General features: G+C 44.4%; 1 protein-coding gene across 3 annotated transcripts; it reads left to right on the top strand.

Moving 5' to 3' along the window:
* Positions 1–12,234: 12,234 nt before the first annotated feature.
* On the top strand, positions 12,235–58,447 carry SENP2 (SUMO specific peptidase 2). 3 transcript variants are annotated; one of them, XM_065410410.1, is made up of 18 exons: positions 12,827–13,166; positions 21,171–21,250; positions 29,373–29,428; positions 31,308–31,441; positions 33,617–33,692; positions 34,328–34,409; positions 36,395–36,551; positions 37,513–37,616; positions 39,768–39,862; positions 42,739–42,796; positions 48,543–48,606; positions 51,207–51,365; positions 52,783–52,914; positions 53,362–53,565; positions 53,698–53,777; positions 54,756–54,840; positions 56,745–56,840; positions 57,720–58,447. In XM_065410410.1, exons 2-18 carry the CDS (start codon positions 21,225–21,227, stop codon positions 57,780–57,782), a joined length of 1,671 nt encoding a protein of 556 aa, XP_065266482.1. In that variant the 5' UTR covers positions 12,827–13,166; positions 21,171–21,224; the 3' UTR covers positions 57,783–58,447. The 3 variants fall into 3 exon arrangements, with proteins under 3 accessions (XP_065266481.1, XP_065266483.1, XP_065266482.1); XM_065410409.1 differs by lacking the exons at positions 12,827–13,166; positions 21,171–21,250 and adding an exon at positions 12,235–12,365; XM_065410411.1 differs by lacking the exons at positions 12,827–13,166; positions 21,171–21,250; positions 53,698–53,777; positions 57,720–58,447 and adding an exon at positions 12,235–12,365 and having other exon boundaries at positions 56,745–56,829.
* Positions 58,448–60,653: the final 2,206 nt, after the last annotated feature.

The raw sequence follows: 60,653 nt of genomic DNA, 5'->3' as shown, positions 1-60,653 counted from the left end.
GTCATTTTGGAGGCAGAGATGCTCCTCACATTCAAAACAGAGGTATCAGGGCTCCTCCATCCAAAATGTAACAACCCCGGAAGGAAATCTCTACATTAAGACTAAAATTAAAGCATCATAATTGTTTTCCCTTTTAAATTAAGTTAGAGATCTAGAAAAAAATAACTGACTCATTGGAGATGAATAATCATGACACACTTGTTTGCATTTGTGGTGGGACTGGTTAGCATTCTTCCAGACCTCATTGCCATGTACAAGAGGTAAACAGAAACTTGAGATATGAACATTTTCAGTCAGTCATGATGGGGGATTATTCTCTGGTCTCAATTTGTATTATAGCTGATAGAACGTGCCAGCCGATCAGAATACTGGATGGCTGATTTCCTGATAAACCATGAGATTATTAATAAAAGTATTAGATTTTAAAATCTGTTATTAGAAGGAAAGCTATTTCTGAGGTCTTCCCAACAGTTCATTGTCTTGTATCTGCTTCTATGAAGGCTCTTTTGGGAAGTGGGAGTCAGTCTGTACTATTTTTCAGTGTTTCCAGCAGGCCTCATTGTCCTTCTTTCACTCCCCCTCATCCTTTCCTACGAATATTGCACCTCTTTTACATGAATGCAGTCAGCGCTTCGGAAGGGGCATCCCTTTCCATGTGCCTATGCCAGGGCAGCAGCACTCCAGTTGAAGAAAGAAATCCAGTCTTATTGCAAGAATTCCAGTTAGCCAATACAGCCTATCATGACAGTGACACAAAGTGAGCTGTGCTGCCGCAGGAACAGTACTGTCATGGATAAGCGATTTTCTGCTTTGCAGAAGCACATCACAAGCCTACAGAAGTGCAGCTCTTTAGTCACATAATGGGCAATAGTCATTCTAATACACAAGCTATGAAATTTTTGCATTTTTCTGTGCCAAATCCAGTATTTAGGAAGAAGCAGAACGCCATTACCTCTTTTCCTATATTCTCAAATTTTGGAACAACTTGTCTCACAAAATTCTCCTATTATAAGAATACTTATTCTTTATAACAAAAGCTATGCTAAATGCATTTGTGAACGTCATCACTGGATAATGAATATGAACATGGTCAGCCTAAACTCCCGTCTTTCAACATACCTACATCCTAATCCCATAAAGGCATTGTGACAGTCTGTACCCTTGCATTTACCCCTTGCACACTGTTGTAATAATCTTTGTACAAGGTTTTCCTTGGGAGGTATCATTTGAAAACTCATAATTTGCTGATCATTATTGTCCTGGTAAAATATGTGTGGCGCCATTGTATGTAAATTTATGAGATTCCACTGTATGGTGTTACTAAAACATGTTCCAAGTCTGGGGGGGTGGCCAAATCAGTTCCTCAGAGACAAGGGCAAGCTGACAACTCAGCCAGGTTAAACAAGTTCAAATGGGCCATCACCTGCTAAGTGGCTATTCATTGGCAGGAAAAGGGATATGAGTGAAAAAATCTAAATATTAACAAGGAAACAGCATGGAGTTCCCATCTACACAGTCTGCCTGTCACCATGGTCCCAGCTGAAGATGCTTCTCAAAGGATGGAGTGGTTTTTCGCCTTCCTCTGCAGCGTGGGGCATGGGTCACTTGCTGGAGGATTCTCTGCACCTTGAGGTCTTTAAACCACGATTTGAGGACTTCAATAACTCAGGAATAGGTTAGGGGTTTGTTACAGGAGTGGGTGGGTGAGATTCTGTGGCCTGCGTTGTGCAGGAGGTCAGACTAGATGATCATAATGGTCCCTTCTGACCTTAAAGTCTATAAGTCTATAAGACTATACTAAAAAGGAGAGGTAGATCCCCAGAAGATCCAGTCCCACCCCCATCCTCATTTTTCACACTTGCTATCTGGTCACTTTAGATGAAGAACATGGAGCTGCAGCAGGTGCAGATGTGGGCTGGGGGCAGGACTCAGAATTAATGAGTTAGAATGTTGGGGTTTGGGGAGAAGCTGGAAGCTCTGCACCATGGGGCAGTAGCGAGAGCCTCTGCAGGGGGCAGAGTCCCTGACCGTGTGCTGGGGACAGCTGGCAGCATGGCAACTCTCTCTCTCTCTCTCACACACACACACACACACACACTAGGGTTACCATCCGTCCGTATTTCCCCGGACATGTCCGGCTTTTTCGTCTTTAAATAGCCGTCCGGGAGGAATTGGTAACAAGGTTAAAAGGTCCGGGATTTTTCCCCCTCCCCTCCCTCCCTCCCTTCCATGCAGAGTGCGGCATGGTTGATTGGGTGGCTGGGCCTGATTGAGCCGCTCCCATTGGCCTCCAGCAGCCAGAGCCCCTCCCCTGCTGCCTCAGCACTCTGCGGGGGAGGCGTGTTTTGCCTCCACATGGAGGAGCCAGCATCTGACCGGCATGGGCATGGTAAGGGGAGTCCCGGGGGGCAGTCAGGGAGCAGGGGGAGGGTTGGATGGGTTGGGAGTTCTGGGGGGGGGAGGGGCCTGTCAGGGGGCGGGGGTGTGGAGAGGGATTGGAGCAGTCAGGACAGGGAGCAGGGGGGAGGGTTGGATGGGTCGGGTGTTCTGGGGGTCCTGTCAGGGGGGCAGGGGTGTGGAGAGGGGTTGGGACAGTCAGGGACAGGGAGCAGAGGGGGTTGGATGGGTCGGGTGTTCTGGGGGTCCTGTCAGGGGGCGGGGAGTGGTTGGATGGGTCGTGGGAGTCCCGGGGGTCTGTCTGGGGGTGGGGGTGTGAATATGGGGTGGGGGAGCGGCGGGTTATATTCTTTTGTGGTGCCCGAGCTCCAGCAATATCCAGGGCCGGGGGCCCTGCTCCAGCAATATTTGGAGCTGGGTCTCTTCCCCGGCCCTGCCTGGAGTGGGCCCCGGCCTCCACCTGCCACCCACCCTCCGCGCGTTCCCCCCCCCCGCGGGTCCCTGCCCGAAAGAAAGCAGCGCGCGCCTCTCCTGTGCCTGCTTGTGCTGCTGCAGTAGCACATTCCTATGCGGAGCCCTGCTCCCGGCAGCAATTGCTGTCTGCTGCCCCAGGGTCCTAGTGCCCCCCTTCACTAATGGCAAGGTAGGCTGCCCTTACCCTGCCCTTCCACCCTTGCCCTGAGCCTCTCCAACGCCCCAAACCCCTCATCCCCAGCCCCAGCCCTCATCCCCCTGCACCCTAATCCTCTGCCCCAGCCCTGAGCCCCCTCCTGCATCATGAACCCCTCATCCTCAGCCACAGCTGTCATCCCCCCGCACCCTAATCCTCTGCCCCAGCCCTGAGCCCCCTGCTGCATCATGAACCTCTCATACTCAGCCCCAACCCTCATCATGCTAGGAGTCTACTACAGGCCACCTAACCAGGTGGAAGAGGTGGATGAGGCTTTTCTTAAACAACTAACAAAATCATCCAAAGCCCAAGATTTGGTGGTGATGGGGGACTTCAACTATCCGGATATATGTTGGGAAAATAACACAGCGGGGCACAGACTATCCAACAAATTCTTGGACTGCATTGCAGACAACTTTTTATTTCAGAAGGTTGAAAAAGCTACTAGGGGGGAAGCTGTTCTAGACTTGATTTTAACAAATAGGGAGGAACTCGTTAAAAATTTGAAAGTAGAAGGCAGCTTGGGTGAAAGTGATCATGAAATCATAGAGTTTGCAATTCTAAGGAAGGGTAGAAGGGAGAACAGCAAAATAGAGACAATGGATTTCAGGAAGGCGGATTTTGGTAAGCTCAGAGAGCTGATAGGTAAGGTCCCATGGGAATCAAGACTGAGGGGAAAAACAACTGAGGAGAGTTGGCAGTTTTTCAAAGGGACACTATTAAGGGCCCAAAAGCAAGCTATTCCGCTGGTTAGGAAAGATAGAAAATGTGGCAAAAGACCACCTTGGCTTAACCACGAGATCTTGCATGATCTAAAAAATAAAAAGGAGTCATACAAAAAATGGAAACTAGGACAGATTACAAAGGATGATTATAGGCAAACAACACAGGAATGCAGGGGCAAGATTAGAAAGGCAAAGGCACAAAATGAGCTCAAACTAGCTACGGGAATAAAGGGGAACAAGAAGACTTTTTATCAATACATTAGAAGCAAGAGGAAGACCAAAGACAGGGTAGGCCCACTGCTTAGTGAAGAGGGAGAAACAGTAACAGGAAACTTGGAAATGGCAGAGATGCTTAATGACTTCTTTGTTTCTGTCTTCACCGAGAAGTCTGAAGGAATGCCTAACATAGTGAATGCTAATGGGAAGGGGGTAGGTTTAGCAGATAAAATAAAAAAAGAACAAGTTAAAAATCACTTAGAAAAGTTAGATGCCTGCAAGTCACCAGGGCCTGATGAAATGCATCCTAGAATACTCAAGGAGCTAATAGAGGAGGTATCTGAGCCTCTAGCTATTATCTTTGGAAAATCATGGGAGACGGGAGAGATTCCAGAAGACTGGAAAAGGGCAAATATAGTGCCCATCTATAAAAAGGGAAATAAAAACAACCCAGGAAACTACAGACCAGTTAGTTTAACTTCTGTGCCAGGGAAGATAATGGAGCAAGTAATTAAGGAAATCATCTGCAAACACTTGGAAGGTGGTAAGGTGATAGGGAACAGCCAGCATGGATTTGTAAAGAACAAATCATGTCAAACCAATCTGATAGCTTTCTTTGATAGGATAACGAGCCTTGTGGATAAGGGAGAAGCTGTGGATGTGGTATACCTAGACTTTAGTAAGGCATTTGATACGGTCTCGCATGATATTCTTATCGACAAACTAGGCAAATACAATTTAGATGGGGCTACTATAAGGTGGGTGCATAACTGGCTGGATAACCGTACTCAGAGAGTTGTTATTAATGGTTCCCAATCCTGCTGGAAAGGCATAACGAGTGGGGTTCCGCAGGGGTCTGTTTTGGGACCGGCTCTGTTCAATATCTTCATTAACGACTTAGATATTGGCATAGAAAGTACGCTTATTAAGTTTGCGGATGATACCAAACTGGGAGGGATTGCAACTGCTTTGGAGGACAGGGTCATAATTCAAAATGATCTGGACAAATTGGAGAAATGGTCTGAGTTAAACAGGATGAAGTTTAACAAAGACAAATGCAAAGTGCTCCACTTAGGAAGAAAAAATCAGTTTCACACATACAGAATGGGAAGAGACTGTCTAGGAAGGAGTACGGCAGAAAGGGATCTAGGGGTTATAGTGGACCACAAGCTAAATATGAGTCAACAGTGTGATGCTGTTGCAAAAAAAGCAAACATGATTCTGGGATGTATTAACAGGTGTGTTGTGAGCAAGACACGAGAAGTCATTCTTCCGCTCTACTCTGCTCTGGTTAGGCCTCAGCTGGAGTATTGTGTCCAGTTCTGGGCACCGCATTTCAAGAAAGATGTGGAGAAATTGGAAAGGGTCCAGAGAAGAGCAACAAGAATGATTAAAGGTCTTGAGAACATGACCTATGAAGGAAGGCTGAAAGAATTGGGTTTGTTTAGTTTGGAAAAGAGAAGACTGAGAGGGGACATGATAGCAGTTTTCAGGTATCTAAAAGGGTGTCATAAGGAGGAGGGAGAAAACTTGTTCACCTTAGCCTCTGAGGATAGAACAAGAAGCAATGGGCTTAAACTGCAGCAAGGGAGGTCTAGGTTGGACATTAGGAAAAAGTTCCTAACTGTCAGGGTGGTTAAACACTGGAATAAATTGCCTAGGGAGGTTGTGGAGTCTCCATCTCTGGAAATATTTAAGAGTAGGTTAGATAAATGTCTATCAGGGATGGTCTAGACAGTATTTGGTCCTGCCATGCGGGCAGGGGACTGGACTTGATGACCTCTCGAGGTCCCTTCCAGTCCTAGAATCTATGAATCTATGAATCCCCCCGCACCCTAATCCTCTGCCCCAGCCCTGAGCCCCCTGCTGCATCATGAACCTCTCATACTCAGCCCCAACCCTCATCCCCCCGCACCCTAATCCTCTGCTCCATCCCTGAGCCCCCTTCTGCATCATGAACCCCCCATCCTCAGACCCACAGCCCTCACCCCTGCACCCCCTCCTATCCCCAAACTCCCTCCCAAACCCCCTCCCCCTTCCCACACCCCCCCTCCTGCCCTCAAACTCCCTCCCAAAGCCTGCACCCCCTCCTTTTGCACCGCCTCCCACCCCCAAACTCCATCCCAGAGCCTGCACCCCTCACCCCCTCCTGCACACCCACCCCCTGCCCCAGCCCAGAGCCTGCACTCAGCACCCAAACTCCATCCCAGAGCCTGCACCCTGCACCCCTCCTGCACCCTAATCCCCAGCCCAGGACCTGCACCCCAGACCTCCTCCCCCCACCCAACCTCCCTCCCAGAGCCTTAGGCAGGTGGGGGGGGGCAGAGTTGGGGGGAGCGGGTTCTGGGCACCACCAAAATTTCTACAAACCTGCCACCCATAAGGGTCGGGGCAGTCAGGGGACAGGTACAGTCCTAGGGGGGCAGTTAGGGTGGGGGTTCTCAGGAGGGGGCAGTCAGGGGACAAGAAGCAGGGGGGATTGGGGGTTCTGAGAGGGGCAGTCAGGGGGTGGGAAGTGGGAGGGAGTGGATGGGGCGGGGCTAGAGCAGGGCTCCCCCCCGCAGTGTCCTCTTTTTTGATTGTGGAAATATGGTAACCCTAACACACACACATACACAAGGGAGAGCAGGCAGCATGGTAACTATCTCACACACACACACTGGTGGAGGGGAGGACAGGGGGAGTTCAAAAATGAAAAGACAGACCTGAGACCATATTTCAATCTTTTTAAATCCATCTCCTGCTTTGGGGGCCAATCTTGTGGTTAATGAGGGATCTGACTCCTGGCGTTTGAACTTCTGGGGCTGGCCATGCAGAGGATAGGAGCTAAGCAGAGAAAATCCAGAGCAGAGGCCTGCAAGAGGGAAAGAATCTTTGTGCCCAGAGTTGCTGAGCAATGTCTGTTCCTGAGTTTTTACCTCGTGTTCATTACAGTTGTTTGTATTTTTTCTGGATGATTTTGGCCTCTTATTTCAGTCCTTCAGTTTGCTGAATTTTCAGTTGTCTTGGTCAGTGTCAAAGGTCAATGCACACTTCTCAAGGGCTTAACCTGACCAAGGCAACTGAAAAGGCAATAAAGGCACTGAGAAGATGAGATCAAAAGCCTGTCAGAGTTTGTCAGTGTTGCCTGACACTGCTCTCTTCCCCATGAGCAGGGGCTAGTTGGAAGCTGCATAAGAAGGGGTTAATTGAATTAAAGCTGCCTTGCTGCTGGATCATTAACACAGCTGACTTAAAGGAAGTGGAGGCTGCTCTTTCCTGGGAGGGGAGGCTTTATAATAGGTTCAGCTGTTTGGGAGGAGCCTTGGCGGCAGGCATCCTATAGAAGTGAGTTGGAAGCATGTACTGTGAGTAACTGCAGAGGTGGGAAATAATGTGGTTGAGCAGAATCCAGGTGTGGTGACTCAGGGGCCAAACTTTGAGCCTTTCCTGGGGTGTGATGCTCCATGCAAATTATTTAATGAACTGATTTGTGTATAAGCACAAACTTCTCATTTAAAAAGTGTGGTGGTAGCGGTGATGAAAGGACTGCCTTGACAGGCCTGGTAGATGAAGTCCTCTGTCTGTAGGGCAAGCTTCCAACACCTGTGACCCCTGCCAGTGTGCCTTATCCTGCTACCCCTGGGTAGGGTATGGGAGAGGACTTACCCTATGGGTAACTGGGGTCCTGTAGACTTTATGGCCCATGAAGTTCTTGGCCTCTCTGCTAATGGGAGGGTGGTGGTGAGTCTATGCTGCAGGAACTGGACTGGCCCTAGCACACTCACTTCATCCATGGCCACTAAACAGCCAGTTGAGGAGAACACTTTGTAATCACTCCAGAACTGGGCTAGATTCAAAGTGGTGTTATACAGGTGGAAAGCTTTATAGATGATTAGCAGCATTAGATGAGCATTTCCTAACTTGATTGATTGACTTTACAACCTTAATAATGTTCTTTTAATGCAGCTTTTCAGTGTAACTTCTTGGCTTTTCTTACAGTGAAAAGGTTTAAAAAAAATTACATTATGTGCAACTGTAACTCCCTCCACACCTAGCATGCTGGTTTGGAGCTTCACTCGTCAGCACAGATGTCTGTCCCTTGGACTACCAGCCTAACTATGCTGGCTGGGAGCAGGAGGCTGTTCTTATGTGAAACTATCCACTAGAGGAGGATGCATAAATTTACTGTTTCAGTGTGTTATGTAAGCATGAGTAGCCCATTTTACTGACTGTGTAGCTAAGAAGAAAGACATGGGCTGTCCTTTCTGAGAGGCAGTGTAGCTCACTGGAGGGAATTTGGGTTTGCTGTATTCAAAGACCTGAGTTCTGTTCTCTGCTTGGTTAATTCTCAATGGTATATGAGCTGTTCAGTAACATTTGGGAAGGATACTTGCTTACCACCAGTCAGTAAAAATGAGATTAGTGCTCCTGCCTCTCAGTGTGCTGCATATTCCCCTAGGCTGTTTAAAAGCTATTGTAATGAGGAAGCAGCAGGATCATCATCCCTTTTGTCTGTGTCCCATCTGGAATGTGAGCTCTGTGTGACCTGATGAAGCGAGACACCGGGACATACGCACAGGAGGACCTATAATGTTGAGGGGGTTTTAGTACGGTGGCAGAAAACTGTTGTGTGTCAACTGTGGATGGGAAGTTGTGATCTTCAACAGCGTAGAACTGTTCCAAATCTAAATAGATGTTCATGAGGATAGAAAAATGCATCTCTCCCTGCCAGACCCCTCAGTCCTGCTGCAAAACAGTTCTTGTCCACTTTTCATACAGAAGGTGTCAGGCACCCTTAAGACAGGGGTTGCTACTGCTCCCCCATAATCACCTTTTTCCCATGGGGGCACCAGCAGGGGTTGAACTTATGCTTTCCAGCTCTGATGCATAGACTTTCTTCCACTTCAGCTACAACATTGGTGGAAACAGTCTGTTTGCAATGTGAACCAGCCTGTAGCGGGGGACACACTTTACCAGTGGGATTTACAATTCTTTGAGATCGCACCGGAATGTTGAGCACCCATACTGAGTTCTTTTCCTGCAAAGGGGGTGTGCTGCAGTGTCTAGAGAAGCACAACCAAACACACTTTGGTACAACTGCACTGAAAGGGAGTGTGGCAAAATGTTGGAGATCTGCATCGGTCACAGTAGTGTATGGGTTTCTGTTCCTGAAGTGACGTTGTGCAAGTTCTTACACCATCTGTAAATGGGTGGAGGATAGCTGCCTCACTTAAGGTAGAGGGTGTGAGACCTTGCTTAAGAAGCACGGTGGAGTGCACAAACACTAATAGCAAGAACTCTTAGCCTTCTGACTTCTACAGGATGTGTGTGGGACAGTATCCCTCTAAGGCTACGTCTACACTTACCGGAGGGTCCAGCGGCAGGCAATCGATGTTCTGGGATCGATTTATCGCGTCTGGTTTAGACGCGATAAATCAATCCCGGATCGATCCCGGAAGTGCTCGCCGTTGACGCCAGTACTCCAGCTCGGCGAGAGGAGTACGCGGCATCGACGGGGGAGCCTGCCTGCCGCGTCTGGACCCGCGGTAAGTTCGGACTAAGGTACTTCGAATTCAGCTACGTTATTAACGTAGCTGAATTTGCGTACCTTAGTCCGAAGTGGGGGCTTAGTGGGGACCAGGCCTAAGTTGTAACATCTTTTCCCTGAGATGTTGGCAGGAGTGCCAGAGCTGTCAAATACGTCTGAGCAGCTCTGGGTGACTGTGTTTGAGACTATGGTGTTCTTTGCAACTAAGGGGTGATATTGGTTAAAGTTTCAAGTGCCTGCAGCCTTGTGTGGGGTGGGCTGGAGGAAATGATGCCTACTTACAAAGACAAAACATCCCAAGAAAAATGAATTTCCTAGCTATGAAAACAAGAGAATATACTGCTTAGTGTGTGTGTAGAATGGCAAACCTGTATTACTACTACTGATGAAACTGTAAATTAATATGAAACTCAAACATTAAGGTTCCCACAGTAATGTTAACTGTGCCACATTACACATTATATATTTAAATACTATTGTGTGCAATGGCTGTGGGAACTTTAACTGTGCATGTGCAGCCAGTACTCTATTTTATTTTTGTTATGTACAATGTTAACAACTTATAATGGGTTCTAAATGAGCTGTAACAACTCTGGAGTCATTGCGGACAGTTTGAGGGAAGCCGGCTTTAAAAAGAGTTTGAATTAAGAAAGGGCTAATACCGGAAGTATGACACCTAAAGTGGAAGTCCTAATACTATGACTATTATATAATTGTGTTGTGACCTCATCTGAAATATTGCAATAAGTTCTGGACAGCTCTTAACAAAGATGGAGTAGAATAGAGAAGGTCAGTTCAAATTATTAGAGGCTGTACAGGCCACCACTCTGTAATGCACCCAATACAGGTTGCCAGTGGATGATCTTGATCACCAAAAGTCACAAGCACTTATCAGATTAAGCTGAAGGATCACCTCTTTTAGTTTAGTATGTTCCATGGCTCAACCATGAGCAGGAGACATGATTGTACAAATCACTGGTATGCTCTACTCAGTAATGGAGTACCGCTAGATTAGCTGTATTACATTTTGCAAAGTAGACATATGATGCACATAGGCTCCACAGAAACTCTTGCTGCAGCTCTTGTTCATCATGCCAGTTATGCAGTAGAGAAGCCCCATTACTTGAGCACCTCTCTAGTTACAGGAAGAAAAATGACAGAGAAGCAACAGCCTCTTCAGAGGTAAGATTGCAACCACATGTTCAGAAAAGGCTATTTTATGTTTACCTTTGACCCTCTCCATGGAAGTATAATGAAAAGAACTCATGCTTTCAGATTTTTAGGGTTATTCCTAACTGAATAGCAGAAATTGTTCTGAAAATTGTCAAATTTTAAGTAGCTTTTGAGATTGACTTAAAAAGGCTAATTTTTGAAGTGATGAGGTGGGTGAGGTAACATCTTTTATTGGACCAATGTCTGTTGGGGAGAGAGACTAGCTTAAGAGCTTACACAGAGCTCTTCTGCAGGTAATTTTTGAAGTATTTAACACTTTCACCCTTCTTAAGACCCCATGAAATCAGTCACAAAATTGAAGACTTTACTGACGCCCCTTTGGTATGTTGGTTTAATGCAGATGTGGAACCACTGTGATAAGAGCTTAGTAAATAACAATAGATACACTAGAGCAGTGGTTCCCAAACTTTAACAGCCCGCGAACCCCTTTCACTAAATTGTGAAATCTCGTGAACCCCCTCCTAAAAATGAATATTTTCAGGGATTTAAGTTTAAATTTCCTCAGTGTGATGGATGCCTCAACTGCCGGCCCCGCTCTTCCTGGGGCTCGGGCTGGGGTTCGGGCTGCCGGCACCCCCGCTGACGGAGGCAGGGCTTGGGCTGCCCGGCCCAGCTCTTCCTGGGGCTCGGGCTGCCAGCCCTGCATGGGGAGTGCTGGGGTTTGGGATGCCGGCTCCCCCACTGACCGCCGGGACTTGGGCTGCCTGCCCCAACTGCCTGGCCCCTGGGGCTTGGGGTGTCTGCCCTGCAACCGAGTCCCACCTGCTGTCTCCAATACCCAGGGTCCTCTGTGCACCATTAGTGATTTTTTTCTGGCAAACCCTCTGTAACGTTCTGCGAACCCCAGTTTGGGAACCACTGCACTAGAGGGACTCTTGACTCTAACCCAAGCAACAGGCAATGTTCAAGCACCAGCAAGTAAAATGTTTAAGACGACCAGTATCTGAAAACTAGGTGTGAACCTTTGCCATTGAAATTGATGGAACAAAGAGAGCTGGGGAGAAGACAGGTGGGTGCCTGGGGGGGGGGTGGTGCTGGGGGAAGGGTGTGAGGTGAGGGGAAGTAAGGGTGGGGTGTTGGTGTGGGGGTGCTGTTCAGGGGGAGGGGCGTGTTTGTGGGGGACGGATTGTGGGCGTGCTGATAGCGGCGGCAAGGGCGAGCGGTGACCTGACTCGGCCAGTGGCTGGGCGCCGGGGTCGGTGACGGACTGGGTGCGGAGCACGGGTCACCCCACCCTGGGCCTGAGGCGCGCGCTCCCACAGCAAAGGTGACGCAGACGCTGGCGGCGCTCAGTCCCCGCCTCTCCCTTCTCTCCCCCAATCACAGCCGAACAGGCCACTAAGGAGGGCGTTGCTGGGCGGGGCGATCTCGCGCAGGTAGAGGCGATTCGGACGGCAGGCTAGGAGCGCGCCGCTGCTGGGGGTAGGGCTCTGTCCGTGACGTCACGCAGTCGCGGGGATTAGACGCAGTTCCGCCTCCGTTGGCTGAGGCCTATGTACAAATGGCTGGTGGAAGCGCTGCGCTCCCTGCTCTTCCCCAGCGTCCCCCGCCGGGACACGCCGCCCCCCACCCCGCGGAAGAGACGGTACCACAGGTCAGTGAGTCTCGCTGCTTGGCGGATGCTCCGGGGCTCGGCGGGCGGTTCTGCAGCCCCTCCCCCACAGCGGCGGGTCCCCGCGCTCTCGGCACCGTGTACTGGACCATGGCGGGGGAGGGGCCGGGGGCTTGGTCTGGCTCGAGCCTGTTCCGTGCTCGAGCCCCAGCCTGAGCCGTCGGCGTGGGAACGGACGCGGAGGCTGCTGTTGTACCGAGAGTTGGACGCCAGCGTCTTCTGCTGCAGCACCCTGGAGTTGCCGCCTGCGCCCGGCCGGGTCTGCTCCCCACCGCCACGGGACACTGCTGGAGCAGGGAGCGGGTTTGCTGCGCCTTGGCGCACCGTACAGCAGCGCTGCAGCCTCGCACCCCCGCGCCTGGAGCCTGTCCGCCTTCGGCCTCAAACCCAGACCCTGCATAATCGAAATAGCAAAGCCTCTTGCTTCTGCCGGGCTTGGGATGCACTTACTCCAGTTTCTCTAGGGCTGTAACATTCCTAAGGTGGCCCTGCCCAGACTTCCCACAGCCGCTTCCCATCGACCAGCAAACCGCCCAGCTTCTCGTGGGAACCCCCCACCCCCCAACTCTTTGTGGTTGCATGTAATTTGCTTCCCATGATCACTGATTAATGGAATGTATTTGAAAATGTTTAACAGACATTTGAACCTCATGTTGAGCTAATATAGGTGACCTAATGAAGACCTAAATAAGGTCCTAAATAGTTGATCTGTCATTGGTATGGGGAGAACTGTCTGACTGTCTTTCATGAAGGCAAACATGGCTTATGAATTTGGGGGCGGAGGTAGGTATATGCCTAGCCTATTGAGTATGTCTGACTGTCTAATTGCTCTGAAGGTGAAAGCAATTATTTTGTGAATTCCCAGAGTTGGAGAATACATTGTAAAGAATATTATATGCTCTACAAGGCTTGATTCATGTTTGTTTCAAAAACTTTATAGTAGAAGGTTATTTTGGAATGTTTGGCAATTAAATCAATTAAGTTCCAATTCAACTTGAAATCTAAATAGGAATACTGTATTTAGTTTAAGGCTACCTTTAAGAACTTGAACAGGTGTTCCCTGTTGCCTCTTATGGATTTAACTTTTGTGTGTGTGTGTGTGTGTGTGTGTGTGTGTGTGTGTGGAAAAAAGTGTTTCACTCCCTTATTGCTGTGTGTAAGACCCAACAAATAAAAGTAGGAACTGACTGTATAGAGGAAACAATTACACTGATTGGACACAACTCAAAAACACAAGTGATACAACTGAAAAAGTGGTGTGTGTGGTGTGGTGGGTTTTTTTTTTTTTTTTTGCATACTTCAGTTATAGTAATCTTGGCTGTTAGGTGGTAAATCATCTGACAGATGTGACTTTGAAGTTGTTGGTGTCCCTTTGACTAGAAGTGTTAAACTGCTAGCCTCAAAGTGTTTACTGGGAACTACATAATTTTTGTTCGTTTTTTTTCTGCTGAGAATTTTTGGTTGTCTTTTCACCTTGTGTATATTTGCTCCTCGATCATCTTTACCCTTCAAAATCATAGTTGTTTAAACTAACAGTCTTGTTCACTCTACTCCCACTCCTGCAGCGAACCATGAAGAAAGCCTTATGTGCATAACCTGTGCAGGAACCTAGACACTACTAACTCTGTAAAAAGTGACTGATGGGCAGTATGAGAAATTGAACCATTGATGTTAGAGGAGCAAGACTCTGGTTCATAGGATACTATCTAGTGCTTTATTCTGTTCGCTTTAAATATCTCAAAGGGGGGGAGGTTTGAAATATCACTGTCACAAATCTTTTTTTCCCTGATATTCAGCCTGAACTTGATTTTTTTTATCCTATTAATTGCAGTTATATCCCCTTGTACTGCTCATTCTCCTTCCTTTTGTGTTAAGTTTCCCAGTGTCTGAAAGGTTTGATCATATCTGTCTACTTAGGATTCCTATGCAACATTATTTATTTAGGAGGGAAAATTAAAAATGTTTTCCTCTTTGCATGCCTCTCCCCTTTTCTCTGCCTCCCCCTCCCCCCCCCCCACCTGTAACTCTTATTGCTTTTCTCAGAATTTCCTTCAGTTTGTCCTTTTGGCATTTACCTCAGTACCAGAATGCAGTATTCTGGCTGGGATCAAGCCAGAGCACTGTAGAGAGGGACAGTTGCCTCCCGCTCTGACCTGATGCACTTGACTATAAAATCCAAAGTTGTATTATTCTTTACTGCTGTATTGTATTGCAAACGTGGGCCCAGTTTTCTGTCCATAACCCTTAGTTTTCTGTTAATGTTACTGCTTCCTAATGTTCTCACTCCAACTGGATCTGTGTTAATCTTGTTTTTCTTTAGTTTTCCATGTTGAGCTTCATTTTCAGTCTTGCTCTGGGGAAGTAGCAAGACTGGTGTGTGTAATAGGAGAAGAAATTCCTGCACATCCACAATCCTGTGCTGGATTTTAAACTCCTGACTTTTGAGTTCATGAGGCTGTCCAGGCCCAAGGTTACAGCACCTCCATTTTTGAACTAAGCTTTTATACTTCACCTGTCACTTTTGTTTCTGAGTCATGTTCCTTCTTCCAAAAGTAGTAGTATGGAAGAAGCATCTGACTTCTGTTAGAAACAGAAGCTGTGGAGAAGGTTCTTAAGAAAAGTATAACTCCAGGAACCTAACTTTCCTATTTATTTTGAAATAAGTGATATTAACACTGCACTCAACTTCAGAGAACCAACTGGTGCATGAACAGGAACCAACTGGGAATACTAGTTTCAATGTTCACTGTTTATACTCACTTAAGAACTTGGCTTTCACAGGCCCTGCAGATGCCTGTTTCCTAGTCTGATTAGGAAGACTCAAATTTTCTCAGATTGTACTATGGCAGTTTGTATTCAGGTCCATTGTGAGTAGTGCGTTTCCCAGAATATTCAGACATTTGGTAGTGCTAGTTGTAGCTCTGATTAGTATGCTGGTTAAGGAAAAAGGATCCACATGCATTCTTGAGTCCAGCATTTTCTAGTGTCCTCAGCACCTTACCAAGTAAGCAAGAGGACTTGTGCAGAGACGTGGCTTTTGACAAGTTCAGAATTTGAACTCTTACACGCTACAGGCTTAACACATTTGGAAGTACTGATTGATGTGATTAAAGGATAGTCTTTTCAAAAAGTATTAAAGCCTGAAGATGTGATTGTTAGAGCCCTGGCAAATCTGGGGATATCTGCTTTACATCTGTATCCATGGATGTGGATATCCACAGACTATTTTTGTGGATTGGATGTGGATACAAATTTTGTATCAATGGTGGTGATGGCATCAAGATGAAAATAACATGAGGCCTCTTCCAAAGTTTGTCCCATGATTGGTCATATTGGAAAACAAGCTTTGTTTTGGTAGGTTTCAGAGTAGCAGCCGTGTTAGTCTGTATCCGCAAAAATAACAGGAGTACTTGTGGCACCTTAGAGACTAACAAATTTATTAGAGCATAAGCTTTCGTGGGCTACAACCCACTTCTTCGGATGCATATAGAGTGAACCATATATTGAGGAGATATATATATACACACACATACAGAGAGCATGAACAGGTGGGAGTTGTCTTACCAACTCTGAGAGGCCAATTAAGTAAGAGAAAAAAAACTTGAAGTGATAATCAAGATGGCTCAGTACAGACAGTTTGATAAGTTTTTTTTCTCTTACTTAATTGGCCTCTCAGAGTTGGTAAGACAACTCCCACCTGTTCATGCTCTCTGTATGTGTGTGTATATATATCTCCTCAATATATGGTTCACTCTATATGCATCCGAAGAAGTGGGTTGTAGCCCACGAAAGCTTATGCTCTAATAAATTTGTTAGTCTCTAAGGTGCCACAAGTACTCCTGTTATTTTTTGTTTTGGTAGTTGAGGCCCTTTATCTCTGGCAGGATGTGCAAAGCACCTTAAAGAGCTCACCATTTTGTCTGTTCCAAGGGGTGCTTAACAAGAAAAGAGCCTCACCAGCTGGGGCATGAGCTTATCAGACATCAATAGAGGGCTTTATGGTTAGAACTGTTTGCTTATCAGCTGTCTAACAGGCATGCATCTGGTAGTGCTTCCAGACTTCACTGTGAGCTTCCAGTTCCTAGTAGTCAATGCAGCAATAGACTAGATCGGCCTTGAAGGTATTATAGGGATCAGTGGTTTTTCTGTTGGGATTTGGTGTTATCCTGACCTAAACTGAGCAGAGAATCCTCTTGCTGGAGAGGGCATTGCATATCAAAGGAAAATCATTGTGGAAATTGTACATCAGGGAGAGGGAGCCTGAACAGACAGCTGAATACCTATATAGTGAGCCTTGTCTATAGGAGAAAATTGAACTGGTTTAATGTAATGTAAATTTAAACCAGTGCAAAAGGCTGAGGTGGCAATCTATTAGTTCAAACCAGTCTTATTTTGGTATATCTTAAGTTGTGTAGGAATTGGTTTAGGTTAAATTGAAATAAAGCCACTTTAAACCAAATGAAGCATGCCTATATGGAGGTGTGCACTAGTCTAACCAAAGCAGGTTAAAGATCACAACTTTAAATTGCAACTTTTTCACGTAGTCAAGGCCCTGAAGTTTTTGGAGTAAGCGTCAAATTTTCCTTCTTACCTGAGGGAATAACCGCATCCCTGTGGGTAATGAAGAGCAGATGCATGTGCACTCATAGAGATGGCCTAAGCAGCTTCTGTATGTTTTCCAGTTTGCTCAACCAGAAGATTCTACAAAGGCTGAAGTCAGTGGATGAAATCCTAATAATCCCAAATGTAGTAGTGACAGAAATTCCAAAGTTTCATTAAGTTGCCAGTAAGAAGGCAGTCTGCCTGCTATTTTGAGAAGCATTTATAATACAGTAACTCCTCACTTAATGTTGTAGTTCTGTTCCTGAAAAATGTGACTTTAAGCGAAACGATGTTAAGCAAATCCAATTTCCCCATAAGAATTAATGTAAATGGGGGGGATGGGTTAGGTTCCAGGGAATTTTTTTTGCCAGACAAAAGGCATTATATACATTTCAAACAAGCAATTTAATGCAGTTATAAGTTTTAAACAATTTTAAAGATCCAATTTAATACTACAATCATCATTGCTGAGTATGAAGCAATGGGAGGTGTCCCTGCCTTACCCCACACAGGCACAGCCCCCTGGCACTGCAGACAATGAGGCAGACGAGGCTGAAGGTGCCATAGGCTAGGAGAAGCATGTTGCACAGCGGCAGCGGCCCCTACTGTGCAAGCACCAGGGGTGGGGGGGGCTCAACCCTTGGCCTGCCCACTCCCGCCCTTCCCCCAAGCTCCCACCCTTAACCCGCACTTCTTCCCCTCCCTGCTTCCTACCCCTTTCCTCCACATGCCATGTCCTCACTCCTCCCCCCTCCCTCCCCTGTCTGCAGCAATCAGCTGGTTTGTGGCGTTCAGGAGGGAGGGAGAGGGAGCCTGTGTGCTGAGTCCTCACTCCTCCTCCTCCCCCTCCCTGCCCCCCCCCCTTCCTGAACACCGCAAACCAGCTGGTGTTCAGGAGGAGGGGGGAGCAGGGGGGAAGGTGCTGATCCGCGGGTCTGCCAGGGCGCGGGGGGGGGGGGGGGTGGGTGTGTAGAGGAGCTGATAATGGGGCTGCTAGCTGTGGACAAAGCTGGCAGCCAAACGACTAGCAGAGCATTGCACAACTTTAAATGAGCATGTTCTGTAATGGAGCAGGGGCGTAAGATCGAAACAAATGTTAAGCGAGAGGATGTTAAGTGGGGAGTTACTGTACTTTGGCTATTAATCTTGCTGCATGGTTACTGAGCGGCAAAAGATTAAATCCTTCATGGCAAATTTAGAATGTCCTTGCTCTATTGGCATCCAAAAACAGAATAACTGCTAAAGCATGTAGTAGAGCAGGAAATTCACTTCTGGTGCCAGAGGCTGAAAACAAAAATATTCTCCTCAAAATACCCTTTGGCTTACGGGATGACCAGTTGCACTGAAACTTAGACTTCTCCCTCTACTAAAACATATTAAGAGTTACAAAGGCTTCACACACAAAGCAAGCATGGCCTCACAGGTTACACACTCTGGGAATATAATCCAGAACTCTACTGTGGAAGATCCAACTCTAGGCTACTTAGCCCCTCTGTCAAAGTCATTGAGTTCAAGGCCAGAAGGGACCATCAGATCTAGTTTGACCTCCTGTATCTCAGACCACCAGCACCACCCCGCACCTATTCACCATACCCAACAACCAGAATTAGACCAAAGTATTACAGCCCTCAGGAGACTAAACTGTTGTGTCCCAGGGAGAGACTAGGAGGGACTGATGTGCACCAACACCTGAGGCTCTTGGAATGGCAGGGAAATGATTGTGAGAGAAACAGATAATCCTGGCAAATGACCTGCATTCATACACTGCAGAGGAAGACTAAAAATCCCCATGGTCACTGCCAATCTAACCTGGGCAAAAATTCCTTCCCAACACCAGATATAGAGATCAGTTGGACCCTGAGTGTGGGAGCAAGAAAGAGCCAGCCAAGCACCTCAGATAATATGCTCAGTGCCCCATCCAATGTCTCATGTTCAGTTGTGGCTATCACTGATCCTTCCTTCAGAGGAAGGAGACCAAACACTGTACCTCAGAATGAGTGTGTGTTGGGAGGAGGAGGTGCAGGGGGGAATCCTTCCTGATGCCCGCAGTGGCTGGCTGAAGCCCTGAATCATGAGCTTTTAGGAACATGTAACCAGAAGTGAGTGCCAGTGCTGCTGAGCTCTGCCCCCTACTATTAGAAGCAACTCTGTATAATCTCTCACACACATTTGTCCAGTTCTCTTAAAACTAATTAAGTTGTTTTGCCCCTACAATTTGTACAGGGAGGCGGTTCCAGAGCCTCACTCCTCTGTGGGTTAGAAACGTTCTAATCTCCAGGCTGAATTAGTTCATGGCCAGTTTCTACTGATTTGATTTTTTTTTTTTTTTCCCCCCCCTTGTGCCAAAGTCTTCACCCTCTTGGGTGTTTGCTCTCAAAAAAAAAAAAAAAAAAAAAAAGAGAGAGAGGTAATCAGATCCATTCAGCCTTCTTGTTAAGTTAAACAAGCCAGGATCTTCAAGTCTCCTATCATAAGATGAGCCCTCTGCAGTAGCTCTTCTCTGCATCTGCTTCAGTTTGAATTCATTGTTCCTGAATATGGGTGACTGGAATTGTACACAGTATTCCAAATGAGGTTTCCACACACCAAGGTCTTTCTCCTCTGTTGTTTCCAACTGATGAGCCCCCAGGTGTAGCAGAAATTATTAGCCCCTAAGTGCATGATCTTACACTTTGGACTATTGACTTTCATCCCATTTCTGTCACTTTAGCCTTCAAGGTCATCCAGATCTTCTTATACAATATTCCAATCCTCTTTTGACGATGCCTCCTGACTGTTTCATCAGCAAATTTAATTTGCACATTGCTGACCAAAAAAGATCAGGTTAGCCTGGAATCATCTACTTTTGGTAAACTAGGGTTGCATTCCAGCCCCTTTCCTATTTACTGCCATGAATTGAATTATTTTTTCTTTCACAGTTTGTTCCTTGCATTCTACTGAAGTGAGACTAACAGGTCTAATTGCTTGGATAACTTTCTCTCCTTTCTTAAATATAGGTAGGATGTTAGTACCATATGACTGAATAGCTATCCCTGAATAGATTTAAAGGGGGGGGGGGAAATCCTTGCTACTGGACTAGCAATCTCATGTGCCAGTTCTTTCCGAATTCTGGGATGGAAATTTTCTAGTCTCTTCCCCTCCCCCCCCCCCCCCCCCGACCCCCTCCCCGTTTGAGTGCATTAAGCTCTTTAAGTTTTTCTTCCACCTCCGATGTGGTAATTTCCATTTCTGTGCATTCACTTCCATTAGCCATCCTGCCTTTGAGCCCATGTTCCATATTATCCTTATGGAAAACAGAGGCAAAATATTCATTTAATTTTTGGGCCATACCCAGATCCTGTTTAATCTCCTTGCCATCTACACTGTATAACAGCCCAACTTCATCCATCCTTATTCTCTCTAGACTGTTTCTAGAAAAAAGAAATGAGGAGGGAATTCTTATCCTCCCACAAACTCCACTGTAAGCTCTAGCTGTCTGTGTGACAAATATTTATTGTGGGCTATTTGTGCATATGTAACACTGAAACAAGGACTGCTCATGCATATGTAATGTCAAAGCACTTGGTTATGTGTCCTTGTCTAGTGGGGCAGTCCACAGAAAAGTTTTCTTCTGCTGCCAGCTAATGTAGTTAGTCCTCTGGCTTAAGTGGCAGAGGTCTGTGTTGGTGGGTTTAAACTCCGAGGTTTGAAAGAGGAAGTAAGGAAGGGATTAGCTGCACGCAATTTTTTTTAAAAAAAAGCAACATAGAAAAACAGTCTCACTTTTTATAAACTGTGACAAGAAATCTGTTTAGGTTGCAAAGTCAAGCATTCAAAAATTAGGAAATGTCAGATTGCTAGAGGGGAGGGCGCTTTACCAAAAGTCTCTCTTGATGGTTGTCTTTTCTTCTGGAGAGAGACCCTGCATTGGAGCCCCTTAGTTCTATAGCTGGTTTTTGTTCTTGATCAGTGCTTCATTTCCTGTTTTACCTGTTACATGTGCACATCAGGAGCAGAATGTAGTATGCAAAGCATAGGCAGTGCTGCTACAATGGAAGAAGGGTGAAAAGCCATGGATTAGGGTTGGGCAAGGGGGATTAAATAAGGGAGGGAGAAACACACTTAACCATTATTGTACTGTACATCTGGAGTGCAGTATTAATCTCTTTGGAATTAACAAATGAAAATTTGACTTCTTTTTTACAGCATTAAGTTGTATGTCCCAACCAACTGCCCTTCACACTGATTGGAAAAAAGGGTATGAAAAGGACAGGGCCTGATCTTACGTACGTATATGTAAGGGTTGTTCCACGAATATAAAGCCTGGCTTTTTTGTACTGTTATTAAAGAAAGTAAAATACATGTTACAGTGATGAACATTGATGGGCACTGTCCTGTCAAAGCAGGAGGGACACTAACGTTGGCTTACTGGGGGTGCTGGCTCCTACATCTGGATCGTCTAAGTTTAAAATCCTGATCCAGTTTTTTAGCTTGCATTTCAAATGCTATCTGACATGTGGTCCTTACTCCTCCCTCCATCAAGCCAGTGATAAAGGTTAAATTGTGACAGTGAAAGATAGGTGATATCTAGTGTCTTTTTGGGGGAGGTACGGAGTGGGAAGTAAACTCAGGGTTCCTGCTTTCTGGTCTTTGCTTATTGGCTATTGTTACTCCTGTAACCATCAGAGGAGTGAAGTTCTGGAACAGCCTTTCAAGGGGAGCAGTGGGGATCAAAAAACCTAACTGATTTCAAAACTGGAGGGGATGGTATGATTGCCTATAATGACAGATGACCCATCCATCTGTGACTGCTCTTAGCAAATAACTTCAACAGCCAGAGATAGGATATCAGATGGGTAGGTCTCTGAGTTACTACAGAGAATTCTTTTCCAGGTGTCTGGCTGGTGGGTCTCACCTATATGCTCAGGGTCTAACTGATTGCCATATATGGGGTCAGGAAGGAATTTTTGCCCAACTCAGATTGGCAGAGACCCTGGGCTTTTTTACCTTCCTCTGCAGCCTGGGGCACAAGTCACTTGCTGACTTGAACTAGAGCAGGGGTTCTCAAACTTAATTGCACCGTGACCCCCTTCTGATGACAAAAATTACTACATGATCCCAGGAGGGAGGACCAAAACCTGAGCCTACCCAGGCCCCCCTGCCCCAGGCAGTGGGGCCAAAGCCCAAGCCTCACCGCCCTGGATTTGGGAGGCCAAAGCTCAAACCCAAGGGCTTCAGCCCCAGGCAGGGGGCCTGTAACCTGAGCCCCACCACTCAAGGCTGAAACCCTTGGATTTTGATCTTGGGTGGTGGGGCTCGAGCTTTGGCTTCAGCTCTGGCCTTGGGTCCCAGCAAGTCTAAAGCCAGTGCTGGCAACCCCATTAAAATGGGGTCATGACCCACTTTGGGGTCCCAACCCACAGTTTGAGAACTGCTGAACTTGAGTAAATGGTGGATTCTCTAACTTAAACTCTTTAAATCAAGATTTGAGGACTTCGGTAATAGACCCATAATCTCTGGCTGAGTTACTAGAGTGGGTGGGTGAGGTTCTGCAGCCATGATGTGCAGGAAGTCGGACTGGACTCATGATGGTGTCTTCTGGCCTTAAAGTCGGAATTTATGCTTGAGAATTTCTGACTTTCTTCTTCAGGCCTGGTTTATGCTACAAAGTTAGGTTGACTTAACTACATTGGTTGAAGCTGTGAAAAATGTGGTTAAGCCAACCTAAGTCCCATTGTAGACACCGCTAGGTTGATGGAAGAATTTTTCGATTGACCTCGCTACTGTTTTTCAGAGAGGCGGACTTACTTCTGTGACAGAAGAACCTCTTCCATTGCTGTAATAAGTGTCAATGCTACAACAGCAAAGCTGCTATCATTTCTAGTGTAGACAACCCTCAGAAGTTACACTCAAACTGTTGAAGGGAAAGGGGCAGTTAGTAGTGCTCAGTGATCAGAGCCTAATTTGGCACACAATTGAACACCTAATAATGGACAAAATCTCAAGATGACAATCACCCAACTGTTGAATACTCTGTGAAAACTAGAGGGAAAATTAACTTGAACAGAAGAGCTAAATACTTGAATTGTCTTACCACAGAGTTAAATATTTGACAACTGTGAACATTGTACAGTGAATATAGCATAGAAAAGGCTTTTACTTTAGGGTATGGCTACACTACAACGCAGCAGCAGCACAGCAGTGTAGACACGACAGTGATAGAAGGGGTTTTGTCACTGGTGAATCCACTCACTTGAGAGGTGGTAGCTAGGTCGAGAGAATTCTTCTGTCGCCGTAGCGGTGTCTATATTCCTGCTTAGGTCAGCTTAACTGTGTGTCTCAGAAGTGTGAATCTTTCATACCCTGAGTGATGTAGCTCGGTCAGTCTAAGTTTTAGGTGTAGACCAGGCCTTAACTGATAATGCTCTGTCTGCTGGGAAATGTGCTGTCAGTTTTCATTAAAAGGGTGAACTGACTTTGCTCACTTGCTGAAATTGAGCTGTTGACACACAAGGATACTTTGGACCTCTGTCCTACTCCAGCTATGTAGGAACTACCAGGCCATACAAAATGCACTGAATAGAATGGTGCTTTAAAGAAGTAGACTTTGCCTAAAAATCCTCTGCTTTCACATATTCAATATATTTATATTATGGACCAAAAAATATACTTCTCTTCATTCATGGCTACGTCCTCACTACGAGGGGGGGGTCGATTTAAGATACGCAAATTCAGCTACGCGAATAGCGTAGCTGAATTCGACGTATCGCAGCCGACTTACCCTGCTGTAAGGACGGTGGCAAAATCGACCTCTGCGGCTTCCCGTTGACGGCGCTTACTCCCACCTCCGCTGGTGGAGTAAGAGCGTCGATTCGGGGATCGATTGTCGCGTCCCGATGGGACGCGATAATTTGATCCCCGAGAGGTCGATTTCTACTCGCCGATTCAGGCGGGTAGTGTAGACCTAGCCCATGTCTTACGCACAGTTATTGGATCTATATTGGCCATTTGATAGTCCTCTCTACGTGAGAGTTGGGATGGCCGAGTGTAAGGGCAGAGAGGCCTGGAACTTGAATGTTAGGTTCAAGAACTTGCTTCACCATGTGCTTCCTGTGAAACCTGGGCTGAGTCATTTACTTTCTCAGTTTCTTTGGGCGTCTGTTCTCCATCTGAAAAATGGGGGTTAATAGCACTTCCTTACCTAACTGGTGATGTGATTAAAGAGTGTGAGGTGCTCAGATACAAGTTCTATGTGGCCTATGACAGGGTAGCCTGCCCTCTTAAGGGCAGTAGTGTCTTGAGGTTAGCCCACTCCATCACATGGTGTGGCCCTTTTTAGGATTTTGAAATGTCCAAGACAGACACACATGGATGTAGGAGGTATTGGTAGAGAGGAAGCAGTCCCAGGTACTTGGAAGGAAATCTGTTACTGTGTTTTTAAGGGCATAGGGCTTGCAGAGAGGACAAGTCAAGGCTCCCTTCTCACCCAGCCAGTTGGGGATGAGCTGGGAGAAGAGGACCAGCAATAAATACCTCTTCCTTCATAGCAGGGCAGACACCAGCAGGAGAAGACTGGCCCACAGAACCCTCTGAGCCTGAGGACTAATTGGGGAGGTGGAAGGGTTCAGCTGAGGGAGAAGCTGGCTAAGGCCCTACAACTGGCTAACTTCCATCCTAGCTCAAAGGAGGAGAGCTGGGGCTCCTGGGTTAATGAGAAGAGATAGTAACTGCCTGAACTAGTCCGCTCGGAGGGCTGGGGCTCCTTTTGAAGGAAACCCAGAGGTGAAAGGTAACCCAGAAGGTATGGGGAATAGGGACCAGAAGGCAGGTTTCAGAGAAACCCTGAATGCCAGAACCACCTTCTGTTTGTTTGGGGCTTTTTGTCAGGATTTGATATCCCAAAAGGATAAAAAGGATTGAACTCAGTGAACCACTTGGAGGCTGAGCCGCTTGAACCCTGGGAGAGCCAGAAAACACTGGGGAGATGCCACACGTAGACAGCAGGGAGTGCTACAGGGCAGTCATACCCTGTTAGAGGTCCTTATAAGTAACTAGGAAAAATAGGTAGTGGAGGTGAATTAGTCCCTAGTTCAGGGATTGGCAACCTTTGGCACATGGCCCACCAGGGTAAGCCCCCTGGCAGGCTGGGCCAGTTTCTTTACCTGCTGTGTCTGCAGGTTCGGCCGATCGCAGCTCCCACTGGCTGCGGTTCGCTGCTCCAGGCCAGTGGGGGCTGTGAGAAGCAGCGTGGGCTGAGGGATGTGCTGGCCGCCCTTCCCACAGTCCCATTGGCCTGGAACGGCAAACCATGGCCAGTGGGAGCTGCAATTGGCCGAACCTGCAGACGCGGCAGGTAAACCGGCCCGGCCTGCCTGGGGGCTTACCCTGGTGGGCCGCGTGCCAAAGGTTGCTGAGCCCTGCCCTAGTTGGAGCTTGGGAGAAGTGAAGAGGGGACAGTAGTGTATTAAAGTTTTTCATTTGATTACTTTGCCTTCTTCTGATCTGATCCCCTTACTTGACAGGTTAATTTCAGAAGTTTAGGTCAAGTATGATGGCAGCACACTTATGATAAAGGATAAAAAATAAGAACAAACAAGCTGAAGCCATACTTGGTCAGGCTCTTCCCTTTTCTTGTGGCTTTGGAGCTCTAACATGATATTTACTTCAAGGGGGCATCTGACTTTCAGAAAGCGCTGAGTGCCCGCCCTCTGAGAATCAGACTCCTTCAGAGTGTCTCAAGTAGGGTGTCAAAAAATTGCAGCACCCAGGATTACTAATCACTTGAAAATCTTGGCCTTTGTATTCTGAAATTTTCACTTAGAATTAGCCTCAGCATTTTAAAGATTTTATGCAAACAGTGACTTAAAACTTCAGTTGAAAGCTAAAGAAACCAGTTCACACAGGAATGTAAAGATACCATCGAATCCTTCCCTAACAACTGCAAGAAAAACTTTACATCATTCCCTGCAAACCCACTCCCCAGAACCTTCTACATGCCTCCCCAGGGAACCCAGGCAGACCCATCATATCTGGCCATAGCACTCCTACTGAAGGAATATCAGGATTTACAGAAACCACTCACCACCTCAGATCACTTACCACAGAAAGGGCCAGCTTCCTCCAAAACACTACTAACTCCTTCCAGAAACTCTACAACATTAGCAACCTCCCACAGATTACTATCTGTCACCTCCCTGTACACCACCATCCTTCCCCATGATGGCATTGCTATTTGTGTCTCATATCTACAAGAGAACGTACAACACTTGGAAATCTGGCCTAAACTCATCACTAGACTCATCCATTTCATTCTCACAACAACTTCGCATTTAACAATGAATACTTAGTACCCATGGCTTTTCCTAAGCTTTGGACTAGATGGCTCCCCCAATACCCCAGCCTCTTCATGGGCCACCTGGAAGAATTTCTGGAAGAATGCACCATGAAACCAATGATATACACTGAGATACATCAATGATATTTTCATTCTCTGAACAGATGATCTAAACTCCCTCCATAGATTTCCTCTATAACTTCAACCACCACCCATCCATCAAACTCTCCAGAACAGTCCCACACCAGCATCAACTTCCTGGACACCATGGTGAGCTTCAACAATGGAACCCTACAAAGACTATTTACGAGAAACACATGGATCACCACCATTACCTTCACAGATCCAGCAAACACCCTCTCCTCCTCCTCTCTCTTCCGTCCTTCTCCTCCTCCCCCCCCGCCCCAACACACCAACAAATCTGTTAGCTACAGCCAGGCACTACAGAATTCTCTCTGAAGAGAGGTGTATATCCTATACTTCCTTAAAACTGCTTTCACCGAACAAGGACACTCCAACAGAGAAGTAGATTGCATCATGGAAAAGGGACACCCAAATACCCTGAGAACCTGCTTTAATACAGAGAGAGAAAAATAAACCCACTGACCGCACACCCTCGTCACCTATCACCCCACACTTGAAACTTGTACAAGGTATCAGACAATTGCAATCCATACCTCATCCAGGCATCAAATGCCCCAACAACAATGTGGGTGAAACCAGAAAATTCCTGTGCGCTCGAATGAACGCTCTCAGAAAAATAACGGCAAAAAACACCATATTCCCTATGGGTGAGCACTTGTCAGATATGGAGTCGTCAGTTTCTGAAATCTCAGTCCTCATCCTCAAAGGAAACCTGCACAACACCTTCAAAAGACAAGTTTGGGAACTTAGTGTCTAACAGAGATATGAATTTAACAGAATTAACATGGAATTAACAGAGAAACTGTTTTTTAGCTCATTACAAGAAGTTGTAACACACCTCGCTGCCTGTTAACCCTTATTGCTCACTTTAAGTGGGCTTCTACAGCATGTATGAACCCCATATGCTTAATAATCTGTCCCAACTTGTATTGGGTTTAGACACTCTGGTTTACCTTCTCCAGACCTGAAGAGCAAGTCCGTGAAGCTCAAAGGCTTGTCCCTTCCACCAACAGAAGTTGGTCCAATAAAAAATATTACCTCACCTATCTTGTCTCATATCCTGGGACCAACATGGCTACAACACTGCAAAGAAACCAAATGCAAATATTATGTTTGCAAATGTTGAGTCTTTCAACCCTGTGTTGGTATTTGCATCAGTAGTCCTATTGAATACTAAAACAGGAGGAACAATAGAACAATGAGAATTAAAAAGTGAAAAAAGTAAGCATTATTAAAGAGACCATCAAACTTTCTAAATAAGGGCTTGGAAATAGTTTATTAAACTCTCTCCCAAACAATAGATTAATAAAGATGGCAATTGAATGGTGGGGTTTAATCCTTGCTGCTTGTTGCATCTTTAACTGCATGTTTATTGACTGTTAACTCCTGGCTCACCATATTATCTTCGAACTTATCTGTAAAGCACATAGCAAATTAGTACTGCATAAGAAAGGAATAGGAAACACAGGAGAGATGTTTTACCCAGAATGGAACTAATGAGATAATATGTGATATCAAGACCTCATACTACGACTGAGAAGCTAGATCAGCAATAGTACAGCTTTGCTGGTACTACCATGTCACAAGACTTTTTGTAGCCATAGCTATGTTGGTCACAAATCACACCCGTGACCGAGACAGCCAGCTGGCAAAAGATTGCAGTATAGACCAGTGGTTCTCAACTAGGGGTCCGGGGCTACAAGCAGGTTTCAGGGGGTCCGCCAAGCAGGACCAGTGTTAGATTCACGGAGGCCCAGGGCAGAAAGCCTAAGCCCTGCTGTGCAGGGCTGAAGACCTGGGCCCTGAGCCCCACTGCCCGGGGCTGAAGCGGAAGCCTGAGCAGCTTAGCTTTATGGGGGCCCTTGTGGCATGGGGCCCCAGGCAGTTTCCCTGCTTGCTACCCCTTAATACTGGCCCTGGCTTTTATATGCAGAAAACAGTTGTTGTGGCACAAGTGGGCCGTAGATTTTTTTTTTATAGCATGTTGAGGGGCCTCAGAAAGAAAAAGGTTGAGAACCCCTGGTATAGACCTGACCTGAAGTGGACTAAAACCATTTGAAAGAAATCACTCTCTTCCCAGAAAAGGGGAAATATGAAGTCCACCTTCTCTAAAACCAGGTAGGGAGCCATTGAACATAAACTTTAAGATCTAACTTTGCATTCTTGAAGTCTTGCAAAAGGTTATGCTCTTATAATGAACTAGTTTTGTCATTTTGAAACAGCATCTTGTGTATCTGAGACTGACTTTAGGAAACTGGTGCATGAGAACAGTCACTTCACTGGCATAGCAACAAGTATAACTTAAATGTTTATGAATTCGAGTGTAGTGGCTTTTTCCTATCTCTCTCTCATATCTTGTATTCTAATCAGCATTCTATTTAACTCATTTAATATAGATTATGTAGTGATTTTTAGGGTCTTAATCCTGTGTACAAACATATCTATTTAACCCTAATTGTATTAAGGCTGACAAAACTATTTCCTTTTTTTGAGGGAGGAGACAAACTTTACCCACACGTGCATTGCAAACTTTACCCACCACACATCTGCAGCTAGTAACAAACTTAAATGAACTGTATACAATTACATTACCTAAATGTGCCTTTGCCAATGTGTGTTACTGGATGCATATGGGGCACGTTACTTAAGGTGCCTATATGAAGTCATGTCTGTGAGTACATGGGGCACTCTTTGGCACCCTGCCTAGTATGTGCACAGATTGTGGTGGTCAGTTCTGCAGTGCTACAGCCTTATGGGACTTTAATAGATTTCTGTATGGAAGTCTATACAGTCTTGAGGGCTGGCTGTAAAGAAATGCCCTGGGGGCAGGTAAACTAATTTGGGTTGTATTTGGAGACTGTAAGGGCGGGGACTCATTTAGAACACGTGTCTATTACTACAAATAACTCTTTGGTCTGTTCTTTCCTCAGCATTCAGTCATCTGTGGAGGACCCTAACCAGAGGCAAGCAAAAAGACAAAGATTAGGTATTGCATTAGTGCTTATCTCACTACTTGTGTAATGTTTTTTTAGAGACTAGATCTTTCTCATGTACCCAGGAGTCCAGAGCTTTTGTTTGTATATTTATGAACATTGAAATAACCTGCATGGTTCTTCAAACCGCTCCTCACCTGCTCCTTCTAGAAAGGCACTCTAGTTGTATAGATGGCCACAAGAGGGGATCATCAGGAGCTAATGGGGCTAAGTCCCACCCATGTTCTATCTGCAAGTGGCTGATTTACTGCAGGGTGCTGTACTGCATGCTGCCACTGTGGTGGGGAGAGAAGTCTGGTGCTGCAGTACACAAAGTGCCACTGGACTTCTGGCCTGAGTGCACAAACTTCAGAAAGCGCAGGGAGGAGGCTAGAGCAGGGCATAACACTCTGATGCATTTCAAATCCCAATCATATGCTCCTTGCTGCATCTGTTCTTTATTTCCTGACTCTGAAACAAATAACATTTGTTTTTAACTGGGTGGGAAAGAATTCTGCATGTGGTGGGGGGTGTCTGAGCCTAAGGGGGATTTGGGAAGGGATTCTGAGCTGTTGAGAGGCTAAGCAAGGCGAGGCAGAGTTTTTTCTTTCTAGGGGAGAGAGTTTGGGTGTTTTGGAGCTGGTTGCAGGGAGCCGATGGAGTTGGGAAGGTTCTGAGTTGGGAGCTGGGAAGGCTAGGTTGAGTTCCTGGGGAAAACGTTATACATTCAACATGAGTTGGAGGGGAGGAGGAGGTAGAGTAGAGCTAGATTACAAGGGGAGAGGTTGGGACTAGGAGGGTGTAGCAAAGCTGTCATGGATGGATACATGCTGTCCTTGACAAAGAAGTGCCCCATTTCTCCCAAAAAGGGGAAGGAATAGGGAGGAAGAAGAGGGCACTCTCTTATTTTTGCCTTGCACTTTCCACTAACCTCCATTAGCTCTCACCAAAATACTTCCCTGTGGTGCCCTTAATACTGACCCATTTTTCACTTAGTTTGCACCCTAGCCCACATGCAATCTGCAGCTCCACCACTTTTTACTCACTAGATAGTTAGCAACAATATCTGCTCTGTTTTATCTGAAATGACTTGAGATGGACCTAACTAGTCAGCAATCTCTTGACTGAAAAGATGGAGATGTGGACACTGAAGTCCTTTCTGCTTAAGGTCTACTTCACAGCACAAGTACTGATGAAAAGTAAGATCTATCTTTAGTTATTTTGCCTGACAAAGGACATTGCTGTTCTCTCTGAGAATATTGGCTGTCACTTAGTGGCAGTGGTATCATCATAAGTTAATGCATTTTTGAGGGTTGGAGAAAGTCCTGGGCGAAACCAAAATTATAAAAGGGTCTTTTTTTGTTCCATCACTACCCCTCACTTTGAACAGTGTACAAGTCTCCATAAACAGAGCAAATTGGTATTTAGCAATTTTAACTAGTATCTGTGAACAATACATAGCATGAAACTTCTATGCTTAAATATCATACTCTTATTTTCAGATAAATGCTGACCTCCAGAGTATAACTTAATTTCTGACTTTAAAAAAACACCCTGTTCTGCTAGAGGATACGGAGCCAAAAATAACTGCTAACCTTGAGGGCTACCATCAGGCTGGCTGCGTGTTGCTTTTGTATTTTCAGTAGTAAAAATAGTCTTTGAAAAGCTTGTCTTCTAGAGTTTAAGGGATTACTGTTTTCCCAACCAGTCAAGGATACATGTAAATAAAGCCTGAAAAGGTTGATAATGTTGTGAATAACCTGAAGTGTAAACTTTTGCATGCAATGATACTCTAGCTGAGAGTGCTTGAATTTAAAAAGCGAAAAAATCCTTATGTAGACCAAATGTTTTATGGTCTCCCTGGTTTTTTTTGTTTTGTTTTGTTTTTTTTAGATTATGTTATCTCTAAATTGACGAAGACTGTACAAGGAGTTGCCAATCTAATTAAATTGCCATCCCAGCTGACCAGTAGGTATCTGAAGACATCCGTTTGTAATGGAGCTCAAAGTGCAGAATCTACGGATGAGGTTAGTGGGGATTCTGGGCGTAAGATTGTTTCTAGCTGTAATGTTTGAATACATACAACACAAAATAAATGAATGGGACCAGTCTACTCAGTGACTGCTTAGAGTTGGGTTTGGTCAAAGGTCATAAGGTCTGGTGGTGGTCTGTTACTTTTAAGATCATAGGTATTGCCTCATTCAAGTTTGAATCCTCCATTGGAGCACTTGTTGAGACTGAACTTCTGCTGTTTTACTCCTGGACATCTTTACAGTATTTTAAATTTACATATTGTACTCTTATATTCTCCTACAAATGGTGGTGTGATTTTGCTCTCAAGCTTGTTGTATTTGAAGAGTCCACATGCCTCCTGTCCTGGTAACTAATATGAATAAGTATTTCCTGAATAAATGGCCCTACTAGATACACTTACATGCCTTCAGCTAGTGTACACAACTGGTATTTAGGTGCAAAGTGTACAAAAGCTCCCCTCTACAGTAACTCCTCACTTAACGTTGTAGTTATGTTCCTGAAAAATGCGACTTTAAGTGAAATGATCCCAATTTCCCCATAAGAATGAATGTAAATCGTGGGGGGGCGGGTTTGGGTTCCAGGGGAATTTTTTTTGCTGTATAGTACTATAGTTGGGAGGTGCCCCCGCCTTACCCCACACAGGCACAGCCCACTGGCACTGAGTCAATGAGGCAGGCAAGGAGGCTGAAGGTGCTGTAGGCTAGGAGAAGCATGTTGCACAGCAGCAGTGGCAGCTTCCCCTACTCTGCAAGCACCAGGGGCAGGGGGGTCAACCCTTGGCCCGCCCATGCCCCCTCCTTCCCCCAAACCTCCACCCTTAACCCACCTCTTCTTCTCTTCTCCCTCCCCCCCCCCCTTACTCCGCATGCAGTGTCCTCATGCCTTCCCCCTCCCTCCCCTGCCTCCTGCCCGCGGCAATCAGCTGGCTTGCAGTGTTCAGGAGGCAGGAAGGAGGGGGGAAGGAGCGAGGACTCGGTGCGCAGGCTCCCCCTGCCTCCTGAACACGGCAAGGCAACTGATTGCCGCGGGCAGGAGGCAGGGGAGGGATAGGGGAGGTGTGCTGTATCCTCACTCCTCCCCCTTCCCTCCTGCCCCGGCAATCAGCTGGTTTGCGACATTCGGGGGCAGGAGGGAGGCTTGAGGAGCAAGGACTTGGCACGCAGGCTCCCTCCTGCCCGCGGCAATCAGCTGGTTTGCGGCGTTCGGGAGGGAGGGGGAGCCTGCGTGCCCAGTCCTTGCTCCTCCCCCCTCCCTCCTGAACACCGCAAGCCAGCTGATTGCTGCGGGCAGGGGGAAGAGGGGGAAGGCGCTGATCCACGGGGTCTGCTAGTGGGGGGAGGGGCTGGGGGGGCGTAGGGGGGCTGCCAGCCGTGGACAAAGCAGGTAGCCAAATGATGTTATAGTGAAGCATTGCACAACTTTAAATAGAGCATGTTCTGTAATTGAGCAGGGATGTAAGATCGAAACAACGTTAAGCGAGAGGACATTAAGTGGGGAGTTACTGTACTTAGCTTGCATGTCTGTGAGCTGGATTCTTCGATTGCTAGGTTGGACAATCTGGTTTATAGTCTTCTGCCTTATCAGCGCCAGTAGGACAATCCAAAGAGACTTAAGATGTTCTAGTGTGTCTTCTAAATAGCATGTAAATTTGCTAGTTTACACAAACAGTTTTGTTTTCAAGGAACAAGCTGCTGGTTTTAAGATGATGATGTTGTTGTCTTGGAGACAATTGAGAGGAATTCAAGGATAGAACTCAGTTCTTTAATTTATGTGAAGACTGCTCTAAAGATTGTTCACTTGCTGTAATTCTAAAAGTCTTTCAAGGATCAGAAAACCTTATTCAAGATTGATCATTATGTGTTAGCACCTCAGGGGATGAGTGTAAAGTCAATGGGGTTTTTGCTCCAAACTCATTTAAGTGGGATTTTTAAAAAGGTGCATATGTGGACTCTGTAGGAGCTAAAGGTTGGGTTTTTTTTTTTTTTTTTTTTTTTTTTTTAAGACACTTTGTAGAAACTGCAGAGACCTATGTTCTGCCAAGATCCAAACCAGTCAATCTGGGTCACTGGATGAATAGCATGGTTTAACTCTAATTTGAGTGAGTAGACTGTGAGGTTGCTTTGATCCACATCCAAATTACATTTAAATGGTTCCTTGTTCTTTTTAAGACTTTTTCAAATTCTTCTGATTCTTCGACTGACAGACTGACAGACTCTGCACCTGGAATAGAAATGCTACAACTGGGTAAGACTGACACGAAGCCACCGCTTTTTCTTCCTTCCTCTTTTCCCCCATCTACTAAAATGCCCAGCAGGTGGTATACAGCAGCATTAATACTTTCCACTTGTATAATGCCTCTTGTGTAAGACTTTAAGTGCTTTATAATTCTGAATTTGGTAAGAGCAGTACCTCTAAAATCTAGAACACTAGAGGATGAACTCTTGCTTTCTTTCCTGCTTCCTTCCATTGCCACTGACATTGTCCAGATATTTTTGTTGCAGCCATTTCAGCATTAAGTGTTACAGCCTTCTCTTATGATGTGCATCATTCCGGATGGCTGTGCCATTAGTGTAAAGTGTGCCTGGAAAGCTTCCTAAACAGTCTTGTGTAATATATATGATGAACTTGAAATAGAAAAGCACTAGTCTAATGGAGCAGTTTCTATTCAGACAAGTGACTTCCTTCATTGAAGTGGCTGCTGAAAAAGACAAACAATGCCCAAGTGTGATACCTAAAATCTTTTAAGTAAGTTTACATGTTGGCTTAACACATCTAAACTAAAATGCATTTGTTTTTCGTGAGGCTTTTGTAAATACAAACGTCTAAGACTCTATCACTCCCCTCTCACAACTACTGATGTCTGGTACTTTTTTTCATAGATAAGAAAATATCTTGTGGCGCTAGCGTTTGTCCCAGTAAAGAGACAGTACCTATTTCTTGCAGGACTGTGCCTTGCCTGAGGTAAAATTTTTGTGGCTGTCTTTTATATCCTCCCATCACCCCTCAAATCAGCATCCTCTACGCTCCTCCAGAATATAGGTGTCTGCCCACATTTGCTGCCTAATATGGTGGTTTTTTTTTTTTTTTAATCCATTTATATATAGTAGTGCTTGGCTCTTTCCAAATGCAGAGTATTACCGGGCACTCCGCTGAACTGCAGTACTGTCTCCTATCAATGTATTAAACTCTTAAACTTGTACAGCTCGACGCTAAGATGTAATATAACTAATCCAAAAGGAAAGATTTGGGTAATAAGTATGTAAAGGAATCTGTGAAGCTGGCTTGCCAGCAGTGAGCTCATCTTTAGGAGGAAAAATGTACATCAAAACCTTCAGGTGGGAGGGAAATTGCACACACAAAATAGACCTAGGGAGGGTGAGAGAGAGCCTGGGGAAGAGCTGGGGAGGCAGAGCAAAGAGGTCTGGGGGAACCTTGCAAAGGCCAGAGGAGATGTTGAGGGGTGGCTGGGTGGAGAAGTGGGATCTGGAAGTGTGAAGAGACGGGGAAGTTATGATTTGTGTCAGTTCTTGAGCTCTTGGGGACAAAGGAATGGGGAACTTTGAAGGGGCAAATAAAAGGGATGTCTGGGAACAAAAGATTGGAGGCTTTCAAGGAACAAAAATGTAGGAGGTTTGGGAGAAGAGAGGAGGAATTTGCAGGGGTGTGGAATAGTCTCTTGTTTGAGAGAGGTTTTAATTACAAGAAAATTGGGGGAAACTTGGTGTAAATTATCCAAGATCTAATAAAGGATAGGAGTCCCCTGGTTTTGCATGAGGGGTTCTGTTCAGATGACACTACTGGAACACTCTTGATGCCGTTTTCTCCAAGATTTTAGAGATGGCAATAATTGGATGGAAATGGGCCAGGATACTGTGTAATACTGCTGTTTGCCTCCCACCCCAAAACTAGGTTGAATAGTGTCCTTGCTGCATTCCTATATAAGATGATGCTAGTTCTATGGTACTGATCCCCCTGTTACACTATAGTGTCCCTGTTAGGAGTTGTTACCATGGGAGTAGGCCCCAAGCCAATACTGAAGACTATGATCTCCATGCTCAAATGGATTGAGTGTCTTCTGAATTGGTTCAGGATTTTGACTACGATGGGCTTGTCTCAGCTAGTGGCTCTCAACTCTTTCAGCTGCATGAGCTGCAGCCTGGTCATGGTATTTAGTGCTAAAGAGGAAGCTGTGCTGCTTTTAAGATGGCTTACAATAGGAAGTTTAAACTGTGAGCTGGCTTAGTGCTCCTAGCTTTTAAACTGAAACGTTCCCCAGAAAGCGGAGGGGAGCAGAATATCAGCATGAAAACCTTTTAATGATAAAGAGGAAAATTCCTAAGGCAGCTATTGTGAATGTGGGGTGGGGGTGGAGACTCCACCAATTATGTGAATAGAGCTCTCTTCTGTGAGGTGTCAGCTGTATGGCATACTTGTAACTATATCCCCCAAAATACCTCAGTGGCATATTGGAACATGGCTTTGGGTAGTTGATGTTCTCAGCCATACTATAATAGGGTTTAATGAAAGAAGCATATGAGAAAATTAAAGGTACAGGGCCATCTGAAGAAGTAGGAAGCACTATTTTGGGGGGGGAGGCATGGCAAAGGAGAAAACATGATCTGGCAGAGCTCGCAGTTCCTGGAGCACCTCGTTTAGTCTGAAGCGTGTGCATGTAATGGAGCTGAAAATGGTATGTTGTAAACCGTCCATTTAGTCACTGTGCACCTGTTAGTCATTGTAAGAGAGATTTCTTGGATTTCTCTATCAAGTGGTGGTTTGACCTGATTTTTCCACCTGACTGAAAGGAATTCAGAACATCCATACATCCTTATGAGGCTTAAGTCTCTGCCCCAACAATGCATGTATTTTCAAAAACATTTAGATGTAATTTGACTCAAGAAGATTTAGGTTTTAGTGGTTAATAGTGTAATCGCTCCTCTTAACAGAAACCTCTGCAACACAAGGATGAGTAGCAAAAGCCATACCAAATCCATTCCAGAAGGTTCTTTTTCACGGGGATTGCCTGGTCAGGAGAACATGGCAGGAGCCACCACTTCAGATGCTGGCAAGCTGGTGAGGAGGCCTCACTGTACTGTGGAAGAGGTGAGTCCAGATAAAGACCGCTTTTGAAATAGGGTCAATTCATTTTTGTCACTTCTGAGTTTATATAATGGGGAGACCTCTGAGTATTGAGGTGGCAAGATGTGAAGTTGGATACAGTGAAAATGGTTTTTGAAGCATAGCCCTGAGCTGAGAAAATGCCTTGCAGGGAGACTTAAAGCTCAATCTATTTGGCTGATCAAAAACATGACGGAGAGGTGATTTCAGAGTAGAAGTATCTTTATGGGGGAAAACACTAAGTACTAAAAGGCTCTTCAGTGGAGAAAAGCGTAACACGAACCAATGGCTGGAAAACGAAGCCAAACAAAGTCAAATTAGAACTAATTCAGAAACATTTTAAGTCAGGGCAATTAACTATGGGATCAAACCACCATGGAAAGTTGGGGATTCTCCATCTCTTAATGTCTTCAGATCCAGTCTGGATGCCTTTCTGGAAGATGCTTTTGCCAAAAAAGTTATTGGGCTCAATGCAGGGGTAATTGGGTAAAACGTAATGGCCCGTGATGTACGGGAGGTCAGACTAGATGATCTGATGGTCCCTTCTGGCATTAAACATCATTTTTCATAGAGTCTTTGGGGTGAGAGCTCACCAAAAGTGGATTCTGCTTTCTGTTAACTCCAGTGAACGTGGCAGTTCCACAACTGGAAATGGTAATGAGGGTGTATATATTTGTTTATCATTGACTTACCTGCATGTAAATGTGCTAGACAGTAGAAAGCTGCTGTAAACTGAGATAAGGATGAAAATTATACTCCTTGCTATAATGAGCATGAGCCCATTTTCAACTTAACAGCAGCTTTGGTCATGTGGTTCCTGCTTAAATAGGACTAAAGATAAACTTCATGCGCTGTAACAACTGTGTAGTATGCATTAAATTTAATTACAAACTTCACTCCACTTTTTCTTGATAGTGGTTTTAACGTGGCTTTTTTTTCCTCTTAGGGTGTACAAAGAGAAGAGAGAGAAAAGTACAAACTACTATTGGAACTAGTAAAGGAAAAATATCCTAGAAACTACTCCACTCCCATAGCTGCATACCACTGCAAGTAATTTCACGTTATATTCCAGACTATTTACTAGTAATAGTGACTTCTCTTGAGAGGCAAGGAGGGACATCAAGTCACTCTCTTTTAATGGGCACTCTGGTTGTTGGAAAAATTTGATCAGTTTGTTGCAATAAACAGAGTTCTGTTGATATGGTCCAGGACAGATGCTTTGGAACAGACCTTTTGAAATGCATGCAGTTGTGTATACTAGTTATCTGTGGCCTTGTTTTATTTAATAATAATAAAAAAAAAAAAAAAAAAACCCAAAATATTCAGCAGAAGTTTACAAAAGGTGAAGAATTGAAATTGCTGTGGGGTGTCTTTCTCCTCCTCCTACCTCTTTTCTGCTTCCTATGTTGTATCTGCACTAGGAAACTTCCTGCCTCTTTTGGGGCACAAGTGCTTCCAGTGATGTAATTTCTACTATGAAATCCTATATTAAGTGCTATACCACAGTGTTATTGGATTTGGGGATTTATTTTCCCTTCCATTGAATGCTTTTTACGAATCTTATGCTGCTGATGTGGAATGGACATAGGCCTCAGAACAGGCTGTGTTAAGACAAAAAATTAGCTCCTTCACAGCCTAACTATAGTTTAATGAATATGTGATCTCTTCCAACTTTATAAGAAATTGTCACTTTATAGTTTTACAATAATTTTTCAATCTGTGGTAAGGCCAAAAGACCATGGCAATCATGCATACAGAGCTGAAGTTCTTGAAGGTGACCTGCAAAGGCAGGAAAACTTGTCCATGCCTCTGTGTTGTATGAAGACCTTGAGAGGTCTTCAAAGAGAAGTTCCTTTTCTGAACAGAATTTCAGGTTTTGTCTACCTGTTCTTCTTGAATGCTGAAGCTGTCTGGGAGCTAAGGGTTTGTCTAAACACAAGCTGTACCACTTAACTATACTAGTATAGTTAAAGTGGCACATCTCCTAGTGTGGACACATTTATAAAGGTATAAATGTGCTTAGACCAGTATAGCTGCTTTTCCTTATGAGAGGGAAAATAAGATATATCCGTCTAAATACACTTTATACCCTCATAACTGCATCTACATTAGGGTGTGGTACTACTTTAACTAGATTAGTAAAAACTCAAGGAGTACCTTAATGCTCTAGAACTTGGATTTCTCTAAGATCACAGCAACAAATCCAGACTTCCTTCTTTTGCTGCTGGGAGAAATGAATATGTATATTATACAGACAACTGCAGATTAAAAGAAAATAATTGATTACTTCTGATGTATTTAAACGATACAGAAAACAGTATTTCAAATGATATAGTGGAGTACTTAATTCCTGTTCTCTAGACCTTTTTTTAACTTCACCAAGTGAGAAGGCCACTGAAAATGGTCAGAAGTCTCTCTCCTTTTTTATGAGACCTTTAAACTGCTACAATGGCACAGCTGCAGTGCTTGCTGCGCAGACACTATCTACACTGATGGGAGAGCTCCTCCCATCAGTGTAGGCAATTCACCTCCCTGTCGACCCACCACTGTCTACACTGGGGTTAGGTCAGGATAGCTATGTCTCTCGGGGGGGGGGGGTGGGGGGTGGATTTTTCACGCCCCGAAAGATGTATCTGCTGATTTAAGTTCCCAATGTTGATCAGTCCTTAGAAAGAAGAGTTAAAGACCGATCAAGGTTTATGCAGGGCATAATGAAAACATCTTGTCATACAAAATAAACAGAATGGCTACTCAATAAAATTAATACTAAGCCTGTTTAAGAGAGAGACTATTTCACATACTATGTAAATAGCCTGTAGAATTTGCTGTCTAACAGAATCAAATTCTGTGCGTGCCCCCCCCCCCCTTTTTTTTTTTTTTTTTTCCTTAGAGTGGACATTCACTCTTGGCATAGTGAAAAGTAATATGCATCAGGATGTAAATGTTGCACAATTGACTAGTTGCTTTTTTTCTGCTGGAGCTGGAATATTTCCATTAATGCATCAATTGGCCAATTCTGGTTTACCAAATTCTGTTGCTTTAACAGTGATCACTTCTAGCATTCTGTACCACATGGTTGTGTAGGAGCTATAATCCATTCCTTTAGAGGATTTGCATACAATGGGGACAAATAGGATATGTATGGGCTCCTTTGAAAGAAATTCTGACACTTTTCTACTTTTTTCTAAATCTGTACCAAAGTTCTCAAAGTTGCCTCAAGGAGCCAGCGAAGACTGGTGGCCACATGGAAGAAAGATATGGAGTGAGAATGCCTCCATTTGTTACACTAAGGCAGTGTTTTTCAACCTTTTTGGGGGCAAAGGCACACTTGTTTCATGAAAAAAATCACGAGGCACACCACCATGAGAAAATGTTAAAAAATTTAACTCTGTGCCTATATTGACTATATATAAAGTAATTCTCTTGAATAGGAATCAAATAAACACAAAGAAAGTATTTTATAATTACTTTATTATGAAATAGTAAGTAAACAGAAATATGAAAAATTATAAAATACTTTATTCAGTGCGCAACCTGGGTTTAATATTTTTTTCCCACGGCACACCAGGCAACATCTCGCGGCACACTAGTGTGCCGCGGAACAGTGGTTGAAAAACACTGCACTAAGGAATGGTGAGTGTGTGTGTGTGTGTATATCATACATATATTGCAGTAAGTGGAGACAGACATAATCAAGTCAGGCTTATTCTCCTCAGTGAGTCTTTTAAATGAATGCGGAGTTAAGTTTGCAGTAGTGAAGTTGCAAAGGTTGAGACTGATACCTTAATTGTGCCCTTCTGCATGTATTCAGTCTAATTATATCAGACTTGTATATATGCAATACATTAACCTTTAATAGTCCCATCATGTCATATATAAATGCATGTAAAAATATGGAAGCATCCATGTCAGAAAGTTGTTACACCTCTGGTTGCTATTACTATAAAAGTTGTTACTTCTGTTTATCTTCCTGAACAGAACACCTTGTCTAACAAGTTGAAAGACATAATGCTAACTTTAAGGCCCTTGTACTATGGGAGGGGTGGGGGTTTGGCCAATTAAAATTGTCGCCTTAGGAAGGGCTGGTGGGATGTTGCCCAGGCTGTACTCAGTAAGGGTGGTGAAACACTGACCTCCACTGAGGAGATCGTCAAGAGGTGGAAGGAGCACTTCGAGGAACTCTTCAACCTGATGGAAAAAGATTAGTACTGGCAGTTGGGTCCTGGAGATTATCCATCAGGGATACTCCATACATTTTCTCTCCTCCTTTCTTCACAAACCCCCTTTCCAGTCGTCATCCTGGGACCTACTCACTAATTGATTCTTCATCAGGAGGTGATAAAGTGCATCCCACCTCAATACCAAGAGAGAGGGTTCTACTCCCCATATTTCCTAATTCTTCCCCCCCACCCCACCCCCACCCCCCCAAAGATGGAGGGTGGAGACCCATCCTGGACCTTCAACAACTCAACATCTTTATCAGAAAGCTGACATTCAGGATGATTATCAACAAGGGATGTGGTTTGCGGCTCTCGTCATGAAGGACATATATTTCCATTTGGATGTTCACCCATCCCACAAGAAGTTCCTGTGTTTCATGGTGGGAGAGGAACACTACCAGTTTTGGGTCCCCCCTGTTGGAATCACTACAGCACCCAGAGTATTCACAAAAGTTTTCTTTGAGGTAGCAGCCCAGGTGAGGCACCAGGGCTAGATGGTGTTCCCATACCTGGTAGGCCGATCTTGTCAGGAAGTCATGTCAGTGACAGGATCTCTTCAGTAACTTTTTGCTACCTTAGGCATTTTGTATAAATGAAGAAAAGTCTGTTTTGTCACCCACAAGGACAATAAGTTTTATAGGAACACAGCTGAACTCCGTCTCTGTGAGAGCATTTCTGCCCGTAGACGGATTTTGCATGATGAGCAACCTGATTTCCCACATCATCCGTAAACCATGAAGTATGGGGCACCAGTGTCTCACTGTTGGGCGAGGTGGGTGCATGTACCTGTGATGCCATTCACCAGACTCCACTTGTGTCTGCAAACTTGTCTCCACTAGATTTAGCAGCCAAATTGGCACTCCGTCGACTCCAAATGACTGTTCCTGCCAGAGTTCTCACCTCCCTCTTCTGGTGAGGACTTTTCAGCCCTCCCATATCAAGATTGTTTGAGTTCCACATAAATCAGACAATACGCTTACTTGTATTTTTCCTGAAACCCCTCGCTTATTCTGAAGACAAGAGACTTCACTCCCTTGATATCAGGTGCACCCTGACATTCTACCTGCAAAGAACCAAACCCATTAGAAAATCTGACACTTTATTACCCACACGATCTCTGCGCTATGGCAAGCCATATCCTCTCAGAGGATTTCTAAAGTGGGTTTTGAGATGCATCTTAGAATGCTACAAAATAGAAAAAAATTCCTGTTCCTGGGGCATTACAACTCACTCAACATGAGCGCAAGCTGCCTCCGCGGCATCCCTCAGATGTTCTGCTACAGGCCCCTTGCAGGGCAGCAACGTAGAGTTCTGTCCACACGTTCATGACACACTACGCTCTAGTCCAAGCAGTAACTGCAGATGCAGCTGTAGGAATGGCAATACTACAGGCATCTCTGCTGCCACCTTCCTTGCACCCTTCTCTAGTCTGAACACTGCTAACTAGTCACCCATGTGTGGAATATACATAGGGACCAGCATTCTAAGAATAAATGGAGGTTACTTACTGTAACTGGAGGCTCTCTGAGATGTGTGGTCTCAATCTGTATTCCACCACCTACCCTCAATCCTCTCAGCTTTGGATTTGGTTGGATTGTGATAAGAAGAGAAACTGGAGAGGTGTTGACCCACATTGCCTTTTATGCCCTTGGTTGGGAGCACAAGGGGGAGCTACAGACACCAGTTGGAAGAATTTCTGGACTTTGGTTCATGCATACCCACGTGTGGTCCCTATCTGCATTCCACATCTCGAAGAACCTTCAGTTACAGTGAGTAACCTCCATTTCTCTGGATATGATCTTCAACAGGCTTATCTGTTAGCTCTGCAACTTTGTGTTGGTGATTGGCTAATCAGATAGTCAGTCATTTACAGTATAACCTCAAAATCTACAGTTTTGAACCGAATTAGTTGACTTTGTTTTCAGTTCATACTTTCTTCTCCTTCTATGCAGGTATCAGAGGTGCTGAAACTCGGGGCCCACTCTGGTCTCGGAGAAGTGATGTGAGCAGGTACAAAAATCTCTCTTAATTACATTCCTCCATGTTCGGCTTCCTGTGTTGTTTGGCTTCCAACTTCTGGTATTTTTGTGTGTGTGAATAAAAATTTATGTGCATCACCTGCAGATGCTGAGGAGAAACCTCTTTGGAGGGACTTGGTAAATTATGGAACATAGCTATGTAATGGGCATCTTGTGCAGGATGTGCCGCACTATCATAATGACAACACACAAGTGCATCATAGAGTCCTGGAGGGAGGGGAATTAAAGCAGGCCATTTGGATAGCAGGGCAAGGGACAGCTGTAGCTCTAGAAAGCGAGGAAAGCAGTGCCCAGCCAGCAGCCAAAGCTTTTAGCACTGGAGAAGGAATGTTTTTGCTATCTCTCCTTGTGTGAGTAGGGTTAGAGATGTATGTAAAAAGTTGTTTGGGAGGAGGAAGCGTAAACTCATTGTTCCCACTCTGGTCTACAGAAATCCTATTGCATGATATTAAAAAGACAAGGTGGGTGAGGTAATATCTTTTATTGGACCAACTTCTGCTAGTGAGAGAGACAAGTGTTCGAGCCAAACAAAGTTCTTTAGGGCTGCAAAAGGTGGTACTTGCATTACAGCTAAATGCAAGATGGAACAGATTGTTAGCATAAGGTAGAGTGGTCCGTTAACACCTCTGCAATCATAGGACAAAGGGTGAGGGGGCTAGCAGGTTACAGGTTGTTGTAATAAGCTGTAAATCCAGTGTCTGTTCAGTCCATGATTTTTAGTGTCTAGCAGAATTATGAATTTAAGCTCCCAAGCTTGTCTTGAAAGTGTTATGCGCAGGCTTCCTTTGAGGATGAGGACTGCTAGCTCAGATATAGAGTGATCGCTTTGTGAAAAGTGTTCACCCACAGGTGATAGGTTATTTTTGTCATTTATAATTTTCATGTGTGATTTCCACCCCAACTTCAACAAGCCCACTAAACTTTCTGGAGTGCTTCCACACTAATATCAACTTCTTGGACACCGCAATCGCCTTAAACAATGGAACCTGACAGACAACCATATGTAAGAAATACACAGATCGCCACCTCCACCTTCGTAGATCCGGTAACCACCCTAAACACACCCAGAAATCTGTTACCTACAGCCACGCACTCAGATACCACAGAATATGCTCTGAGGAGAAAGTCTGGGATATACACCTTAACTCAATCAAAACCGCCTTCACCAAACAAGGACACTTCAGCAGAGAAGTAGATTGCATCATGGAACTGGACACCAGTTTATTCTGAGAGAACCTGCTTCAATAGAGATATTAAAACCTCCTCTGACCACAGACCCCTAGTAGTCACCTACCGCCCCCCATTGGAACCAGTATAGGATATCCTCAAAATACAACCCAGACTCAATGGGAACCACATCTTGAAAGATCTTTTCTGAACCCCCACTTCTGGCCTTCACACAACCCCCCAGCTTCTCCAAACTCTTAATCGGAAGCAAGCTCCCCGCAGACCAACACACTCTGGCCACCAGGGCAACACCAGACCTTGACAGAAACAGATGCAAAACCTGCAGACATCTCCACTGCTACAATGATGAACACCTCCCACAACGCACCTTGGATCCTACACAGGCCTATCATAATGTGGTATACCTCATCTAATGCATTAAATGCTCCAATAACAATATGGATGAAACCAGACAAATCTATGCTCTTGAATGAACTCATGCAGGAAATTTATAAAAGAGGAAAAACATCCTATCACCTGTGGCTGAAGATAAGAACAGCCATACTGGATCAGACCAGTGGTCCATCTAGCCCAATATCCTGTCTTCTGAAGCATGTGGCATTGGCCACTGTCAGAAGAAATGAATAGAACAGGCAATCATTTGTGTGATTCATTCCCTGTCGTGTCCGCTCCCGGCAAAGAAAAGCTGGGGACAATGAGTATGGTGTTGCATCCCTGACCATCCTGGCTAATAGCTGTTGATGGCCCTATCCTCCAGTAACTTATCCAGTTCTTTTTTGAACCTTGTTATAGTTTTGGCCTTCACATCATCTCCTGGCAACAAGTTCCGCAGGTTGACTCTGCGTTGTGTAAAGAAGTACTTCCGTTTGTTTTAAACCTGCTGCCTATTAATTTCACTGGGTGACCCCCTAGTTCTTGTTATGTAAGGGGGTAAATAACATTTCCTTATTCACTTTCTTCATACCAGTTGAGATTTTATAGACCTCCATTATATCCCCTCTTAGTGATCACCTTTCCAAGTTGAAAAGTCCCAGTTTTTTAATCTCTCCTCATGTGGAAAGTCTTCCATATTCCTAATCATTTTTGTAGCCCTTCTCTGAATCTTTTCCAGTTCTAATATATATATCTTTTTTGAGAGGGGACAGCCAGATCTGCACGCAATATTCAAGATATGGGTGTACCATGGATTTTTATAAAGGCATTATGATAGACAGAAAATATCTATTCTTTTTCTAATGGTTCGTAACGTTAGCTTTTTTTGACTGCTACTGCACATTGAGCAGATGTTTTCAGAGAACTATCCACAATGACTCAAGACCCTTTTTTGAGTGGTAACAGCTAATTTAGACCATGTTATATGTATAGTTGGGATTGTTTTCCAATGTGTGTTACTTGGCATTGATTGACATTTGAATGTCACCTGCCATTTTGTTGCCCTGTCACCCAGTTTTGTGCGATCCTTTTGTAACTCTTCACAGTCTGCTTTGGACTTTACAAAATGACTCAAGATAGTTGTCTGTCTGCAATTTTTGCCATTTTGCTGTTTACCCCCTTTTCCAGATTATTTATGAATATGTTGAACAGCACTGGTCCCAGTACAAATCACTGAGGAGACACTGAAAATTGACTATTTATTCCTGCCCTTTGTTTTCTGTCTTTTATCCAGTTACTGATCTATGAGAGGATCTTCCCTCTTTTCCTATGACTGCTTACTTTGCTTAAGAACTTTAGTGAGGGACCTTGTCAAAGGCCTTCTGAAACTCCAGGTACACTATATACACTGGATCACTCTTTTCCACTTGTTTATTTGACCCCCTCAAAAAATTCTAGTAGATTGGTGAGGCATGATTTCCCTTTACAAAGCCATGTTGACTCTTCCCCAACACATTCTATTCCATCTATGTGTCTGATAATTCTGTTCTTTCTTTACTATAGTTTCAACCAATTGGCCTGGTACTGAAGTTAGGCTTACTGGCCTGTAATTGCCAGGGATCGCCTCTGGAGCCTTTTAAAAAAATTGGCATCGTAATAGCTATCCTTCAGTCATCTGGTACAGAATGTGATTTAAGTGACAGGTTACGTACCAAAGTTGTTAGTTCTGCAACTTCACAAGGTAAGGTATTTCCAGCAGAGAGAAGGGGAAGTATTACCATTATACAAGGCACTGGTGAGACCTCATCTGGAATACTGTGTGCTTTTTTTAAAAAAAAGATTAATTCAAACTGGAACAGGTGCAGAGAAGGGCTACCAGGATGATCGGAAGAATGCAGAACTTACCTTATTAGAGGAGATTTAAGGAGCTTGGCTTGTTTAATCTAATCAAAAGAAAACTGAGGGAGATATGATTGCTCTCTAAAAATACATCCGAGGGATAAATACCAGGGAAGGAGAGGAGCTATTTAAGTTTAAGGGCCAATTATGGTACGAGAACAAATGGATATAAACTGGTTATCAACAAGGTTCTGCTTGAAATTAGACAAAAGTTTCTGACCATCAGAGGAGTGAAGTTCTGGAACAGCTTTCCAAGGGGATCAGTGGGGACAAAAAAACCTAACTGGTTTCAAGACTGAGCTTGATAAGCTTATGCAGGGGATGGTATGATGGGACTCCCTACAATGGCAGGTGAATCATCTGCAACTGCTAGTAGCACATATTTTCGGTGGCTAGAGATGGGACACTAGATGGGAACGGCTCTGAATTACTACAGAGAATTCTTGCCCAGGTGTCTGACTGGTGGGTCTCACCCAAATGCTTGGGGTCTAACTAATTCCCGTATCTGAGATCAGGAAGGAATTTTCCCCAGGTCAGATTGGCAGAAACCTTGGGGGCAGGGGGTTGCCTCCTTCTAGAGTGAGGGTTCGCCTGCTGGTTTGAACTTGAATAAATGGCGGATTCTCTAACTTGCAGTCTTTAAATCATGATTTGAGGACTTCAGTAATTCAGCGAGAGGCTATGGGCCTATTGCAGGAGTAGATGGGTGAGGTTCTGTGGCCTGCAATATGCAGGAGGTCAGACTAAGGCCAGAAGGGACCATCTTGATCATCTAAAGTCTATGAATCTGAGTTGGCTGTTTGAATAGAAAAGTCTTCTGTTTGTACACCTTGTGCTATAAAAGTACAAAGCTGTACTTCTATAAAACATCTGGGGTACCTAACCTGGATATCGACGATCTTATCACACTAGATTGAATTTGTCTTCTAATGTACAGTGGGTTTAGGATCTAATACAAGTCATCTTATATATGGGTCCCTTTTTAAAAAGGAGACTTGGATCAAAAAGAAATGCAAGAACTTTTTCATTTTGGAGCATTTATACTGATAGAAGTAAAACATGTCCGTGTATAATTCCTTGCACAGTAACATGCTGCACTTCAGATACTGCATAGTTTTCAAGGGTAATCCTTTTCCAGTAAGGATAGCAGCTCCCCTAGCAATCCTATAAGAGTCAAGTAAACTTATTCTATCCACCCACTTTAAGGCCATGTCTGCTCTACAGTGGCACAAGTATGATGTACTGTAGATGCTTCCTACTTTGACAGAAGAGGATTTTCTGTCAATGTAGGTAATCCACCTCTCCAAGAGACAGTGCTAGCTTGACAGAAGCGTTCTTCCATCAACCTAGCTGGATTTAGTGAGGTTAAGGTCGACCTAACGCTGTCATACAGGGAGTGAAATTTTTCAGATTTGTAACTAGGTTGGCCTAACTGTATCTGGATGCATACCCTTCAGGTAAACTAGTGCTTTCTTTTCGTGAGGAGTTTTTCATTTATGAAGATGATGTTTTAAAAAAAAAAAAAAAAAAGTGAACCGTACGGAGTTTAAGCATAGAAGTTTCTGGTTATCAGGGAATAACGTACAGATTATCAAGGGTGCAAAGTTTGGTTTAAGATCGGGTGGCATAAGGAATACATAATCTGCAATATCCCTGATTGGGGGTAAAAGGTTGATGGGTCAAAGTACAGGCATTGAGATATGAGGGTATGAAGTTCATAAAGTGGCTGTTTGGGTGTGGAGTGTGAGTGGATATGATGAGGATGGATTGACCCTCATTTGTTGAGATTTAATGTTCAGGGAGTTTATGGTTCCAGTTCATATGATCCAACGGAGAAAGTCTCTTAGTCCGTTTCTCGTAGTCTAAGAACAATGTCACTCTGGCTCACGCCTCCTGGTACTGTCGGTGGCCGGTGATGTGCTCGATGTAGAATTCATGATTGTCGTGCATTATATCTTAACTTTAAGCTACATCTTGTATCCTTATTTTAGCCATGCTTTGGTACTAGCCCCAGTCCCCTACTTTGGGTATTTCCAGCTTTCCTTCCCTTCGCCTTTCCCTTCTTCCCTGCATCCCTCAAAGTATTGATGCTATAGAATGGGTCAAGTTAAACTTTTTTTTCTTGCACGTTGGCCAGATTCCAACCCCACAGAGAGCCTTTCCCAACCCTCCCCACAAACCCCTGACTTCTTACCCAACAGGTAACTTACTAAGTAAATATCCCTAGTTGTGAAACTCTGCCCGTTTTTGTCTCTAAGATCTCGGACTTCAGCAGAAAACTCACAAGAGCCTGAAATGACAGTTGGGCAGAAAAATGAAGGGGTAAGGTTGGAAGCTCCAGCTTTTTTCCTCTTTTGAAAAATGTGATGTCCTATAACTAAACTGTACATTCAACCCTAACTGTACTTCCATACTTGAGCATATCATTGAATAATGTGCTTAACCCAGTGGCATATGGCTTTTGTGAGAGTGCGGTCTTTGAGACTTACAGAGTATAGTGATGGTGGAAGACCCCTTGTGATTCTGGGCTCTGGTCAGTATGCTGCATCTGCTCAATTTCTCTTCTGTCCATCTTGGAATTTGATGGGCAAACCCTCAAACATGTAACATTTATTGGAGTTTATCCACATCACTATAGGATACACTATTGCATCATCAGTCCTTTCTGAATAGATTTTGCTTTGCTTGCATTTTCCCCCTGATTCTTGTCTCTGAGATTTGGCTTGGTGCCACAGTTAAATTTCCAGATTGTAAACCAGGTAAACCTTTTTTCTAACTACTAAAATTCTTTCAAGGTTGCTGCATTTTTAACTACGTTTTAATTTTTATTTTTCTAAACTAGAAATACAACACCACTCTGCTTTATACATAGTTGTTTATGTTCACCTGTATTTCGCTTGCTGCACGGGTGGGAAGATGGGTGTGTCTAAAATCTATTTTTTAAATAGGCTAAGCTGGGATATCAGGAAAACTTACACGGTCTAAAACATAGAGAAGTACCAAGCTTGGATACAAAACTGTCTTTTGTCAAATATCCAGCCCATGTGGGATACTTTTTTTTTTTTTTTAAACCAAACCAACTTTGTAGCCCTCTACAGTGGCAAAGAACCTCCCAAACATAAACTGTTGCTATAGATCTCCACTTTACTAGACTTTTGATAGTCTCATATGACCTTCTCATAAACAAACTAGAGAAATATAGCCTAGAGATGAATCTTCTAAAGGTGGGTGCACAACTGGTTGAAAAACTGTACTCTGAGTAGTTACCAATGGCTCACAGTCAAGCTGGAAGAACATTTTGAGTGGGGTCTTGCAGGGATCTATCCTGGGTCCAGTTCTGTTCATTATCTTCATAAATGATTTGGATAATGGCAGAGAGAGTACACTTTTATAAAATTTGCAGACAATACCAAGTTGGGAGGGGTTGGAAGTGCTCTGAAGGACAGGATTAGAATTCAAAATGATCTTGGCAAACTAGAGAAACGGTCTAGGATGAAATTGAATTAGGACAAATGCACAGTACTGTGCTTAGGAAGGAATAATCAATTGCACAAATACAAAATGGAAAACGACTGCCTAGGAAGAAGTATTGCAGAAAAGGCTTTGAGGGTAATGGGGGATCACAAACTAAGAGTCAACTACATAATACTTTTGCGAAAAAACCACCCAATTATTCTGAAATATATTATCAGGAGTGTTGTAAGCAAGACATAAGTAAGTCTGCTGCACTCAGCGCTGATAAGGCCTCAGTCGGAGTACTGTGTCCAGTTTTGGCATCACGCTTTGGGAAATGTGGAAACTCCAGAGGCGAGCAACAAAAATGATTAAAGGTCTAGAAAACATGACCTACAAGGAAAGATTGGGAAAAATTTGGTTTGTTTAATCTGGAGAAGAGCAGACATAACAGAAACATTCTTCAACTATGTAGAAGGTTGTTATAAAGAGGAGGGTGATAAATGGTTCTCTGTATCCATTGAGGACAAGACAAGAAGTAATGGTCTTAAATTGCAGCAAGAGAGATTTGTTGGACATTAGGAAAAACTTCCAAACTTTAAGGTAACGATAGTTAAGCACCAGAACAAATTTACCTAGGGAGAATGTGATATCCATCATTGGAGGTTTTTAAGAACTGGTTAGACAAACACCTGTCAGATGAATACCTAATCCTGCTTCAGAGGAGGGGACTGGACTAGAATGACCTATTGAGGTCCCTTCCACTCATACATTTCTGTGATTGTCTTCCTGAGTCTGAAAGTGGCCTGAAACACTTTCCTCTCACCCACTTAACTGCAGTGAGTTATTAACGCTAAATCCTAACAACTTCAGTCTAAAGCAGTGGTTCTCAATCTGTGGGTCAGGACCCCAAAGTGGGTCGCAACCCTGTTTAATGGGGTAGCCAGGGCTGGCTTAGACTTCGCTGGTGCCTGGGGCCGAAACCTAAGCCCGAGCCCCACTATCTGGGGCTTCAGCCTTGGGCGCTGGGGCTGAGATTGCAGGCCCCCTGCCTGGGGCTGAAGCCCTTGGGCTTCAGCTTCTCCTCCTCCTTTTCCCTCTCCTCCCCCCCCCCCCCCCCCCCCCGTGGCAGGGATCCGGTGGGCTCAGGCTTCGGTTTCCCCTCTTGGGGTCGTATAGAAATTTTTGTTGTCAGAAGGGAGTCGTGGTGCCATGAAGTTTGAGAACCCCTGGTCTAAAGCATTTGAAAATTGGCACATTTAATGGAAGTGTGCTCAATCCTAGCAATACCTCGCCTGACTCCGAATGAGAGCTAGACTGAGTGTTTAATTCGATGAGTGTGGAATCTGACGGTCGGGAGTATTTGCTGAGTGCTTTCATTTGATATTTGAACAAGACTGTCACATTATGCACTGTAACAAATCATAACTTCCTGTTTAAATGCTATTGAGCTTCCTTTTGTATAACAGAGATGGCTGGAGGCTGACCTGTCAAAGGAGGTGTCAGTTCGGTTATGTCTGGGCAGTAGGAGCTCTGCTGTAGCCAGAAGGCCAACTGCACTTGTGGTGAAAGAACAGAAGTGCCCAGGCCCAGAGAAGAGTACAGAGCGCCTTCCTGAGCTCACAGAGGTACCATGCCTTTTTTGGCTTTCTGGTTTGGAGAGGTGAACTAAAATGGATGGAATCATTTGGGCTTTTTTGCAGGTTCTTTTTGTGTGCCCACCTGATATTAGCTAATGTACTGACCATGTTCAAAAGGGATCAGGGATTCTAGGTGCCTCTTCTAAAGTAAATTTTGTCTGCTATTCGTACCTTCTAATCACTTCGAATCAAGCCATTCTTGCCAATCCACTAACATCTGATTTGCAGGGAGCTAGCAAAAGAAATGGATGCTTTTGCTCATTCCTTTATAAACGGTCTGATTACTTTCTTATGCATACCTTGGTAGATGCTACAATAGAAGAGACAAGGGCATTTTCCTTGTTTGTTAGTTCAGCTCAATCAAAAATAGAATTTATTTATTTTTGGTCCACAGATCAAAATCCATCTTCTACCAGCAATGAAACTAAACATTACTTAGACTTCTCTCTTTGCATCCATGACAGCTCTAACAGTGTGTATGATCAGATACAAAATACAGACTTCCTAACTGTCAGTGTGGCCTCCAATACAGCCCACTATAATGTTCCCTTTCATTCCCACTCAGATGTGTCTGGGAGAATTAGGTTAGTCTTGTGGTGACCTTTGGGACACAACAAATCTAGACTCTCTTGTAAACTAAAGGTGAGAAATGAGTTTGAGCTGAGAATGCTCTGCTATCAGCCCCATTCCAGTTAAACCGAGTGATGGTTGGCTGACTGCTGAGGATCACAAGGGCCACAATATTGCATGGGGGACAGGTGGTTTTCTCTTTGAAACTCTCTACTTTTTTTTTTATTGTCCTTTCTTCAGCTGTGCTCTGTCTGCTGATGTGCATGTTTTGCGTTTTTCTATTTCTGCATGATACCTATCTCTTATTCTGACTGAACTACATTGATTGCCTGTGAAACACTTGCAATACTGGTTTTAGTGTTTATTGAATTCTCTTAAGCCTCTTAAACTCCCATTATCCCTTATAATCCTTAAGAAAATGACTGAACTTCCAAACCAGAGCCAGTGTAAACATATCCATGGTTCTGAGCTGGGGTAATCTGATAAATCAAAACGACTGAAGCGCCATTTAAAATAGCTTAAAAGTGTAACCATCCAAGTAAATAGCATGAAGTGCAGGCATCTGTGTGTAGTACCTTAGGCTTCATGTACAAACTTAACAGAAAAAGCTACCAAAGCTAACAATCCTCTGCTCTGAAACGAACACTGGTATCCTTGGCCTCCCAGTGTCACTGTATGGTCAAGCTCTTCCTCCCTCCTTTAGCAGGCTTAATCCTCTACTGGATTTCACTTAAATACTTTTTTCAACTTAGTGTGATGCACCAGTTGGCCTGCTCAACATACACCCTGGTTCAGGACTTCCTCACTAGTCACATTGTGGAATTGCTCATTTCAGGACATGGAAAGAGAAATCACTAATGCATTAGGCCATGGCCAGGAGGATGAGATCTTGAGCAGCGCCTTTAAATTAAAGGTCACCCGTGGGGATATCCAGACACTGAGGAACCATCACTGGCTCAACGATGAGGTAAAATTAATCCAATAGGAATGTTTGTGTTCTGCGTGCATATATATTAAAATGTGCCCACAACTTTCTCTGACATTTAGCTGCTGACAGGCTTAATTTTCTGATCCACACCTCAGTTCCTATAGGAATATCCATAGGGTTCTGAAAGCTGGGCCTTTAAGAGGGAACAATACTCCTGAAAATCTGTCTCCCTGTATTATGCTGCTTTCAAGAGTTAGCAGCAACTTGGGATCAGATTTGACTTTGGGGAATGGGTGAAATAACAAGTGTTTTAAATGCAGGACTCAAAGGAAGGAAGTTAGTTCAGGAGTCTTAGAACTTGAGTTCTAGTCAGTGTGGTCTTTTCAGACTGCAAATTCTGAAGAGTCCAGCAGATAAAGCTTAACTTTAACAGACAAATGAGTATGTCTCCTTCATTCTCTGAACTCTACTCTCTCTATTATATAGGTAATCAATTTCTACATGAATCTTCTGGTGGAGAGAAATAAGCAGCAGGGATTTCCAGTGCTTCATGCTTTCAGTACTTTCTTCTACCCCAAATTAATTTCTGGGGGTTACCAGGCAGTAAAAAGATGGACCAAAGGTGTGGATCTCTTCAAGCAAGACCTCATCTTTGTGCCCATTCACCTGAGGGTACATTGGGGATTAGTGGTGAGTCAAATTGGCCCATCCTTGGAATTGGAAGGGAAAGGAAAACCTAGAAAAGGCTTTAGTTCTTGCTCTGTAGGCAGCAGGGAGTCTTTGGCTACGTCTGTTGCACCAATGCCTGTCTTTCAATAACAGGTAATAGATGTCAGAAGAAAGACTATCAAATACTTTGACTCGATGGGACAAAGAGGCCACAGTATCTGTGAGATTTTGCTGTAAGTAGATGCTTTAGTGAATCTATCACTGCGTTTCACACATACAGGAAGGATTTTTCCACAGTCACTCACTGGAAAATGTGCTTTACGTAGCACAAGACTTACCCTTAAGGGACAAGAATCTCTTCCTGGACTAGTCACTGCCAGTAATGTGCAAATTGTAACATCATCCAGCTGCTAATTATATCCTGTCCTCCCGGGGACATTTGAGTATGTTTTATGAACGAACCATCATTGAGTGACCTGTTAAAGCTCTGATGCCAATAGAAAGACAAAATCCATTCCTCTTTCAGAACATTAACCTCAACACACTTCATAGGACCAGAACTCCTTCCTAGGGGATATTGACATCCTCTATTACCAGTGAGAGACCCCTCTACTTTCTAGCTCTTCTGCCATTTTTTGCAGCTCTTAAGTAACCCACCAAATTGTATTGCACACATAATCCTCTTGTATGCTCTATTAGAGACATTGGAGTTAATTTTTATGTAAATAATCCTTTCAGTATGTTGAGTGAATGCTGTAGTTCGTTTGACACTGACTCTTCTATTGCACCAGTACTCATGTTTGATGTTACATAAAATCACCCTGTACTGCCCACCTCTGTTGGAGATTGACTTCTGAGGAAAGGGTCTGTGTGACCTTGTGAATCACTACCAGTATCTCATGTGCCTCACTTTTTCTGGCAGTGCCCCATCTGAGACCCGAGTCCAATATAACATGGCTGCAGCATTACCTATGAAGTCTCTAACTTCTGATTTAAAATCTCTTAAGTAATGTGAATAGTTCCTAGGCACATGTGGGTTTACCTTCAGCATGTATGATTATATCCTATAATCCTCCTTCCTGGTACTTCAGGTCTTTGGTGCATAATTAGTGAAGACCTTGTCAGGCAACTTTACAGACGATTGGCCTAAAATATGAAGACCTTTGATTAGAAAAGTCTGATACCTCTTTTTGTTTTGTTTTGTTGAACAGCCAATATCTGCAGGAAGAAAGCAAAACCAAGAGGAACCTAGATATTGATCCTTCAGAGTGGACACTTTACAGCATGAAATCACATGTATGTGAACAGTGTTTGAGTCTGATCCATGTACTGTAGCCCAACACCACAAATGCCTTCAGGAGAAACCATTCTAAGTTTTGAATGGCTGTTTGTGGGCTTTTTCTAATGCCCATAATACAGCAGCCCAAACTGAACACCGGAAACAATGTTTTGATGGACTCTTTAGCAGTGTCTTTTATTTACTTGATTGGCCTGTCACTGCTTCTTTCCTGACTCAGTTTAGACATGAAAAATATGCTAGCAATCTGGAGTGGACTGGAGTCCTTGGAACATCCATCCAGCTTTCTTCCTTTGGTCCAATAAGCTGGTGCTGTGTCCAAGAAAAATATCTCAAACGCCATTATTTCTTACTAGGGCGAAGGCCATGTTAAGACTAGCACTTATGTCAGCAAAACTTTTATCGCTCAACGGTGTGTGTGTGTGTGTGTGGGGGGGGGGGGGGGGAACCCTCCCCGGAGTGGCATAAGCACTGGTGTGCACAGCACTGTTGGCGGGAGACGCTCTCCTGCTGACATAGCTACCGCCTCGCGTTGAGCTGGTTTTATTATGTCGATGGGAGAGCTCTCTTCCATCGGCATAATGCGGTTACACGAGCGCTCTGACCGCAGCACAGCTGTATCAGTACAGCTGTGCCGCTGTAAGCTTGTAAGTGGCCTTTACCTTCATTCTTTTAAGGCGCATGCTGATGCATGAAAGATGTCAACAGTTCCTGTACAGGAACTATATACAGTAGTTGATCTTTTGTACATGTGCTCACTGTATTTCTTGGACTGCAGCTGTGAATCTGGCTTTGAACTTTTAACGATATTACGGTATTGGGGTAGTAGTGCAAATTAAAAAAAAAAAAAATTTTTTTATGGTAGGTAGCTTTTTGTGCTATTTGAGAGACTCCTCTTCCTTCTGCAAAGATGGTTTCAAATTACTGCTGTTGTCCATGCTTGACCTCGAATCTTCTAAAATAAATGTCTGTTCTGTCGTGTTCTCCAAATAGCTTTGTCTGTAGAGATCCTCCTCCCCTCATCTAGATTGGGTTTGGAGGAAGGGAAAAAAAAAGCAAAGGTGCTGGAGGGGAGACTGGCATAGCCTCGCATAGAACATGCCCTGTTGTGAGCTGGAATTGCTCTTTCCCAGTTCTCAAAGCTTTCTAGGGGCTTTGGCACATTCAGTTCAGAGGAACTCTTAGGATGCCTGTGGAGCTGTGAACTCCAGCTGCAGGTGAATAGCTCCTGTTGCTTTGTGCTCAGGCAGTAGTAATTCATATAATAGATCCCACGCATTAGTTCTTCCCCTGGATAGTTGGAGTTGTCTTGCCCTGGGTCACTGGAGAACAAGCTGACATTGACCGTTCTGATTTGTAGCCAATACCTTGTGGGGAGGGAATTAAAGGTCAGAGCTAAATTCTCCCCACATGCAACTTCCACTACAATCAATGAGAGCTGTTCATGCATCATCAAAGGCAAAACTTGTCCTTTAGTAGCTCTCATTGTACAGAATGGGAATTCCCTCCGTCACTTGCAGGAAGCGCTAACTCAAGAGTGGGGGAATCTGTATTCTTTCTAGTAAGCAGCGTTAGTAGGGTTCAAAGCCCCACTGGGGCCTGGGGCCCATAGTACACACTTACGTAAGGACATCCTGGGCTGGGAAAGTGTGCATTCTAAAGATTTGACAGGTGAAGGACCAGGATGTTCCTTGCCAGCAAATGGAACATGGTGCAGCTGTAGTTATGTGATTTGTGAGGAGGTGTTAAAGCTTATTTCCTGGATTGGAGGACACAAGCGGCTCATTAAAATGCTGCTGATACACAGTACTGAAGATAATGCATTGCATATTTCGTAAGAAAGGCACACTTAAAGCAAGGTGAAAGGACTAACATGCAACTTGCTTCCACTGCTCACTCATAGGAAATTCCACAGCAGCTGAACGGAAGTGACTGCGGGATGTTTACCTGTAAATATGCAGACTATATCTCCAGAGACAAAACTATCACTTTCACTCAGGTGAGGAAAGCTCTACAAATTTTTTTTTCTCTCCTGCTGGTAATAGCTCACCTTAACAGATCACTCTCATTATAGTGTGTATGGTAACACCCATTGTTTCATTGTGTGTGTGTGTGTGTGTGTGTGTGTGTGTGTGTGTCTCTCTCTCTCTTCCTACTGTATTTTCCACTGCATTCATCTGATGAAGTGAGTTTTAGCCCGCGAAAGCTTATGCTCAAATAAATTTGTTGGTCTCTAAGGTGCCACAAGTACTCCTGTTTTTTAAACTGACCTGTGGTGCCTCCAATCTCTGGGCATGTTTTCCCTGTCACCTGACTCCTCTAATTAAATTGTAAGCTCATCTCTTGCTAGTTACACACCTACCCCCATGGGTCCTGGTCTTGGCTTGGGCCTCCAGGTGCTACTGTCGTACTGACAAGTGAGCCCTCCCAGCCCTGTGAGCTGCATTCCCTGCCTTTGCTTATGTCCATTTGCCAAGCATCATGTCTTAGTCCTCTGGTGCGGGGGGCTGGAGCTGTTTGTAGTAGTAGGCTTGACTTAGTTATGGCATCTTCGAGGCTCCTTTCCAAATAGCTTTTTCACAAGTTAAAATACTGGCTGTTTTCAGCTGCACTGGGCTTTTCTTAAAGGATGTGCAAATTCTCAGTCATGACATTCATGTTTTTCATTAAAGTCAGCATTTGCCAGAGCATTGCATTTTCTGTCCCTTAGTGTAGGGCAAAGTTGTGGTATCAAATACCATTGCATGGGAACTGTGGCAAATGTTGAACACTGACTGTTATGGTCAGTGCCTACAGAATGTGGACAAATACGCTTATTCTGACCCCTTTTACTCTGGTTTAGTGTTTAATAGTTTTTTTTTTTCTTTCTTCCTTTTAGCACCACATGCCTCATTTCCGCAAAAAGATGGTATGGGAGATACTTCATCAACAGCTGCTGTGACCCCAGACTGAGAGATACTCACACAGTGATTCTATGATCACCACGTAGTGACAATTAGTTCTTAGCTTAACTAATTTGTTTGAATGCCTTATTTCAAAAGGCACCTGGGCTAACAGCTTCCTCTCTTCAGAGTAGGCTGTAAAGCAGTGGTTTTGTCCACTCCAGAGAATTACATTTGTTTGGAATATGCTAATGCATCCTAACCGCAAAGCAAAGAGATCTCTGCAGCCTCTGAGCTGTGACTCCTAAGGGACTGGAGTGGGTGGTTAAGAACAGATCCCAAACAAACTGCATCAGTTCATGTTGCTGAAGACTGGCAACTTCTAGTGCTTCACTGCAGCCATTGGAACTGTGGTGCAAACTCTGGCTGGCGCACGGAGGTATCCTGTAGAACTGTCACTGTCTGTCTGAAATCACCTTCACGGGGACGACGTGTTTAGCTACTGGTTCAAGGAGAGGTTTGCTCTGCTTCTGGATGATAGAAGACTCCACTTGATTCCTAAAACTGGATTTGTAAAGACCCTAGGAGCAAGGCATTTATGTTTTGATTTGTAACAAATCCATAGTGAAGCCCCTGTAGCTGGGGTTCAGTATTTGTTTCAAGAGACTGTCCCATGTGAAAATGAATATTTATTTTTCTTTATTAAAATGAAAGTGTGCTGTAACTTATGGAAGGGGTCTTTTCTGGACTAAAATCTGCAGGAAGAGAACCAGAGTAAATTTGCAGTTACCTTTTCAAAATATTTTTGCATAGGAAAGTTAGTTTCCAGTTCACTTTAACATGAATGTGATGTTCCGTTAGGAGGTCTGGAAGAGTTTAAGATGAAGAATATAAGAATTGAGGAGGCTGAATACCCTGCGTCAGCAGACAGTGGGGGAATTTAAATTATTCAGTAGATGGGGTTGAATGTTATAAGTGGGGAGGGGGATATGCAGGATGAGAGGAAGAATGGCCCAGTGGTTGGGGTGTTAACCTGAGACTGGGTTCAGTTCCTCACTCTGTCGCAGCCTGCTTGTGGGACCATGGACACGTCACTGTCTCTGTGCCTTAGTTCCCCCTCTGTAACGGGAGGAAAAACCCTTCATTATTTCACAGGGGATAGTGAGCAAAAAATGTAATGGTGAGGTGCTTGGATACTAGAAGAGGATATTTGCATGCTGTGCATTTCCACGTGGCCTTCATTTGGCTCTTTGGCTAGGTTTCCAGTCACTAAGCACCCCTCACAGCAGCCCACATTGTCCCTCGTGTGCACATGGCCCACAGAGGCTTGGTTAAGGTGACTCTCTCAAATTGGGAGGAACCCTGGTCTCCCAACTCCCAATCCCACAATTTACCCACGAGACCATCTTCATAAGCAGCTTATGTTAATGCTTATGTAAGTGGAGATGACACTCACCATAATAGGCAGATGTTACTAGAGGAGGGAAACAAAAGATCATTGCATGGCAGTGATTTCTATTCAGTTAGGTTTATCATGAGAGAAGGCGAACCCTGCTCTCTAGGGGAGGGATGTCAGACATATTGCCTGCCAGCTGCATCTAGCCCATATAGTTTCATCCAGCTTGCAGACTTCACATGAATCTTCTGGCTTGTCTTCATGACATCAGAGTCGGCATTACAGGTGTGTGGTTTGTAGAGTGCATCAAAGTGTTTCACTCTAACTCACCTGTAGACTCTGCTAGTGTGCACTGATGCAGTCCTGTTTCGAACAGGACTACATCAGTGTGCACTAAAGAACATTGAGTGCATGCCAGCAGGGCCCACCTGGAGAAGTTGGAGCACAACACACTGGTGCATTCCATACCCTACATAGTCCACATGGGGCAGTGTAGACAAGCCCTTAATTTCATTATTAGGACAACGGTGGTCGACGCAGTTATTTGCTCCAAAGTTGATGCTCTGGTTCAAGTTAAGAGATGCCAGGTTTCTGGGAGCAGCAGTAGTGGTCTCTAAAATAAATGTATGTAATTACCAACAGAGAAATTAACACCGAAATAGCCCTTGTAGAGTGTGGCCTGCATCAAGTGGCAAGATGTCCAATCAGGCCGGACATACACAATGAGTTTGACACCCCTGCACTACAGTCAAGTTATGATTTTGAAATGATAATCTTCAAAACAAAGTGTAGTACAGGACAGAATCCACTCAAACGCTGAAGAAATGCCACCATTAAATAGCCTCCAAAGGAAGCTTTCTCTTTTTGTTTTACCTTAGAATTTGAAATTTATCTTCTGGGCTGCTCTGGGAGGTCTCAGATGTGTAGTGGGAGGGGAACACAGCTCCTGATATTTAATTGTTCACCCATTCAAATTCTTATGTCTTCCAAATGAATATTTTGAACACACTAACCAGTGTTGAAATGTTAGCGGTGAGGTGGTGGTGGTCTTTCCACTCATCTGCACCTGCCTGTAGCAAAAAAAATCGAGGCTTTGATTTCTCTGATTATGTCAAAGGGTGCTGAGGGAGATCTACCTAGGGGATCACATCAGATTAGTGCTGCATATGAACATAAAACCTAACTCACTTCACATTTTTTCCCTGCAGAGTTACATTTGTGCAGTTTCCACTTTAAGGCTTTCCCTCCAGTAGGCTCACAGTGATTAGCTGAGATCAATAGCCAGCTCCCACTACCCCTTTTGAGGAAGCAATACTGAAAGTTTTTCACATAAAAGTTGGATCTACAATGGGGCTTGAGCCAAGCTGGAGACAGTCACGCATGTGCAGCATGATTGGGATTCCTTTGCAAGCCAGTATTTGCAGGCAAAATGACGAGCAACTGCCACACCATAACATGCTGTGGCCATTCAACCTGAGCAGCACCTGCGTAGTGGGAGTTTACTCCTGCCCGTGGCAGCTTTTGAAGAATCTGG

This window comes from Emys orbicularis, chromosome 9 (assembly GCF_028017835.1).
Source record: "Emys orbicularis isolate rEmyOrb1 chromosome 9, rEmyOrb1.hap1, whole genome shotgun sequence".
Classification (NCBI taxonomy): domain Eukaryota; kingdom Metazoa; phylum Chordata; order Testudines; family Emydidae; genus Emys; species Emys orbicularis.
The sequence above is the reverse complement of the archived record's forward strand: the minus strand, read 5'-3'. Positions and strand labels throughout refer to the sequence as shown.

Coding starts and splice junctions, on each gene's coding strand:
- SENP2 (XM_065410409.1), top strand. CDS start 12,265: ATGTACAAATGGCTGGTGGAAGCGCTGCGCTCCCTGCTCTTCCCCAGC. Junction 12,366..29,372: donor CGGAAGAGACGGTACCACAG/GTCAGTGAGTCT, acceptor TTCTTTCCTCAG/CATTCAGTCATCTGTGGAGG. Junction 54,841..56,744: donor TTTACAGCATGAAATCACAT/GTATGTGAACAG, acceptor GCTCACTCATAG/GAAATTCCACAGCAGCTGAA.